At 35.4% G+C, this 72,089-nt stretch overlaps 3 protein-coding genes across 6 annotated transcripts; 1 reads left to right on the top strand and 2 right to left on the bottom strand.

The window, feature by feature from the left end:
* Positions 1-10,503: 10,503 nt before the first annotated feature.
* FAM82B_2 (Regulator of microtubule dynamics protein 1) lies at positions 10,504-13,660 on the bottom strand. 2 transcript variants are annotated; one of them, XM_051216285.1, is made up of 11 exons: positions 13,589-13,660; positions 12,464-13,550; positions 12,219-12,397; positions 12,073-12,185; positions 11,930-12,019; positions 11,843-11,898; positions 11,719-11,806; positions 11,654-11,684; positions 11,482-11,615; positions 11,210-11,442; positions 10,504-11,178 (listed from the first exon to the last, which is right to left on the bottom strand). In XM_051216285.1, exons 3-10 carry the CDS (start codon positions 12,358-12,360, stop codon positions 11,404-11,406), a joined length of 693 nt encoding a protein of 230 aa, XP_051066861.1. In that variant the 5' UTR covers positions 12,361-12,397; positions 12,464-13,550; positions 13,589-13,660; the 3' UTR covers positions 10,504-11,178; positions 11,210-11,403. The 2 variants fall into 2 exon arrangements, with proteins under 2 accessions (XP_051066861.1, XP_051066862.1); XM_051216286.1 differs by lacking the exons at positions 10,504-11,178; positions 12,464-13,550; positions 13,589-13,660 and having other exon boundaries at positions 11,482-11,806; positions 11,843-12,185; positions 12,219-12,384.
* A 5,336-nt stretch (positions 13,661-18,996) lies between these two features.
* On the top strand, positions 18,997-28,805 carry BMI1_1 (Polycomb complex protein BMI-1). Of its 2 annotated transcripts, XM_051216283.1 has the most exons (4): positions 18,997-19,043; positions 19,084-21,408; positions 23,568-23,993; positions 25,910-28,805. In XM_051216283.1, exons 3-4 carry the CDS (start codon positions 23,696-23,698, stop codon positions 26,671-26,673), a joined length of 1,062 nt encoding a protein of 353 aa, XP_051066859.1. In that variant the 5' UTR covers positions 18,997-19,043; positions 19,084-21,408; positions 23,568-23,695; the 3' UTR covers positions 26,674-28,805. The 2 variants fall into 2 exon arrangements, with proteins under 2 accessions (XP_051066859.1, XP_051066860.1); XM_051216284.1 differs by lacking the exons at positions 18,997-19,043; positions 19,084-21,408; positions 23,568-23,993 and adding an exon at positions 25,563-25,864 and having other exon boundaries at positions 25,910-27,155.
* A 277-nt stretch (positions 28,806-29,082) lies between these two features.
* On the bottom strand, positions 29,083-63,660 carry MGAT2_1 (Alpha-1,6-mannosyl-glycoprotein 2-beta-N-acetylglucosaminyltransferase). Of its 2 annotated transcripts, XM_051216281.1 has the most exons (11): positions 63,525-63,660; positions 62,914-62,975; positions 62,635-62,830; positions 61,125-61,376; positions 58,854-59,095; positions 57,090-57,189; positions 52,743-52,873; positions 47,579-47,648; positions 42,698-42,787; positions 38,927-39,054; positions 29,083-30,394 (listed from the first exon to the last, which is right to left on the bottom strand). In XM_051216281.1, exons 2-11 carry the CDS (start codon positions 62,928-62,930, stop codon positions 30,121-30,123), a joined length of 1,500 nt encoding a protein of 499 aa, XP_051066858.1. In that variant the 5' UTR covers positions 62,931-62,975; positions 63,525-63,660; the 3' UTR covers positions 29,083-30,120. The 2 variants fall into 2 exon arrangements, with proteins under 2 accessions (XP_051066858.1, XP_051066857.1); XM_051216282.1 differs by lacking the exons at positions 29,083-30,394; positions 38,927-39,054; positions 42,698-42,787; positions 47,579-47,648 and having other exon boundaries at positions 50,342-52,873; positions 58,854-62,830; positions 63,571-63,660.
* Between the last annotated feature and the right edge of the window lie 8,429 nt (positions 63,661-72,089).

The raw sequence follows: 72,089 nt of genomic DNA, 5'->3' as shown, positions 1-72,089 counted from the left end.
TTCAACAATGAAATAAACTTATATATTAAGTTACCATTATGGGTAATGAAGATATACTTGAAGTAGGAAAAAACTTTCAGTGGAAATTATTTATGTCTTCTGTTCTAGCTGTTTGTAATTACTCCTTAGCGTAGTATAGACTATTATTTAGTTTACTTTGATTCTGATTGCCAAATGAATATTTCACCTGTGCTAGAAATAATGAATTCGACAGAAAGTTAAATACACTTTTCAGAACTATGAAATTAAACGTCATAATTACTTAGAATTAAGATGGTGTTTAATTCGCCAACATTACGACTAATGTTGAAATTATTCATTTTAAAAAGTAATAGCATAAAATAGTTGTAGTATAAGTAAAAATTATAAATTAAATAGACTAACAAGTTTCTATTCAATTATATCTTCAGAACAAATTACATTGAATTGCTTTTACACTGATGCACTCGTATCAATCAGCATCATTGCTTTATAAATCTTAAGGTTGACTTGGTGATATTCTGTGAATTAATCTCCTTTATAACAATGGAAAAGAATTAACCAAATACGATTACTTCTTCGAATATATATATATATATATATATATATATATATTTCAAACATTCATTTATCTAGAGAGTCGATAAGAGTATATAGTATAGAGAGGCATTCATGAGCCTATTCACGATATTTATTTGTCAATTATTTTATATATGAAAACAGACTACTCATAAAACTATATGTAGAAAAGTAGATAGATGTATAATTTTAAGCATTCAATGTGCCCCCACATGCCCTGGTACGGCCGAGAGTGGGGAGAGTCCGCTCTTCCTCTCGAAATACTCTCACATGGCCACGTGCATACAACCACTGCCAGGGAGTTCTTACTCACTGCCTTCTCGTGGAGGGGGTGTTGTTTATGAAATTGAGAGGACGAAAAGAGAACGTCCGGCGCTTTAACCTTGTCGGTGGACATGGAGAGTTCACCTAGGGGAGTTGGAAAACCCTCATTCCAAACCAATGGTGTACATGGGCTCCAGTATCCTAAAAGAACAAATGGCGTAGGGACGAAACGTTGGTCACCGGCTACCATGAGACTGTATCTCCTTATGTTGCTCCATTGCCTTGTGGATCAGACTTTCAAATCGAAGGCTCCGGGTGTGGCCCACCTGGTTCGGTTTGGGCACCCGGGCAGCATCACAGCCCTCATACATATCAAATGAGATTTGTGTGGCGCATATGTATCTGGTGCCTCATTGTACCAATATCTATGTGTTAAAATAATAAAATAAAAAGCATCCAATGTCGTAACATTACTTGAACAGATTATAATGACACACTTAATAGCCAGAATAAAATAGACGATATGGGTGTATTATAAGAACTACTACAATGTTTTCAAACTATCTTTATATAAACAATGAAAAATCAATGACAGCGATTATTATTTTATTCAATTCTCACTATGAGATTTTATTTCTTTGAAGAAGATAGGAATCAATTTATTGTCAATAAAGTTTCTATCACTATGCATAATGAAGATAGTGACAGTGTTAATGTTTACTATCTCAGATAAAAAGAGTATTATTTTGAAAAAAGAGAAGTTACGTTGTTTATTTAAATCTTCAAATAAGTTTTCAGGTTCCATATTTTATTATGCAAATAAAAAAGGGTTAGTGTTTCATGTTTGTTTAAACTAGAAACTATAAACTTAAGACAATATTGCGGTATATACTACTTATGTTTGCCGACATAAGTAGTATGTAACATGGATCAGAAGAGAAATGCATGAGAACAGAAGGTTATGTAGATCGACTTGAAAGGAAAAAACAGAAACGGAAATAGAAAAGAATTATGACTTGGAAAAATTATACAGAATATGAAGGACAAATGATGAAATTTTCCAAAATGAAATATTCAGTGTATAATTTTCATATTTCACTAATAGATTCTATAATTTTGTATTCTATATTAAATGAACTATCCACCATCTGTATTCTCGTTCACAACAATATGACTAAACAACGTGAATAGGAAGTGAAATTTTATCAGAAATTGGATACTAATATATATATTCAAAGATAGATACTAATATTCGAATTATTGAATGGTTCATGAAAGATAGTGAAAATAAACAACCCACAGTCGTTTAAAATGTATCGTTTATTTATTATTTTTATTTGAACACATAAATATTTGTACAAGAGGGCACCACATATATATGCGCCACACAAAACAATGGGAATTTGAAGAGAAGGAAGAAAGGTGAGGAGCGCGAAAAAGAAGAACAATAACGAACAGAATAAGGTAAGGTAGCGTAATAATAATAATGGGGGAAACGAAAAGGTAAAATCGAAAGAAATCTTTCAGTTAAGGAAGACACGACCATTTTTTTCTTTTATGAAGAAAGTAAAAGAAGGTTACAGGAGGATCGCCACTGGTTTCTATTCTGAGCCATATCTGATAACGTCTCTAGCCACTGTTACGCACCATCTCTCGGACCCGAGCCAGGGAGTCGTGAAGGACCAACACAAGCCAGCCCTTCGCAGCTTTCTTTCATACCACGACACCAATTTATACACTGACCACCTCTCCGCTTTTTCCAACCAGTCCCAGAGTCGACAAATAATGCACGACGTGGAATTCTCTGGGACGACATTCGTAGGACATGTCCAAGCCACCGAAGTCGATGTTTTAAGATGGTGACACCAATTGAATTATCGTCTCTGCGCCCAAATACACGATGCCGAACCTCTGCATTACTAACATGGTGTTGCCACTGGATGTCAGCAATCCTTCGGAGACAACGATGATCGAACACAGAGAGTCGTCTAACACCCTCAACTAGGAGAGACCGCGTTTCACGAGCACAGAGCAGAACCGCTCTCACCGACGCGTTGTAGATCCGACCTTTTACAGCCAGACTAACATCACGAAGGCGCCAAAGATGGCTCTGGCTTTCGCTATACGTGCATTGATCTCACCACTCACACCCCCACCAACACTTATGCAGCTACCTAGATACACAAACTTCTCGACTACTTCTATCTGCTTGTATGTAACGTACTTTAGCATCTAGTCATACTAATATCTTCACAATTATATTGATGGAATAAATACAGATTATTTTTTACTGACTATAGGAGATAATTGAATGAAACAACAAATTCATTCAACATGAAAGTCTCATCAAACTTGGTAATTTTGATAGATAACAGAATCTCTGTATTTATTCGAAATCTCATTTGATGTTTACTAAGTTGCGTCAACAATCATATAGGCGGTATATCCATTTATTTACTAAAGGCAGTCTTTATTACACAGCATATTGTTTTGTTTTACATCATTGTGGCAAAGCAAGACCTTTGAGATCAGCGAACATATGTGGATTATCAAAACAAAACAAAAAACTATACATAGTCCATCATCACAAATAAAATATCTTTTAAGTATTATTTTGTATATGTCTAAAGTTACACGTAGTGCAAAAAATGAAAATAACCGTATTTAAGCATTAGCAATAATTTAACTAGTCATAAAATCTACGCACAACACGTATGAATACCAAATATTTAACTTCGAAATACTGGCTGAAGTTCATTCAAATCAAAACATTGGCTACCATGAATATGCAGGTTGACATTCGTATATTAGTAAACAACTAATTCACATTTTCCATAAACTTTCTATACATACCTATATATATATGTCTACAAATGCATAACCTCGAAAGTTAGCAGTCTAATCCAAAAATGAGAGAAACTCACATTATTTAAATGACAAGTTATTTACTTTGAAGTTTTCTATTTCCAAAAATGTTTCATTAAATGATGAAAATACAATAACCGTATTATTATTTAAAGTGTTCAGTTGATTCTAGGCATAAGTCAATCAGTAATTTACAACGTAGGACCAGGCACATATATGCGTCGGTTCAAGTTGCCACAGCTCATTAGTACAACGAGATGAACAAATTTATAGAAGCAGTTACTTTAACGGTAGTAAAAACAGATTTTATAAAAGGATATGATACAGGGAGGAAGAATTGGTTCGTAGAAAGAAAGATATAAAGTAATTTAATCTCACGGTTTAAGGGAAGACAAAATGTCACCCAGATTCCAACCAAGTAGTTTGCATCTAACATGACTAAGACTAGAAGTAAGTGACTTCGAGGACTTACGATAAGTTTTGGTTTGGCCGCTCCCAACTTTCTTCCATCCATCTCCAACACTAGTCAGCACTGTGCAACATGGCAATCGGTGGTTAGGCATGCATAATACGTAACCCAACCATTCCAGTCGACGTGGATTCGAAACCTCATCAACTGATTTACCATCATTTCCTCATACCCTGCGTCTAACCTCACTATTACTTACCTGGTGATGCCAGATTGTGCGAGAAATGTTTTCACGACATCTGTGATCAAGTACGAGTAACTTATGGGCATCTTCTACTCTTAATGGCCAAGTTTCACAGCCGTAAAGTAGAACAGAACGAACTGCTGCGCAATATACTCGTTCCTTAATTGATAGACGGATATCTTGCCTTCGCCATAAGTGACGTAAGTTGGGAAAAGCCAAATGGGAGTTTTGAATCCGTGCAGACATTTTACCAGACACCAACCCATTAGGGCTGATCAGACTTTCAAGATAAGTAAAGTTGTTGGCGCGCTCGACTACTCCACTATTCAAGGCATAAAACTTGTAGGCAACCACTATTACTGGTGTTTTATTGAATACTGTAAACTGTAAAGTAAACCATGATATTATTTGGAATTGCTCAGAGATCGGAGAAAATTATTTAATTAAGAGGTAAGACGACCAGTTAAAAAAGCAGATCAAGGTAATCATTATTTCCAAAGAGTACTGTTACTTCCGCATTGGAAGGTTGGACAAGTTCACAGAAAGAAAATTTCGAAGAAAGTTTCGAGTGACTGAAACTACTAGGAAAGTAATACAACTTCGTTTATTATTTGATGCACTGGACATATTTTTATTGTCTGTTAATAACTGAAATCAGTGAAAAATATAAAGCAGAAATTTTTAAGTGACATTATCTAACTAAAACGTAGAGCTTCACCAACAAAAAATTTTAAATAAAAAGCGTCACATGTAAGTTAAATTAACAAAATATTTACATCGGTAATCTCAGCACCTCTGTAATAATACAATACTAGGATAGTTGCTACATCAATGGTTGAAGTGCCTTTTGAAAGACGTATCTGCAAAGTACTTGAAAGTTCACTAGTCATTTGAGAAATGGTATGAAAAGACAGCGTGCTTAGTTGCTTTCGGAAATATATAGATCTTATGTGTACTATGGAATAAGACAGCTTTTGATTGTAGTGACTGATTCGAGCAAAAACGTAGTGATTGGAGTGATCACCGGTTGATGAGATCATCGTGGTTCGTGAAATAAACATTCTGTGGATTTTGTGTAAATCAGTAAAAATGAACAAAGTTTAGTGGCTGTGTTCAAACTGAAGATCATTGACTATTTATAGTTATTAGCCATTAAAGTCAAATAAATTTTCCAAATATCTATCTTTTTAGATCCCTCTTTTAATGCAAACAAATGACTACTACAGCGCAGTTGATAGATTACAGATAACTTGATTATTTTAAGCAATTTTCCTTAGATATTATCACAATATTTAGCAAAGAGGTTGTGAAATGTGATTTACTTGGAAAACACCGGACAGATTCATCTAGTGCATTACACTATGGTTGTAAATTTACTCACCTAAATGCTTTTAGACGTAACGTGTTTTTATTCTGGAATAATAAAGCAATTACCATTTCATCATTTGAATAATTATTATAAATTAAGCGTCAATTAAATAGATTGTATGTTAAACGACACTTCATCAGATTATATTACTCAATAGTATTTATAATTAAAACATTCCTCGTACTAAGGACTTTTACTAAAAAGACTATTAAACGAGTATCACGCTGTAGTAACCAATTTAAAGCTGTCGTAGAATTCCTGTCAATCCCAAATCCGGATAAAAGGAGAGGTTTGGTATGGGGTTAGCAACCCTATTCCTTAAAAATAACCTTGCTAAAAAACGATAACCAGAAAAGTCAACACTGTAGTGAAACTATTGAATGTTTTTCTAGTGCATAAAACTTTGTCAGTACATGGGTTAAATAAAATGGGTGATTTATATAACTATGTTTTGATATATTTATTATTACTATTATTATTGACTAAGAAACTCAACACTGAGCAAATTACGTCATATGGATTTATATCCACTTATTAGAATAAGGTGTAAGGAAAAAAACAAGCAATTCGTCAATAAAATTAGTTTCGTCCATAAGACATGTAACGCGTAGATCCAAATATTCCATAAATATGATCACGAAAAATGATTGTTTAGTCGGACTCACAAGGACGTTTATTATTAGAGATTTTTTGTGACTTCACTCGGGTCGAATGAGAATGTCACATGGTTGAATTCAGCAATAATTACTAATGAATAAAAGTTAAACTATTAAATCTTAGTTTTGAAAAACACAGCGAACATTTTAGAAATACCTAAATTCCCTGGTACGACCGAGAGTGGAGAGAGTCCGCTCTTCCCTACGAAATTCTCTCATACGGTTACGAGTATACAGCCACTGCCAAGGACGTCCTACCCACTGCCTTGTTTACGAAATTGAGAGTATGAAAAGTGAATGCCCAGTGCTCTAACCAACATGGCGGATACGGAAAATTCACCATAGGGATTTAAGAACCCTGGCTCTAAGCTAATGGTGCACATGGTTCCGGGATCCTGACAAAACAATCGGTGTATGAACCTGTTGTTGGTCACCGGCTACGATCAGACGGCATCTCCTAGCGTTGATTCACTGCCTTGTGGATTACACTTCTATGTAAAAGGTTCGGAAACCACCTTTTTCAGTTTGAGCACCCGGACAGTGTCCCAGCCCATAAATAAACCAAATGATGACTACAATTGGAAAAACTATTCACGTCTCAATTCTCATTCTCACAAATCACACTCAAAACTACTTATTAATACTCGTTTTTATTTCACTTTGCATCACTTGTCTACTCGTTTATTTCAATTTTGCACATTCTCTTATTCTTCAACTGCTTGAGCAGCTCGCCCGTGATGGAAAACCTGTTTTGCCTAAACGATCTAGAGTCACCGACTGGTTGAAAGTTAAATACTACCACCGAATAAGAATTTTGAACCAACCATTTGTTAAATCACGTATGCCATTCAAATTGACCTTCTTCAACGTTCACACAGTAATACAGATCGGACAACAGATAGGGTTGGCCATGTCTTTAGAGGGTCTTAAAATCAATGTCTATATGAGATCCACATTCAAGACTTTAGTGAAGTGCTACAAATTTTCTCTCTATATCTCACTTCGAAAAGCTTGTTTCGCAGGTATTTTTTCCCGAGGACTGGGAAATCTTCGTTTGGCGTTGATGTTGCACTAAGGCTGAGGTGGAACTCATCGACTAGATCCCTATCAAGTCGGCTTTGTGCTGTTATATTAGGAAGTTCCATCAAAGTGAGAACAAATTGGTGTGAGAAACGATATCTTTTCGTCATCTATGCCTATGCTTCGACAAACTGCAGTGTGAATGAGATCAAGAATGAGTTTAATCATCAGTTAAGTATTTTACAAAAAGCGCGTTCGACAGACATTTTAGTACTAGCCGGAGACCTGAATGTACAGGTCAGGTGACTAGACACAGAGAAGAGTGGTTTGAATGGCCAATGGAGACTTGCTGGTTCCAGGCTAGAAACTGAAACTTTGCACAGATTGAAGCCTGTTTCCGACAAGCGCTAACTATCGACACAGTAGTCGACGATGTGCTACTTGGCGTCCTTCATCTGCACCTAAAACCTGAACTCAGATTGTTCACATAGCTATCAGCTACCGCTGGTATGGTTATCTGCAAAACTGCCACTCCTTTGTAGTACGAATCTAGGCTCTAACTATGACCTTGTTTGTGCTAATCTTACCTTGCGTTTCAGTGGCTAACAAGTTTATTACTCTAAACGGAATGGTATCAGCAAAGTGGTTGCAGCTTCTATTGAGAATAAATATCGAACAGAGATAAGTTCAAGGCTAGCTACCGACCTATCAAAAAGTACAGATGAGCATTGGGTGTAATCACATGACGCCAAAGGAATGGCGAATAAAGTTGCTTGGGTCTTTGCCAAACGTCCCGCTGATAAGCACTAGGTTTCTACAGGCTAGATCTAGCTTAGAGAACAAAACCATCCATCTGAGCTACAAATTTCCACTTGAGGATATTTCATTCATTACGCTTTGTTTAAACGAGTCACTACAATAAATCACTCTGTTGCTTTGTAGTGCACAACAAGATATACACATTACCAAAAATAATTGGGTTTGCTGTCTTATAATGGCATTCGTACACTGAAGTGAACTTCCAAGCAATTTGTAGATATTTCCTCAAATATACTTCAGCGATTAATCTAACGACTATCCTAATATTGTATTACTGCAGAGATGCTGAGTTTATCGATGGAAATATTTTAGGAATGTGATTTATATATGACGCCTGATATTTAGAATTCTTGTTAATAACTAAGTTGATGAGATTATTTCTGTTAAACAATTCTGCTTCGTATTTTTCACTAATTTAAATGTTTAACAGGTAACAAACATTATCTTCGTGCATCAATAGAACAGAGATTTACTACTTTTTTAGTAACTACAGTCACATAGAACATACTGTAATGATTAACTTGACAAAAATATGTTTAACTGGTTTCTACAAATACATTATTGAATTGGTTAGCATGCATCGTTGATCACTTGGATGAACAATACAGTAAGGCTGATGCTACATACGGTAAATACATTCTTTTTATTATTTGGCATTTTATTCAAACTCTTCGACATTTCTGAACTTTCATAAATAATCACATTTATACACAAACATATCTGAACGCTTCATAAGAAAAACATTTTCTGGTATAATAAAATTTAGATCGTAATTTAATCTTGAGCTGTACAATCCATTAGCAAAAATATTTATTTCAGCTTCTCGAAATTACTTTCATCAATATTACATCAGATTTAATCGAAACATTTGAAATGCCAATAAAGTTAGAATATTTGCTTTAAATGCTCTCTAGTTGCATATAAACCACATTAAGAGAATGTAAAATTTGTACAATGACAAATGTAAAAAAACAGCTTGTACCAAACGTCTAATCATATTCATTATTGTATACGTTTACTGAAAACAAACATCTTTTATCGATGACTACATGATTAATTAGGGAGAGTAGATGGTCATTTGCTAAAAATCAGATTTCTAATATTAATCAGTAGTTCAAATTTCATCCTAACTGAGACTACTGAACACTTCAGTCGAGTTAAGAAAACGGGCATTTATTCTTAAAATAAGCACTGAAACTTTCCTGAATTGTCCTATCAAAGCTAAAGAAACATTCTCAAATGCTAAACATCTTGGGCTAAAGATAATTTATGTGAACTACTGCAGAATTTTCGACTTCCTTAGGTATATAGGTTATGCCATACGTTTTCACAGGGATTTAACATTCTATAATAAACGGGATGTTAATTACATAGGATTGAAGAACTTCGTATAAAAAGCAATAAATGTAACTTAATTTGTAAACATACTTCCATTTTAAAATAAAAGATCGCTATGCAGTGAACTCACTTTCGCAGTGAAAAGACTTTACTAATTTTATAATAACCTTTTCTTTCAGGTTAACTAGATGCTGTCAGACGCTGTATATTTTAAACAAAACATTTTCCACAAGACTTAGATACTTCGCACATCAACTTGTCTCTTAATATGAGTCTGTGTCGGTTCAAAGTTCCGTTGTATAAGCGGTCTCAATAAGCTGCTAAACTGTCAAATTTATGAATGTGTCTAACACAGAACTCGACAGTTTTTTTTAGAACGACTGTACTTCCTTTTCTTTCACTTTTTAACAACAGGATATCTTTACTTGTGTGGCATATACTATTTTCTAGTGCCTAGTCTTACAAGAAGTTGTGTGTATCGAACAGAATGAAATAACGTAAGATGGAAATACGTCAGTAAGTACCAACAGTTTACTTAATTCTCAGTTCACTTAAACTTATCACTTAGTATCTAGTCTTAAAACTCAAACGGCAAAACGTCGGTGCAAAAACTATAAAATTTATTTAGTTTTTGAATAAGTTTCATGAAAATTATGTATTTATTACGGTAATATTTACAGGTAAAAAGGCCTGGAGCCTTGTCTTTCATATTGACTCAATGGCACTTTTATATGTTTGTAATGGTTATTTCTGTTAAGTAATGAATACTTTTCTATTACACGAGTCAGTTCAACACCCAAGTTATACTCCAGAGGAGTCATTACTTAGTTTTAAATCCCATAGAACTAATTTTACATATACACCTTTATAGGATACGTAAAACATGGTTTAGTGACCTTAATTAATGAATAATTATATGAATTTTGCCTAGTTATTACCCCAAAACCTAATTTAAAGCATAGGAAGTGCCTGGGAGCATGTGATGCATAAACTTTCTTGAACACTTTGAATATCGTGATTGCATTACGTACGTATGAATGCCATTACGTAACCCGTTCAGCATAGTGGATTTACTCAAGTTCGGGTCACAAGTCTTATTTTCTGAAAAGTATTGATACTAGCCAGTTGTCAAATCTGAAGTAGATGAATTGGAATTGGTTAAAATGAAAACTGAATAAGTACAGATCACAAAATGAGTTAATATAAAAGGCAGTGAGTGAGACACACATGTTTTTGCAAGCTGGTGAACTCTTTAATCGAAACACATAAGTAAATGTAAAGAATTTTGTGCATTTTCATTTCATATACTGGCGTCCACATACGGTTTAGTGAAGAAATCAAACGTCCTACAGATTGTAGGATATGTTTAAGCCAAAAATTCACATCGGTTTAGACGACTGTATCGTTATCTTATGGAATTGAGTACTAACAAGAATAATTAGCAATAATTATACGAGATAAGCAGACCAAGTGATTTTTTTAACATCACACAAGACTGATTTGCATTAGGATATCAAGCAAAACCTTCATTAAGACATTATAAGCCGGAATAGATGGTGGCCATCATTGGGATTCAGGGAGCGCGCTTCGTTCTATTCGGGACTCATCAGTTGGAGTTACCTACATTAGTTTAAGTCTTAAACATCATTGGGAAGATTTAAACCAACAATACAAATCAATTCAACCACCAAAACAGCTAACAAATTTCAGAAAGGATGAATGAAAGTGTTACCATAATATTGCCAAAAACACCAACATACATTACAGATAATGATACTAAAAATTGATTTAAAAACTAAATGTCAAGAAAAATATAAGCTATTACGATATCTTGTCAATTAATTGAAGGGATAAGAAAACACTACAGTTTCTTTAACAGCTCAGACGCCTCCTTCTTTGCCTAAGTTTCTCAGTTAGGTAACAAAAAGCAACTGATTACCTCTTCAGTATCCAAGTCATCTCCCGTAAATTCTAACACTTTGTGACAATAATGCTTAGCCAGATCATAATTCTTTAACCTGTGGTACGTCTTTGCTATATAAAGAGAATTTTTTACGATAGTTCCAGGAGCCTCTATAAAAATCATATTGCATATAAAGAACACAAATTACTTTTTTCTGAATCAAGGAGATAGTTAAGAGCCTATAGTGTTATTCGCATTAGCCATTAAACTTACTTCTTCGTAGGTAGACGTAGGTGGTTCACCGAAAAATGTAGCGGAAAGCTTTCGCTTTATCCATGGGAGATCTGTAACTTCGAAACACCTATGAAAGTGTTATGAAATATGATGTATTACTCACCATCTCCCAAGAGCGTGCAATGTAACAACGTCGTCAGGATTTGCTTTTATGGCTTTCTGAAAGATAAACTTCGTAAAACAGAATTACCATCCAATGGTCCTTCATCTTAAAAGAATTTTCTATCCGCTTATTTATTCCCTCAATTTCTGATGATAAGTTTAGAAATATTGCGTACCACTGTAGCGGTTCCAATATATATTTTTATTAAGTTAATCGGATATGAAACGTACGGAGTTGCACTTAGAATTTTCTGGATCTATTCGGAGCCCTTCGTCACAAGCAGAAAGACCTTCTTCGATGTACTTTTTATACACTTGTTTATCGTTTTTACCCAGTGAGTTAGCTGATATTGGCTTAAAAGACTTGGAAAGATTACCTAGATTTCTGCAGCTACGAGCCTTCCTCCAGTATAGTTCAGGATCCTTGTTATCAATTATTGCATTGGATACTACAGAGTATGCTTCTTCATATTTCTTAGAATTTTCAAACTTCTCCCATTCTGCAATTACACCATCCATAGCGCTAATTCGCTTATCGAGGCCAAGAACGTCTTACCTTGAAATCGAGGTGTTTAAAGTATTTGTTGAGCAGAAACAGTGAACAGTATACTAAATATCTTACCTCTCCCAAGTCTAAAGATTTTTCGCTGAAATACTGAAACAGAAATAAAGCGATTGTCTGACAGTTTATAAAATAGCATAAATTAGAGTTGTACAATATATCAAGATACACTCACCCTCTTGAACATAGTAAGCCGTTTGTTTAATACATGTTATATCAACGCTGAGTAGATCTGCAATAAAGAAGACAGATATAGTCCTGTCTGCTTCCCTTTAACAAATGTCACTTATAATGATATCCGAAGCATGAACTACCAGAAAGATTTCGGATCTCTATATATTTCATGACAACTGTTCCCTTCAACGAAGTGATAGGTCAAAGAGATGTGGCAGATATCACCTCACATATGCTCACTTCAGTCTAAACTCACTTTTTCGTGATATGCAAGAACTAAACAAACTGCAGGGTTCAGTGTGGATTGTTCTGAAGTCCTCAACTTCAGTTTCAGATCTATGTTTGCCATCAACATAACGCATCAAAAAGTGAAAAAAACAATATTCACAGTAGCCTCACTCCTACCATTCATAAGCAAGGTTAATTGTAGTGTAGCACGTACTCTTAGCGTTTACCTGCAGGCAGGAGCAATCTGAAACACAACACAACAGTCAGGACTGGCAGATGCCACTCAAGTGAGAACACGGCGTGCGAGCACAACAGAGATATATTAGAAATTGAAATACGCGGTTTTTGTACAAAAAGAGAAGTCTGTTACAAAATAGTTTTACTCATCATCCAGCAGGTTTAGTTTGCGCAAGCTTTGTTCTTCTTCTTCTAATACGTTCACTTTCTGTTGTCCTGCAATAAGGAAAACAAACTTGCATTAATAAAGTTACACGTAATGATTTTCGATACTGTTACAGTAGGGACTTCCAGTCAAGGCGCCAAAACGTTTTGAATAATTTGTCTAGAATATGAAAACGAGCCACACTAATTTTGATTAAAATAAGCCAGTCGTCATCAAAAACAATATTTTTCTCACTACATTTTAAAAATACAAATGACCCTACACTTTCGGCTCTTTCGAATCACCTTTGTTTATACAATCCTTGGTCCATTCAACTTTATACTTTGGCCTGACTTCTCCAACCTGTTGAAATAAGTCTCTTATTTCTATGAATAATATACCGTATAACGTATCATTCTGAATGAGTAACCTTACATAGTCAAGCCTATAGCACCTGTAAGGGTGAATGTGTCCGCAACGCAACTATGTAAACTTATTGTATCGCCCAGTGTAATAACGGTCATCTGTGCGTTCAAGTAACCGCAGATTTTGTCATTTCACAATGTATTTTTAATTAAATAACTAGATTATGTTGTTAATTTTGCTCTATTCTTAATTTTTATTCGCCACGTCTGACTGCGTTACACTGTACGTTCATTGAACGCTGGGATGATATCCCAGGTCATAATGAGTTTGATCACATAGTTGATTGTTTCCAGATAGACCATGAGTGCATAATGTTACTGAAGAAAGGTTTGTTGTACTGTAAACTGTGTTTTTATGAACAACTGACTGATGCCTTCAACCTGAAAGCAATATATATATCATTTGTCTTCTGTTAGGTAAGCTCGACTGGCCCATATTTCGTGATTTGGTTTTATCGGTTTAATTATATCCATTTAACTACTTTGAGCAGCATGTCTGTGCAAATGAAACAATAATTATGACACTTGCTTAGTTTAGTATTCTTGGTTGTCGTATAGTTCAGTTTAGTCCGAAGAATTATGGTATACTGAAGTATAGTGCTTGAAGCCTGTAACGAAACAGATCAGTTTAGTAAGTAGAGCTGCCTGTTTTTAATGATTATACTGATTGAAATAAGTTTGATTAAAAATAGGGAAAAATGCCTTTGGTACTGTTGCTGTCATACATTATAAGATATCTTTAGATATATTTGGTGTTTATTTCTAGACTGTACATCTATCACTGACCATATTTCAAGATCATTGTCAACAAACAATTTCACCAGCAATAACATCAGTAACAGGTTAGCTAAGTGCCTGAGCTCGTAGTTGCCCGCAAAACAGCAGTACACAGTCTCAAAAGATGAGTTTTCGGTGTCTCAATTAAATGTTCACAATCCTTTTGACAACTGGGACTTTTAGTTTATCAGACACTGATTCTGATTGTGTGCCTTCCTGTTAAATAAGACGCAGATGTGTAGACTAGCGTCGAGTCACAGTTGACTATAAACACCACTACAAAGGAACGCGTGCCAAGATATCCATAAAAACCCCGTGAAGCCAAATATCAGAAGGCAGTAAGTGGGCCAAATCGAGATATATTTCCTGGCGATCTCGTGGTATCGAAAGGATACCGAGATCGTGCCAGGATACAAGCTTGGTTACAGAACGTAACCGAATTTCCACGAGGTCACAATCAAAGTAAGTATAATGCATGTTTTTAGCACAGTTAAAAAAAGAGCACATTAAACAGTCACTGGTACAATTGGTTATAATAGTAGTTGTTTTCAATAAACCAAGCATGTTCTCGTGACAAAAGTGCGTCACTACAGATGCATGGTAATACTTAAATGGGGGCAAAATAATAATGGCATTGACGTACAGCACTAAGCCCATATGATGCTTTGCACAAGTAATAGTAGCTGACCTGATCTAATATTCATGAACTCAAAGTAAATCACAACTGCACAAATTCTTTGCTAAAAACATGTAATTTGGTCATTTATCTATTCCACATTTCTGACTAAATTCATTACTATTTTCTCATTTATAATGCAACAGGAGTTAGCCTTTACAGATCCTAAGAACTGTTTCGCCCTTAGAACTATGGCCCTATGAAACTGTTTACGGGGGATCCAACTAACAGCAGATTATAAAAAGAATGCTGGATGTCCATTTTAGTATCATAACCACTTCCAGTACTTTCTGAGTTACTTCTTTTACCCTTTCGTTTAGAAAAAATCAACAGAGACTGCAGCTTAACATTACCAATCCAAATTTTGAACGGGGACTTCGTTTAAACCTTTGTTTGATATTCAATTCTTAATGAAAGTTCTTGAATAAATTTTTGAATCTAATGCTACTTTGTTTCATCTACTTAATCGTTGCAGGAAACTTGTGATAAGCGAGCCTCTCAGCACCTAGTTCATGTGTTCAAGTGGTTGTGGACTGAATAGAAGAAGCTTTCGCTTAACAGGCTTCAGTGTCTAGTAGCAGGGGATCACCAAATCCTCCAGGCAGGAACCTAGGTATGTTAACAATAAAAGAGGAAAAAGAAGTTGGTAAATCATAGTGTGATACTATCCTTAGTCCTTAAGAATAGATCCAGTTGCCTCTTAAAGGACTCCTGTGAAGCCGCTTGGACTAGTTCGGCGGGCAGCGAATTCCAGCATTCGGCAACTCTTAAGGAGTAGAAGTTGCGTCTACAGTCCGTTCTGCTATGTTGTGTCTCTAGTTTCTGGGACTAAGCTCAAGTAGGTGTTTAAGAGTATGTTCAGAAGTGTTAAGGATACTGTAAGCAATTAGAAGGTCACCTCTAAGACGTATATACTCTAATGAGTAGAGATTAAGTGATTGGAGGCGCTCTTCATAAGGTGATTTGGTGCATATCTTCGTCATTTTCTTGGGAAACCTTCAGGCTCAGGTCCTCTCACAACTTATTCTAGCCACCATGAATTGCCACGGCAGCTGATGGATGGACACGCGTTACACATCCTGACCGTCCCTGCGTCTAATCTCATAGCTTCTTATTCAAATGTCATATGATAAGCAAGTAATGCCTCTACCGACACTAATGGAACACGAGTAACTCAAAGGCACCTGTATGGTACCTTACATTGGTCTACGCACTCAGATCTTTAGTGAGAATATTACTACAGTCGTGCTAAAAATCCCATGAACCCCCTACCTCCATCAAAACAAATAAGTCTGTATTTGCTGCATTTAGCAATTTTATTTTTCAGAAGTAAGATATAACAGTTAGAATTGGAGTAAAATGGCAGTATACAGCAGATGCACGTTTTACATGTCTTCATCGATTAACTGAAATAGAGAATACGGATATTAGCTTAACAGGTTTATTTAGAAAGACTAGTGTTTACTTTGAACTTACTGCGTGAGAAAGTTATACTGGAACTATGAATAATGTAAGAATCTAGTCTCCCAGGGCGTACGAAGCACTCAAACTGGAAGTCAGTTGTCCGAAAATAATTCGAATATGAAGGTGAGAACTTGCAAGTACTTTTCATCGTAAGGGTGAACATATTAGGTAACGGCTGACATCATACCGCAAAACAACACAAATTTGCGAGTGGTGAAATATGATCTATAAAAAAGTGAGCTTAATAACAGTTAATTACCTTTTTACCCCCTGATCGTGACCCTTCGGCTTCCTTTTGTGGCCAAAACAGCAAACATACAGTGCACACTGATAGCAGATTTCTGGCTTTTCAATGTTAAGCTTGTTTTAACGCACTACGTAATGAGTACAACCCATCCATTACTGCTTTATGGCATATTTTTTATAACAAACCCTCTGCAATAGATTGGTAGCATCTGTGACTTCGTCTATGGTTGTCGGAAGTCTGGGTCCTTTCGAAAACAATACTGATATCCCCTACTGCTGGGCACTCAGTAGTACTTTGACTCGTTGGTGGGATAGTGTTGTCCTTAATACTGAAGAAAATTAAAAACCATAGATTGTTTCCTTTTATTGTGCCGATAACATCATAAAGGACAGTTAGGAACGAACATGCGGACAGTTAGTCACAATCGGCAGCAACAATTATTTTAGCTAAAAAAACGAACTTCCGCTTTGGATATCCAGAAAACAAGTCAAAACAAAACCGATTACCATTTTAAAACATAAGACTAGCCAGCTTGGCTAAAGAAATACATTGACTTGAGTAGAAGCAGCAAAAAACAATGCTGATTCGAAGTAAGTTTCACAACAACATATAGAACATTACACTAACTGCGGCACTTTAGCACACTGAAACATTAAATTACATAGCTACACAAAAGAAATAGCTGAAAAAAGCACAGAACGAAGAAAGCCGACCGCCATTGCTTACAAAGATGGCGGATATAATAATTCCCGCTTCATTCTGATTGGTTACTAAGCTGAAGGCCACATTTACGAGATTGAGTTGCGTTTAATAGCAGCCCACCAGTAACTATTTGATTTTGCACGTAAAACGGGATGCTTCATGTAACATACTGTTATTTGAAAATGTCATTATTAATATGAACAAGCATACATAATTGGGGTAGATTTGCTACCAATATATCATTATGTGTGCGAAAATATATAGAATAGACATAAGCAATACTTTCTTCAGCTACAGCCACTTATTTCAACAGTACTTGAGTGATGAACTGCAAAACCTTAGGTGTTTGAAACCTCAGTAATGTGAATCGATGACTCATCAAAGGAAAAGTAATTCTAGCAACCCAGAAACAACGTTTTATTCCAAAACGATAAGAAAATAATAAAAGTGGTTGGTTAGCTGTAAGATAGTGTTCATGTAAGAAATACGAAAATATCTAACCGCTAGTGCCAGAAACAATAAATTTCCCAAAATAATAGGACCCGTAGTTTTATTTTTTAAGGCTAGGTTTAGGCAGTAAAAGCAAACAGAATCAACTAATATTCACTAACTTAAAATAGCAGCCACTAGAAATAAAAAATGTCAAAGGCGACTGATGTGTAGACGCTTTAGAAGTGCCGAACGACATTTAAAGGCTGAAAATATAAACAAAATGAATCATTTCAATCTCAAAGTCATCGAGTGAGGAACAAAACGTGAGAATAAAGGTATCAAATTTTGACGTCTCAGGGCAAAACAAACTGTTATCGTCACGCTCACTAGTAAGCGTATGGTCCGTAAGTACCCTACAATAGTAAGAGTAATACATAAATAACTTAATTATTTACGGGCTGAATCAGTGCATATAATCGGGCGATATCAGCTTGCTGAACATTTATCGTACTGAAAACTTATTCACACAACGCCGAGGGATTTTTCTCGTAAGGTACTTCTTGCCACCTGATGTGTCGTACTGGATACTAATTGCTCACAAAAGCCATCCAGTTAATTTCGGCCTGTCGCAAAGTCAGTGTGCATGTCAAATATTTGAATGACTGGAATAACGAAACCAGATTTTTTTGAGAGTCTCAAACATTTACATAGGAATCAGAAAAATGTAAGGGGAATTGAGGTTAACTGACTTGCAGGATATATTTTTGGATGATAGGATGAGGTATCAAAGTGTGTAATTGTTAACTGTCTAGTTATCTAGGCAGATGTGTTCCAAGGCTAGTTGAGTCACCATCTGGTGTGGATGTTTGGCTTAGCACCCTCATCTAGTGACGTTTTCAGCAAGGCCGAGATGGTCAACAGCAGTGTTAAATGTTTGTGGATTACTTAACACTTAACACAGTATCAAGTTGTGTATAAATTGGTTTAGATTTATTACTTGTTAAAACATTAATACTACCATCTGATGACAATCGCCACCAATTATTCTATGATATGGGCTAGTGATTATGAAATTGGACGTTCTATGGATCTTTAGCGGTTAACTTGCAGTTGGACGTTTCAATTTGATGAAGGTATGTTCAGGCAACCTGATTTTTATTGCCGCTGTCATAGGGCTTAGTGTAATCCTGTTATCGGAACCAGATTTTGAATCTTTAAGTTATTTCAAATTGCTAGAACTGCTTTTCTACCAGAAGAGCCATGTAATAGGAAAACACATTTGGATAATTTTTCATTACAATGTGATTAAAATCATGATTTTGATATACTGCTAACTGTCAAAAGTTTTCTTAAGGAATTAAACGACTCATCCTGTGATTGCGGGTGTTATTTATTTTTTATGATTTGTCATTTATTCTAAGCCTACATAGCTACTCATTAACAGTTCAGACGTTAGCTTACTGTAGTAAACCTAGGTTACCTAATACTATCCCTTGGTTTTCGTCTATCTCATCCATGACAGATCTTAGTGATATTTTGCACCATAGCCATTCATTCGCAATTAATATGGCATAATTGCCTATCAGCATAAACAGCTACCCAGGGTTATTACTATTCATAGAAGAGGAGCTTTTCTGTGACTAGTTGGAATACTTAAAGTATCAGCGAGTCAGAAGAACTAGAGCTAATTCAAGGGTTCAATCATCTAATGATGCCGAGTTGTTTTCAATCAATGGTATATCATTGTGTATTTCTTTATCGTCTTTCGCAAATTTTAACCATCTAACGAGATCAAGTGATCTAGGAAAGTAGATTTGTGACCTGTAAATACAGTATGTCGACATCTGGATGGTGAGTCCTATCCAACTTTGATCTGAGGTGCCAATTTTTGTCTTCTGGCTTCACTTCAAATGTATTTGTTATTTTGAATGCTCCGACCGGGCATCTAGGAACAAAGAAGAGTCGCTTAAGTGTCTAATAAGGACTTACTGGCCACAGGTCAGATTGCGATGACTGTCTCCTGAAACTTTGCACAGCCTACGTGTTTCTAGTCTTAACTAATTTTCGACAGTCATCGCTATTAGGTACTTGCCCTCTGTAAGTCAAGCCTGAATCCACTGATCAAATCACAATCGACTATTCTTAGTGTGTTCTCACACAAGGCTGCTGCTCCTTTAAGAGTACTTATCTAGACTTATCATTGGTTCGGTTTGCTTCAAGCTTACTTTACACTTCAGCGGTCAACAAATTCGTCGTCCTAAAACGTTTGATGTAAGTAAATTGGTTGCACTTTCTGTTGCACTCAGATGTCAAGCCGTTTTGTGTTCAAGATAAGCGACCGATCCCTCGGAAAGTATATGTAAGAATTGGCTAAGTTTGCATGATGCTATAAAGATGACGGATCACATCTGGTGGTATGGCGAAACATCCTGCATATAAGCTCTGGGTTTCTTCAGGATCCTTACAATTCCTTGATGTGTACCAGTCAACTCTGGCGAATCATACATTTAGCGATATATAAAGATTCTTACTTTAGGAAATTTCCTAAGGTTTACCTGAGGAAAGCTGGTGGTCTCAGAGCGCTACCGAAATAGGGATGGCTGGATTACATGGTAACTGCCGGAAGCTATTTCAACTCATCTGAGCCACGGGTGGCAAAAACGCCTGATGGATAAGTGAGACAATTTGTGAAATCAGTGGTACGCTAAGCAATAGCACTCAACGATGTCGTGAACAATAAGCGGAGCATTTCAGTCTCTGTTGTCTTAGAGGCATCAGGTTGAACGCCTTGTCCTTTTCGGTTCGTGGTCACCGATCTACTAATAAAAACGAAGGTTCTCAAGAAACCCCAACTTGCAGAGTATGTCAGTTCACCAGGTCCAGATGACCTCTCCGTAGTCTTCTGAAGGATAGTGGAAAACTAGGTAAGGAACCAATTGAGTTGTTTGAGAAAGTGAATGTGTTACAATTTCTCGGGATGAGGCAATCATCATCCTCATCTTTAAAAAGAGCTTACGCCATCAATGCAGTAACTATCGTGGGATAAGTATAGTTCTGGTTGGATCTAAACTATTGACTTTCGTCATAATTTACAGATAGTTCAAAACCCACAGGACTGTCTCACTAGGCGTGTTGTGGTTTCCGACCAGTCCGCATATTTATTAGTCACATCTTCACTCTAATAAATATCAAACCACCACTATACTTATCACAGACCAGCAATTGTTGTGTTTCTTGATATCGGGGCCTCTTTTGATTCATGAGTCATAAACACATAAATATTGGTACAAAGGGTGACGATTATCTGTTGAAGAAGAGTGTGTCTGTGTTTATTAACGTATTAACAAGACTCTATTTGGAAACATCCCAAGCAGAACGAGAGCATACAACCACGTCTTTCTATTGCTTTACCATAGGAATGGGTTTAAACAAGGCTCCCCAACATTACCATTCATCACATTCGTCATCGTTGACATTCTGGGAAGAGCTCAGATACAAGTATGTAGTTCATTTATCATTATTGCTTATTTAAACATAAAAATTGGTATGAGGCACCAAATAGATATGAACCACATACTGGCATACTGCCCGGGTGCCCAAAACGAAGGAGGTGGTTTCTTTAGGGCGCCACACCCCGAACCTTTGACATAAAGGTCTAATCCACAAGACAGTGGAGCGACGTAAGGAGTTGCATTCCCATGGTAGCCGGCGATTAATAATTGGTTCACACACCTTTTGTTCCTTCAGGATACTGGAGCCCATGTTCACCATCGGTTTGGAATCAGGGTTTCCCAACTCCCCTAGATGGACTTTCCGTGTCCACCAACTCGGTTAAAGCGCCGGACATTCACTTTTTGTCCTTTCAATTTAGCAAACAACAGTAATTTGGCGAGAAAGCAGTGAGTAGGACTTCCCTGGCAGTGGTTGTATGCACGTGGTTATGTGAGAGCATTTCGGGAGGGAGAGTTGACTCCCTACTCTCGGCCGTACCAGGGCATTTTGGGGCAAGTATGTAGTGAGAGATGTAAAGTCGTTACCCCGAGAAAGACCTTGATCTTGAGTATGCGGATGTACTTTATTTATTTATTTGAACACAAACATTAGTACAAAGAGGCACCGAATACATATGCACCACATAATAAAAATGAGGATGTGAATAGATAGAGAATGGAGAGTGAGTATAAAGAAGAGAAACAGTGGACATAATTTAGTGTATGAGAGCGAAATAGCATAATAACAATAGGAGAAGCAGTTCAGTTAGGAAAAGTGCAACCAGAAAGAATTGTTTCAGTTAGAGAAGTTACGTTCACTATTGTGAAGTAAAATAAAGTTATAACGGGATCGCCAATTGCAACACCATGTTAGTAATACTGACGTTCGTCAATGTGTGTTTGGGCACAATTGAGATTCGGTTAGTACCTTCACTTCATATTCAGTGGCTTAAACATGTCCTAAAAATGTCATCAAAAGGGTTCTCATTTTTATTTGCTGACTCTGGAACTGGTTAAAAAAGCAAATGTGGTCAGCTTATGACAAGGGGCAGTATAGAATTGGCTCTTAGCGACCCATCAAGGCTTTGTGGTTGCGATCCTAGAAATGGTGCAACGTAGTGGTTTGAAACATTATCAGACAGCTCAGAATAGATAAAAATAGCGATGTAGGTGTAGCTATCTTTTACGTTCTTCGCAAAACTGAGTAGAATCCCCTTAACTGAAAGAAACCCTATTTTGGTTGTACTGTTAACTGAAATTTACCTCACAGTACATACTATTAGTGTCCACTTTATTTATTATATATCCTTCCTTTCTAAATACACTCCATCCCCCTCTTATTTTTCTCACAGCGTCATCTCTGTATTTCGCGTGAAGCATTTTGTTTGTATTACTTAGTTGTAACAGATTTTGTGTGCATTAGGTAAGTAAATTTAGTCATTGCTGTATTAGGTACAATTCGCACTTACAGTCAATACACATAAGTCATTGTACTCTACAAAGTTGGTCTTCGTAGTCATATTAGTATTGAAAGTGCTTACTGTAGTTCCTGATTATGAATGAATGGGAGATTCTTCTAATACGAATTGGGGTCTACGAGAATTGAATAGACCCGAAAACCAATGCGTAATACTTCAATGATTATTCCGCGCATGATGGCTTACAAAGAAATCTTTTACAAATAGTTTATAGACAAAGACCCCAGAGGAATTGAATTACATTCACTTATATATATTTGATTTAATAATTACAAAATTTATTAATCTAAGCAATCGTCACTTGAACACAAACTCACTGTGCATCAATTAATACGATGATGCATTGAAAATAAAGCAAGTTAATTTCATACTAAACAAATCGATAGGACTATAACACATTTTAAGTCAGTTAACGGAGTACATTTCAAATCAATTCGTAAATTGTAGAATTGATTTGTTCTTAAATGCAGTATATAGAACTCAACATCCCCAAATACTAGTTTTAGTCTATATACTTGGTATCGTCAAATATAGCATTCCTCAAATCCATTTGGATTAAAAGTGTAATATCACAATTTGTTTATATGAAACTGATTTTTTCTAAATAAATAAATAAATAGATTCTAGACCTTTATAAGAGATTTAACGTTGTACTGTGCTTTACTTCTCCCTCTTTATATTTTTCTAGACATTTGTTCCACCTGTTTGTCTGTCAAAATAAAACCGTTGACGTTTATTCATCAACAACCAATGCTTGTTAAATATTTAGTTGGCTTAATAATTCCAGCCTAAATGTTCACAGTCATTTGGTAAATCATGCATCGAGTTTCGGATGTTCCGGTCATTCTGTTTAATCCATACTTAACGTGTAATCTTTGCCAAGGCTATTTAATCGATGCCACGACAATTGTTGAGTGTCTACACTCTTTCTGCCGCAGCTGTATCTTGACTTATCTCAAACTGAACACAACATGTCCGGTTTGTGCGACACTTTTGCACAAAACCAAACCACATTGCGCAATTCGGCCTGATCGTGCACTACAGTCCATCGTTTACAAGCTTATACCGAATTTATTTGAAAAGGAAATGCTATGTAGAAGAAAATTTTATGAGGGTGAGTATTTATGTAGTAAATTTTTGTTGAATTTTAAGCAAATTTCGACGTTTCGACTTTGTTGATTAGACGTTTGACCTTATAGTGTGTTACCCTATGTATTGTTGGGTATACTTTGGTGCATCATAATTTCTTAGATTGGTTGAGGGTTTTTCCTACATACAAGTGGGGTAGAGTCGTAAAATGATGGAAATAGGAAAAACCTTTTCAAAAAACCCACGTCTTGTACTAATCAATATTTTTATGTTTCTTATTGACAAAGTCCAGGTGTAAATGAATAGAATTACATAATTATAAACTTATTGTGTTATATATTTTAAGAAAATATTTGTTAGACAATGTGATAGCGCAACACTGATCCGATTCCTAATTCATTAATTTCAACACATCATTTTTCATGGCCTGGAAAAATAGTTCAGTCAGTCAGACACAATCAACCTAAAGCCTGGGACAAATGAGCTTCGGTCAACGTTTTGATATCACATCAATACAGTGAGATGAAATTAACAGGGTAAATCGGCAGTCCCAATTAACGGAAGAACTAAAAAAAATTCAAGCTCAACAGTTAAGTCAGACTCAGTTAACTAGTAAGTTTTGTGGGAGTGTTTGGTTTCTTCTGACGAGCTCTACTGTCGTAGACATGAAACTACAAAGTGAGAGTAAATGGATTCGTTCAAAGTTACCTTCAAGACATTGGTTAAGTGTTAGAACTACAAAGGGAGCTATGTTGAAGTTGTAAGTCGTTGAAATGGGACCTAAGGTAGTATATTTTCAGATGGTGGAGATTTGTAGCTCAGGTGGATGATTTTGATGGAGTTTTGTTCTCTGAACTGGATGGTTTGGTGGTGGTTTAAAGTCAAGAAGAACCAATCAACATCGAGGTCTACAAGACAAGCTGTGAACCACATGTGGAGAAATTCGAACACTTCACTTCTACCTGAAGTTTGTGTTGATGATATCGTTCAGAAGAACGATGAAAGATCCACACCCAAACCATCCAGCTCAGAGAACAAAACTCCATCAAAATAAGGTAGTATATTTAGTAAACTGTTATGTTTAATGTTTGTGGATACTCTGTTCATTATTTTGACTCAGCATATTTTTATGTCCAATTTTCTGTGGAAAAGTAGGTTGAAAAGTTTCTAATACTAAGCATACCAAGGACCACAGTGGCCAATCAATGTTAATCTAGGTTCTGAACTTACAATTAGAATTGAATCTATGTAGCTGCCTACCAGCCACTATACATACTGTGGCTAATTTACATCCGATTTCAGCTCTTAAATTATATATATATATATATATATATATATATATATATATATATATTCAGCACAGCTACTCAACTATTTTATGATCGATATGGATAACCTCAACTAAAACTATAAATTCGGGGGTTTAGTATTGTTAGCGGGACATAGACTAGATTAAAGCATGCTCAATGCATGATTGCTTTGGTGCACGCTGATTGGCTAATTCTTATCCAATCAGCACTAGTCGATAGTTGGAGAATATTCTGGAATCTTTTTATGTAAAAACTATAAATATACTGACGTTTTTCCCTGTTGTGCTTCTGACTTGCTTCTTGCTTCCATCTAACCTTGTTATTTGGAATATAATCTCCTTCCTGTTCAACCGTGTTCTGATTTGGGGACTTGTCGAGTGAATCGGTGTCCAAGAATACTAAGCAATAAGAATAGCTGGGTCATTACCGTAAGAGAGAGAGAGTTATAACAAGTATCGAACGTTTTTCCATTTCCATTTCTGTGGGAATTCGATAATATATCGATCAATAAGGTCTTTTATATTTTCCGACACCTCAATGATTCATGTTCTGAATTATGAGATGCTGGTCAATAGCGTTGGTCTATGTAATGTCATGTTTAACTTTATCTGTCATAACTTTAACTTTGCAGATCATCCTTCATGTTACACCCGATCTTTAAGTCCTGAAAAACGTGGTGATTTAACCCTGAATACTTATGTACTCCAAGAAGAAGATCGTTTAAGCGTTGAACTTCGGTACTGGAATCAAAACGAACATAAGAATAATGGTTGCTCAAGTAAAACTTCTAGTCAAACAGATTCAATTAGCCCGATACTGCCTGTTATCCCCCCTACATTTTTACTCTGTCCACCTGAACTTACAGTGGGACATATTGAAAAGCTGATTCGAATGAAGTTCAATCTTAAACCCAGTGAGCATGAGGTTTCTGTTTTCTTTTCAGTCGACGATCTTTTTAATTCTAACTATACACTATCAGATCTTGCCTGCTTGTATGCGTGGCGTCGCCAACAGCCTTTTAAATTATATTTTACAATAAAAGAAACATCGAGGCATGGATTTTCTGTGTTTATGGAATCGCAACCCCCTTCAACATCGAGTAACCTAACTCATAGTATTCTGGAAAAATCTAAAATATGTCCCCAGAATAATAATTCATCTTGGTCTGTAAAATCCAAATTCAGAAATTTCCCCACAAATTGCCTTCGTAAACGACATGTGAATAACTCTGATGATGAAATGGAGACTACTCCACTTGAAGTCTCTGCGCCAAACTCACAAATCTCATCACAATCATCCTGTAAAATATCACTTCCAACACAGTTCATAAAATCTATAAGCTTATCATCTCCTATGCTCAATACTTCAAGTTCTGTTTGTTCTTCGCTAGCCTAAAATTTAACTTACGTCCTAATATTCCATAACTAGTCATTCGGATTTATACCTCTGATGTTGCTTTATACTTTCGACTCTGATTTTCTGGGTATATTATTGAAATTTTATTTATTCACATGGTTTTTTTGGTCATTGCTTTGTAAAGTCTCGTCAAAATCTGGAATAATATTCCAACTTTTGTCCTAGTTTTGTACTAGGGCTATTGTAAATTGTATATTTATCTTTCTTTATATCATTGTTAAGTTCAGGCCCTTTTTCTACTTCATACCATAAAAAGATAATTAGTTTTCCGGTTTTTAAAACTTGATACTGTTCTAAAATAATTCCTTTAACGTTTCAGATTCTTTTTCTGGTCTTTTTTACTGTGGTGTTATACTATGTGCATTGTTGATCCATTTTCAGTGTGATACAAATTGTGCGGTCCATGTTCTTGGTTTGCTGAATTTATAAAGCTATATTGAAATAGATGTGGTGACCGTCTATTTAATGTCTCGTTTAATATAAAAAAACGGCAATTTAGGGTTCCTAGTCAATTCCTGAGAGATATGCAACGTGTATTTTTAAAAATAGGTTTCATTAAAACGAATATAACATTCTTACTCTTACAGTGAATAGTAACTGTCTTGCAATTTCTTAAATTGTTAGTTTTCTTTTAGTTTATCGTCAATGACATAAGCAGTGCTGCATGTTCCACCTTCTTTGACACCTATAGTTTGTAAACATTCAGAAAAGATTACTTCCTTGTGACTGAAATACTGATTAATTTAATGCAATAACAGCAATTATCTACGCCGAATGTGCTGTACTGAAAAGGTGGTTATTTGACATTGTATTTTCAAATGCTTGACTAAAGATTTTAAACTCAAATCCACGTCGCTTATAGTTTGGAAATACAGGTGATAGTATCACTGTCATACGAAATACTTTACTCAGGGCCTCTATGAATCTGAATAGTTGGTTGTATTATCCTGATTACTTACGATACCTGGTAGTGTTTAATCTTTCATAATTCTTCTGAAACTGTATTGGTACATCTATGGAATAAGTGCTGCAGAAAGCCTGAAGAATTATTGCATTTATAATTTATGATATTCACTAGTACATCCGTGTATGGTTTGTTGAAAATATTTCGAGTTGGATATCTCCGTTGATCAATCCAATCACAAGGAAAAAGATTACCAGATGTAGTTGTCAAAAGATTTTCTTTAAAGTTTGAAATATCAAAGAAATATTATAGACTTGAATAGCTGGTTGGATAATTTTATCTGTATGTTATATGCGCAAATCAAACAAGATGTTTGACGAAACATTAGGACGAGATAAGTTGAAAGTTATACCGTAGATGGAACCGACTAAAGACAATTATTGTTTTTTAACTACCGGGAAATATACTTGACCTGAAATGATCTTTGTTCCTAATAAAGGTATTAATTTCACAGAAATAAGCGAAATAATACACAAAAACAAGTCCTTGTACAATTCGCTTTCTTTTAATACGCAATTTAAAATGCAGTCACTTTTGTCATAGCTTAAGTTGACTAACAGCATCTAACTTCAGCTGGACCGAATCTAATTCGTTCAACAGTTTGTTACTATCAAGACACAAGGTATGTAAGCGTACAAGTGAGTCATTCAAGTCTAGAATGAAATTATCCAAAATGTAGTCCTAGTGAACTCAATTTTTATGTAAACTTCAATAAATATAACACCATACTAGGTAAATTCTCTTCCATGTATGCACTTTAATTCTCTTAGCAGTTGGACAGGTTTCTAATAGTAAATTGGTATGCGAGCCAGGTTTCTAATTCAATCAATAACAGGTCCAGTGTAAACTCAAGCACAATTCATTGTGCTATAAATATGCGCGATCATTTAAAAAAACGGGGCTATGTAATTGTGTTCCTCCTTTTAGCTTCTCACTGGAAGTTGTTAATGACTGGTTTCCACAACGCTCTAGAAGGGATGTCGTGTTACTTTTGGAATGAAAAGTTTTCCATCCTAGTACTTATACGACTTCCGTTGACGCTATCTTCGAATTGAGCTCATACATACTTTTTACTTGTAAATTTTTATAATTAGTGAATTATCATACATTTACAGGCATGGTTTAAATAAGAGCATTTTCCAGACAGTTCTTAAGTGGTCTTTTTCGTGGACCGTTAATGGTTATATAGCCTGTATACACGAGTAAGTTAGTGGTTATTGATGTCTTTTCATATGCTTGTCATTGGAACTACTCTTAGAACATCAAGAGAGACTAGGAAACAGACATCAGCTAGTATCTCAACTCATTTTTTTATTATATTACCAATTATTTAGATAGAGTAATACCCAGCTAGAATATAGACTGGAAGTACACTTTTTAAAATTCGACTTCATCCCCGTGAGACTACAGGCAGATGTTATAGTGCCCAGATACCCGAAGGTAAGGTTGTGTGAATTCAGCGCATTAGGTAGATAAAGTCAACTGAATAACCATACTTTGGTTTAAATTTATCATGTATGGGAACATCGGAATTATCTGATTTGAAAATTCATATCTCTGACAAGACTAACAATATATTCTTAGGAATACATTTTTATGAACAACGACCTGCATCCGGAAATTACTTAATACCTTTCACTAAGCAAACCAATTATTCTTGAATTAGACTCTTTGACCCCCAATTTCTTTTACTACCACTGGTACTGTTCCTACCACTTTGGTACCTATCGTGACAATTTTCCTCACTGTGCTGATCGATGTAATGTTGCGATTTATACGGATGTGAGTATGTGCTAGGTCCTACGATACTACTTATAACTGACTGCTGAATTTAGGGGCGAAAAAGTGAATTCAAATTGAACAAAACAAAATAAGTATAATTAAGCAATTGATACCGTTCAAGTTTATTTCCTTTTTAAGTACTATCCTATTATCTTTCAAGATATAAAATAAAACGGGGAACTCCATTATAGCACAATTTATCTGAGCACTAAGTGAAGTACAAATTGGAAAGATAACCAAAGTTATTGGAAAAATAAATTACGAAAATCTTGTAACTAGGAAATTCAAACACATGTTGTGAAACAATAATATATAAAAGAACAAGAAACAATCAAACAAAGGGCATCTAAATGTATGAGTGTTACTAACTCAATCCCTTTATATATAGACGTTTATGTCGAGCAAACCTCAGACTATTTTAAGAGATAACAAAAAAGTATAACTTTATCTATTCAAATAGAAAATTCCTGGTAGAGGACGGTTGAACATTTAAGTGAGAAAGGATATAGATTTGAAAAAAATATATATCAGCAGTTAATTATATGAGAAAAATAAAATGGAACTCTAGAACATTTTTTATTTTCCAACAAGCAACAGTGGAAAAGTAACAAAAATAGTGAAAGATCAAACGGCAAAAAAAAAAACAGAACAAACAAAATTGAATAGTACGAGAAATCTTCCTAGTAAATAGGTGAATATTCTATCAATTTAGGAGCCCATTGAGTTAGTAATTTATTCCATTTATTAGAAAATAGACTTTGGCAAAGACTTCGATCACGTTCATCAGACCAACCACCATTAACTCGTTGTTTAACATTTTCAGTATGTATTTTTTCTGATAAATGTAGAGACGTCGGATATAATTTGGTCAATAATGGTCCATTAAACATTTGTAAAATATTTGTTGCCAATAATTCTGTTGAGCAAATATTTTTCTGATGATGAATACCTCGGCTAATAAAGTAATTAAAAATAATAGTGATACATTTAAATAATGCTAAAAGTTTAATTTATTTCTATGAAGTTAGTATACCGTAGAACGTTTTAATTCACAATATAATTTGACCATGAATGAAACTATCTCAAGATGAATATTTCGAAAAAGCATAAGTTACTGGTAAACCAACATGATATATTGTACAATAAAAAGAGGATTACTGATAGTTTTATATTATACACCCCATGAATTATGAAACTGTACTTATATACTATACAAATGAAATCAAAAGTAACACAAAAAAGTGGAGTAGGGTCACGAAAATTCTACACTAAATTCATAAATATACTGAAGTGTTCATATATTGAAGTAGTGGAGTTGACAATTGTTGCACTTGCCTCCTATTACAATAATTGTATGTATGTGGGTTATTAAGTAAGCCAACTAACTGGTAATTGGTTTTTAACTGACACACTGCAGTCAATGCATGTTAACAATTTCTTAATGCGCAATGAGCATAGACCTTTCTATCACACAAACATTGGGTAACACAAACTGGCCACGCGTATATAGCCTCTGTTAAGGAAGTCCTACTCAATGCCTTCTCGTGGCCTGGGTGTTTTTCACGAAATTAGGAGGACGAAAAGCGAACGTCCGGCGCTTTAACCGGGTTGGTGGACATGGAAGGTCCATCTACGGGGGTTCGGGAAACTCTGATTCCAAACCAATGATGAACATGGGCTCCAGTATCCTGAAGGAACAAATGGCGTATGAACCAATCGTTGGTCACCGGCTACCATGGGACTGCATCTCCTTACGATGCTCCACTACTTTGTGGATCAGACCTTCAAACCGAAGGCTCCGAGTGTGGCGCCCTAAGGAAACCACCTGGTTCGGTTTGGGCACCCGGACAGTATCACAGCCCTCACACATATCAAATGAGATTTGTGTGGCGCATATGTATTTGGTGCCTCCTTGTACTAATATCTATGTGTTAAAATAAATAAAACACCAACTACAGAAAGCAGTGATTTAAGTGGAATGCTGGATTTTGTTAAGACAGATCATAGCATATGGCCAGAAGTTGAAGATTGAGGTTTATTGTGGTATGAGTGAGTGGTTGATTACATGTGTAAATTTTTTTACGAATAGTTCTGAATCCATTAGATGAAATTTGATCATTAGACAGTCGACTGTTTAGTATACAATTTCAGCTTATGGTGAAGATTTCCGATTGCATCCTTTCTTATGGTAGGGGATATTGGTGCTCGGGTGATTTCTTTATATTGTTGTCGAGTTCTCTGAGCTCAACGGTTTAATTGCAGAGCTTTTACTGTCTTTCTGCATAAAATGAGTGATTACTTCATGCTGGAGTAATTTATTCGAAAAAGACCAACCAACAAAATGGTCAGAAGCTGACGAAACAAAACATTCAACTTGAATACCAAGACAAGTAAAGACGACGAAGCCTACGAAGAAAACCAATCACAAATAATGCTGCTAGAACAAACTTATTTAACACTTTTGGAATAACTGAGAAGCTCAATTCTACATGAAATAGGCACTGATGATGCTCAGAACGACAGTGAATGCTCAATAATTTAACTGTCTACCTCAGAACATCAAAAGTATTGGGTCTCTTTTGTCAACAGAATATATAATATTTTCGGTTGAATAATTCACATAACTGAAAATAAATATACCCAGCTACTGATATGAAAACTAGTGCTGAATTACTGTTGAAACAAAATTTCTTTCTATGCAAATATGATTAATTATTATATCAAATCAATAGTACACAATAATTTATTTTTATAAAGTATAAAAGAGACAACTATGCCATTTATTATGATGACGTAAAGTAACGTGATCCTAATACATTTTTACTTCATATTTTTTTGATTTTCAGAAATAACTGTAAAATTTAGTTATGAACTTTTACTTTCCCGAAAAAGATTTTCATATTTAACACACTACTGGACTCATAAATAATCAGGTTGATTATAACTAATGTACGGTCTAGAATAAATATGCATTAGCTAAAATTATCAAATCACATTAAAACAATCTGATAAACTGGTTGCTAAAAGAGCCAAAAATAATATAGTACCAATGTGACTTACTAAATGTTATGACTATAATTCGATAAAGTATGTATAAAGGAATATTGGAACTTAAGATCTAGAGTAAGATAAATAGTAACTGTATTCACTCTACTGTATAGGATTTTCAGTTATGTTGTCCAAAATCTCCAACCATTGATCACAGTGATTGATTAGACACCAATTAGGTAGTTTACACCTACCAAAAATAAGGTCCGAATAACAATCAATTATTTCATGGACTGGTATCACGTATCAACTTGATCATCTGCAGCTATTTTCCAACTTACTTCTACTTTAATCAACACTACATATGTCAAGATTACCAGTGATTAAGTATATTTAATCAGTTGCTACTCAGATATATGAATCATTATTATTGTGAATAAAATTCATTTCTATATGAATATTTACAATTCTGTTTACATAATTTTAGTTCACATATTAACAATGTTATATAATTTTATTTCTCATTATTATCAAAATAATTGTCTCACTTAAATAGACTCAGTGTAACATAACTTCTATTTGAACTTCAAACAATAGTTGTCTGGTCTATTAATCCATATATATTCAAATGTTCTAATACTTTATGCGGTAAATTTATGTATGTATTGTTTATTCTTAATTGTTTTTTTTTAAAAAAAAATAATTCTGCCATGAAATCGAAACTAGTAACTGATTGATTGATGTTAGCAGTGGAATAGTTACTTACCAATAAAACAGTCTATGCTGCTATAAAGAGACGAAATGAATGCCAAAGTATTAGTAATATCAATGATAGTAGAGAGTACTAAGCAAAGGGAATACGATCCAAGAAGAATGAATCAGTTTGTGGATTGATTGAAGGGTATAAAATAATTTTTAGGCTCAGAATCTGTGAATGAACAACCTACTCTTATCTCAGCGAACATCGGAAAGCGAGGTAAACAGTTGCTGGGCTTATGTAATACATGTTCCAACCACCTCAGCTAGTGAAAGTTCATAAATTAAACAACAGCTTTACCACATTTTAATTGCACCTTGCATCTAACCTCAGCTCTTCACACTTAGTAGTTCCAACATACATGAGGAACACTTGAAAGACACGTATAATTAAATACTACTAACCTACGAATGTTTTCTATTTTCAAAGGCCATGTTCAATAGCCATAAGGTGAAATAGGGGTGTTTTACTCTCTTCGTTGGCAGGCGGTCATCTCAACTATCCCACAGATGATTCTAATTGGGAAAGCCATATGGATTTTCAGATCCTACGCCGAGATTTCTTCGGAAGTCAGCTCACCAGGAATGATGAGACTTCCAAGATAACGTGTGCTATCTATGATCCATATAGTCGATGATGCAGACCATTCTTCAAGCATCATTTCGCATTTCAAAGAAAGAAAACGTTTCGCAAGAATGGTTGAATCAGAAGGCTTGTACATTATTTCAGAATATTCACTGAACAGGATTATGTCATCCGCGTATTCCATGCGATGTCTAAAAGTTAGGCCTAACAGTCACATCTAATTTATTGGGGATTGAATGACCTACTACCTAATTTCCTCCAATCGTCTACGATATTTGGTCTTGAATACTTTGTTTGTATTCTGAGCATAACTAGCTTGTTTTTGACACAAAAAAGAAAGTCGTCTGGTTAGTTGTCTCGTCTTCGATATCTGCTAATTCGAGGGCTTTAGTCAATAATACGGTCTTGTGAATAGCCATCCTTCGGTTGCATCATATTGTTGTGTCCATCTATCAATTTGCATTGTATTCAGTGATTTTAATAATCGTAAATGTCGTCTAGTCTAATCATTAAAAATAACCATAACAGTATTGCAGGTCGATAACTAAACCTCTCGTTAGGAGATCATTTTCTGAAAATTCAGCTGAAGAAAATGTTACTTTTAACAGTATTTCTATCATAAAATTAAGTAAAAAGTGTAAATAAAAGGTAGTTCTGACGAACACCACTAGAAATTATAAATCCGGATGGCAGTTCTGCATACGTTCCTACTTAGTAATTAGTGTTAGAATAAAGAGGCTTGATAAAGTTTATCTACTTCATCGGTATACCTTTTAACGATATACAATACCATGAAACCTTTTTACCGTCGGATTCGAAAGTTATTTTCCAGTTAATAAATATCACTATTATTGGATATTGGTAATTATGCCTGTATTTTATAACCTGAAGAACCGCGAATATTTAATCTGAACAGCCACGTTCTGGTTTGAAACTGGTCTGATTTTCTCGAGTTTTCTTTTCACGAGCCCCTGTTTAAGCATTCAATGATTATTAAGTTTAATGCTTTAAACACTACATCAATCCTTTATGACTATCACAAGAGGTTGGTAAACATGTGGTTTAACTTGTTTTTATGTACTAAATATTTAATGTGAATCATTCATACTACTACTAAAATTGTGTTAACATACAGAAGTAGTTATTTATCATCTGACAAATCGATTTACATCAAACTTCAAGAATTTAATTTTCTTATTTACTGACATTATAATACTGTTTTATTGGTAAGTAACTATTCCACTGCTAACATCAATCAATCAGTTACTAGTTTCGATTTCATGGCAGAATTATTTTTTTTTTAAAAAAAAACAATTAAGAATAAACAATACATACATAAATTTACCGCATAAAGTATTAGAACATTTGAATATATATGGATTAATAGACCAGACAACTATTGTTTGAAGTTCAAATAGAAGTTATGTTACACTGAGTCTATTTAAGTGAGACAATTATTTTGATAATAATGAGAAATAAAATTATATAACATTGTTAATATGTGAACTAAAATTATGTAAACAGAATTGTAAATATTCATATAGAAATGAATTTTATTCACAATAATAATGATTCATATATCTGAGTAGCAACTGATTAAATATACTTAATCACTGGTAATCTTGACATATGTAGTGTTGATTAAAGTAGAAGTAAGTTGGAAAATAGCTGCAGATGATCAAGTTGATACGTGATACCAGTCCATGAAATAATTGATTGTTATTCGGACCTTATTTTTGGTAGGTGTAAACTACCTAATTGGTGTCTAATCAATCACTGTGATCAATGGTTGGAGATTTTGGACAACATAACTGAAAATCCTATACAGTAGAGTGAATACAGTTACTATTTATCTTACTCTAGATCTTAAGTTCCAATATTCCTTTATACATACTTTATCGAATTATAGTCATAACATTTAGTAAGTCACATTGGTACTATATTATTTTTGGCTCTTTTAGCAACCAGTTTATCAGATTGTTTTAATGTGATTTGATAATTTTAGCTAATGCATATTTATTCTAGACCGTACATTAGTTATAATCAACCTGATTATTTATGAGTCCAGTAGTGTGTTAAATATGAAAATCTTTTTCGGGAAAGTAAAAGTTCATAACTAAATTTTACAGTTATTTCTGAAAATCAAAAAAAAATATGAAGTAAAAATGTATTAGGATCACGTTACTTTACGTCATCATAATAAATGGCATAGTTGTCTCTTTTATACTTTATAAAAATAAATTATTGTGTACTATTGATTTGATATAATAATTAATCATATTTGCATAGAAAGAAATTTTGTTTCAACAGTAATTCAGCACTAGTTTTCATATCAGTAGCTGGGTATATTTATTTTCAGTTATGTGAATTATTCAACCGAAAATATTATATATTCTGTTGACAAAAGAGACCCAATACTTTTGATGTTCTGAGGTAGACAGTTAAATTATTGAGCATTCACTGTCGTTCTGAGCATCATCAGTGCCTATTTCATGTAGAATTGAGCTTCTCAGTTATTCCAAAAGTGTTAAATAAGTTTGTTCTAGCAGCATTATTTGTGATTGGTTTTCTTCGTAGGCTTCGTCGTATAAGCGATCACTTATATGTACACTGTCGACTGTAGTATTCACACTTGACTGTACTGTGTGTACTAACGGAGATAAGGGTAAGATTTATAATCACTTGAACTAACGGTATGGATATCAGCTTTTAACTAGTCTATTTGTTTCAGTATTCTTTGGTTACATATAGGCCAGGTATTAAATTAGTTTGTATTAATATTAGAATTCACTAAATCGTTAGCCACTCTATTTCTTTACAAATCTGTTCATGAATGTAATTAATGCCATGAATTCTCTCCACGCTTTTCATAGTAGTTGTAAACTTGCGACCATTTTCTCAATGATCGTGTTATTTTTTAACGTTTACTATACACTTTCAGTTGTTCGTGATAAGTCTTCTAACTGAACGGTTGAATCGGCTTACTAAGCTCTTGTAATAACCCTAGGCTGAATCTACACGACAACTTGAGCATGGAAGAAAAGGTGCGAAGTGTGAAGGGGACACTTTACTCCAAGGTTACTTCATGTACACGAAGTAGAGGGTATTTATAGTATTTCAGATGGCTTTGGGAGGTTCAGGGACCATACTAAATATAGTATCAGCGCTGGTAATCATGCAGTCAGAAATATGACTTCACTTTCTAGATGTTTCTGAGAAACTTCTACTCAAAACTGACTGGGTAAAGTACTTCCCTGTGTTTTCAGGTTCCCTCTGAACATTTCGAGTAATACTTTGGATCTCGTCAGCACCTTTCTTCTTTCAGGAAACAAGACTTCATCTTTGAGTCTGCTTGCTTCACGATTAAGCCACTCAATTAAAAAACACAACTTCCAAAAGCAGTCACATGGTCTTTAATTCACTTAATGCAAATAAGGCAACAAATTTTTTTCTGTTTGTATATATTCTTTGGCAAATTAAACAGCATTAGTTCTGTAGTTTATCGCCATATAGGCTATCGGTGATTTTTAGCGATTTTTTCCCAAGTTGATCAACTTCATCATGAATCGCTCAAACTTTATGATATTTAAACCCTTTTCTGAAGATTCGAGAAGATTACTGCCATCAAATCGTTGGACGGCGGCTCAGTGGATGCGCACTGTTGGGGAGTCCCGCACTAGGACAAAACGGCCATCCAGTGCTTCCAGGTATTCAAGGATGGTCTAACATTGATCAAAATCCCACTATTGAAACTCCTTTTCCACTGTTTTAAAGTATTAGTGGTGTAGATGTCGTAGTATCTACAGTACTAAGCCCTGTTTGATACTTTCAAGTATTATCAACTCCAACATTACACTAATCACGTAAGCATGTAAATTACATTGGTGTTTGTTTTTATTTTTCTAGGTTGAACTAACTTACTGGCTTGCGCCGAAACACAATATGGGTATGGCTGTATCTCGTACTGTATGGAAAAATATTGAACAATGCTTGAATGTGAGTTATGTAAAATATTGATAATAGGACATGTTATGGTTTTAAGTGACATCAATGTATTTACATACCTTACTTTTAGAAATATGTATTTTTAATAAATATACACGGTCACTATCGAATTTATTCAAAGATTTCTCTTTCTGGTTTTAAGCTAAGCATTCCTGTATTTGTAATTTCAAATTATCTAAACGACTAATTGTGGGATAGAATTCTGTTTTTATTTTGCAATCTAGCAATCTTGGCTCTACTTGACGCCTTTGATAGCTGCACAAATTTAAAAATTCTAAAACGTATTCATGATATGACAGTAAACAAAAACAGATGCTTGAGTTATATTGAGACCCCGTGTAATTGGATTGTAATTACAGGGGAGCAGTTGTATGCCATAGTCCGAGTATTGACTGATTCGCATAGATTGTTCATACAATACCGATGACATTCTACTAACTATGAACACGTTGATAGTGAGTTAACACCCGAAAATAATACTCAACGACTATTGGTCTAGTGCTGAGAATTCTATATTGTAGCAAAATATAATATTGAATAAAGCCATTAATAATAATAATAATAATAATAATAATAATAATATACATGTGTCAATTTCTATTCTGCTTACGAGTGATTGACCCTCACTTAAATCAAAGGTGAGCGGTTTTTGTGTATTTATATGGATTGGTGTGAATAACCGTGACATCTATAATAACGTGACTAAATGTCAAAAGTAAGACAATTGAAAATTTCTACTTGAACAAGTAATACGCTTAAATATATTTCAGTAAAAGTGTGAGGTCAATGTTCACTATATTTGAGTTCTCAAACGTGATTTTCAGTCGGAATTTCATTTCAGTAATTTTAAATTATCTACATGTGTCTTTTCTGAACAGGCCGTTATATCGCATTCCAAATTACCGAATGAAAAAAGCAAATAAAGTGAAGATTAAATCTTGAAATTGAATCCTCGATGAAAAATATGCTCTCACATGCAACACTCACTTATTAAGTGAATGGAACAACCCTCAAAAATGCTTGATACTCCGCACATATTAAACACCAAAAACCGGATGCGCTGAGAATTCATGGATACGTACACATATCTTATCTCATGTATATATATAAATTAATAACGAAAAGAACTGTTGCAAAACATTACTACTAACCATTCACCCAAATGAAAGACACGAGTAGAAAGAGGTAGAGTCAAGGCCTTCAGTTTGCCTGGGAAACAATTTTGACCAATATACTGTAGACTCCAGTCCCAATTATAATCATCATAAAGACAGAATAACTGAAGAAAAAAAAACATAAATGAGTTATTAAGCTCAGCACATGTAATTTGATACATTTAAAAAAACAATACCTGTAAACCTAATAAATCACAGATCATACTGTTGGGGTGTTAACATATTATTAGAGGAAAATTTTACTAAAATATAATATCAATTTCTTAGAGAATTGTTCAGCACTGTATTACTAGAGTTTAAATATTTATTCATTTTATTTGTTCATAATACGGAAAAAATCTATAAGATAGGTTAAACTCATATTGATCAAGTCACAAATAACAATAAATTGATGTAGTTAGGTAACATACCAAGTGTATTTACAAAAATATGACAATCTGAGTCAACTTTGCAACTCCCGGAAAATGATCAATAAAGTAGTCACTGAGACAGTAAAAGTTAACAGTCATAATTATACGTGTCTTTAATCTTACTTCTTAAAAAAAAGTTAAGTTGACAAACCTTTGAAGTATGATTAAAGATTTGGTATTTTTAACTGCTTACAGTAAAACTAAGAATTTACAAATAAACACTAATAGAGTTAAAAGGGTCACCATTATAATATACTTACTTCAGTTTGTTGAGAGATTACTACTATATTACTGATACGGTTATTCTTTAAAATTTTGTAAAGAATAAGTTAGAAAAAGGCTAATATGTGTAGGCCGATGATGAATGTTTAAAACTATATCAGTAAGTGAATTGCTATAACGGGGTAAATATTAATGAAAGCTGAACTTTCAGAACTGTTCTATCTAAAATTATTGTATCTTTGTATTCTCTTATTTATAAGCTTTCATTGGACGCATAAACTACTGTTTTATGTATTTTATCTTTCTCAAATTATTGTCAATTAATTATGTACCTATCACATAGCCGTCTTTCATTTTTTTTGGCGTAGTTATGCCTATAATGTAATATTTCGTAATTATAATTGATCCGTCGCTTGGAATCCTCAAGGCTAAAGGTGGAGAGGAAGACCAAAGAACAAATTACGCCGAGAAATAGAGAGGGATATGAGAAGAATGAACAAAAAATTGATAGAACTAGAAAGGAAGGCTCAAGAAAGAGTGGGTTGGTCTATGCTCCACTGGGTGTAACAAGCGTAATTTAGTAATGATTGATCCGGGATTAAGATTCTACTCGATATTATTTTTATGAGATGGGTCATGGGGTTAAACTATATATAATTAAGAGTTATCGATTTACTGTGTTATGTCCTATTCTATCTATCAGGTGAACAAGCATGAGAGGATAATATTCTGGACAATAATCAAAGATTATTATTTACAAAAATAACCAATAAGTAATTTTTATTTATTTATTTTTCCTCAATTATTATTCATTTATGAAAGTGTAAACTATTAATCAATCAACAATAATAGATTTATTAAAAATATTGAACATTATTAAAATAAAACAATTTACAATGGTTTACCATGGTTACATAAAACTATTTTTAAACATCTATGAGAAATTTTAACAGCTTAAAATCCATTACTATGTAAATTATACGATAAAATAATTAGTATCAGGAGTTTTTGTGGATATTATAGTAATTTCAATAGTTGAGATCATGAGTCAATTGAAACTAGACCACCATGGAAAACCTGGAAGCACTGAGCGGCCATTTCGTCCTATTGTGGGACTCTTCAGCAATGATTTAGAGGTAAAGTACTCGCGTGCGAGACCGATAGGTCTTAGGTTCGGATCTCGCGAGGCAGGATCGTGAATACGCACTGCTGAGGAGTCTCACAATGGGATGAAACAGACGTTCAGTACTTCCAGGTTTTCCATGGTGGTCTAGCTTCAATTGACTCATGGTCTGAACTATTAAAAATTCTTAAATGGAAAATCATTTTCTTTTTGTTAATTTTTCAGGTCATTAGTTTTAAGTTACAATATGTTTTACTGTAATTAAAAAACTTGTAGTTATCAACAAGAAATTTATCTTTATTATAACCAATGAATAGTTCATAATTTATTCCATTTTCTTTAAGATAACACACAAAGTTAAATGTCTCAATTGACAGAGAAATTTATATACAAATAAAGTTTAATAAATTCATTTTTGTTAGGATGATTGAAAAATCAAAAAAAAAGAAGAAAAGAAAGACAACCCGTATCACTGTGACGATCAATTTTTTTTCATCTCTCTATTTTTATAATATGGATCAATAAGAAAATCAATTCGAATTTTTATTGTAACAGCTATTAACAACTAATATGATATGGTGCTCGAACAGAATCAAGGCTGTGGTTTTTTTTCTATGATTTTATATTTTATTACAAAATAATTGAACTGTCTCAGAAAATCTTGTTTTATATTAAAATTTAACAACCAATTGGAACTATTTATATTATAGTGATATTAACTAATCAGATTACAACAATTCATTCAGTATTTAACAGTCAGTTAAACAAATAAAATGCCCCCAAATACCCTGGTACGGCCGACAGTGGGGAAAGTCCACTCTCCCACGCCAAATGCTCTCATATGGCCACGCGTATATAGCCTCTGCCAGGGAAGTCCTACTCACTGCCTTCTCATCAAATTACTGTTGTTTACTAAATTGAAAGGACGAAAAGTGAATGTCCGGCGCTTTAACCTTGTTGGTGGACACGGAGAGTCCATCTAGGGGAGTTGGAAAACCCTGATTCCAAACCAATGGTGCACATGGGTTCCGGTACCCTGAGAAAACAAATGGCGTACGAATCAATCGTTGGTCACCTGCTACCATGAGACTGCATCTCCTTACGATGCTCCACTGCCTTGTCGATCAGACCTTTAAGTCAAAGGCTCCGAGTGTGTCCCCCTAAGAAAACCACCTGCTTCGGTTTGGGCACCCGGGCAGCATCACAGCCCTTACACAAATCAAATGAGATTTGTGTGGTGCATATGTATCTGGTGCCCCCTTGTACCAATATCTATGTGTTCAAATAACTAAATAATAAACAAACAATATGCTCCTCCTAATTGTATGAGTACAAATTTGGAAAACAAACAGGTCAACCAATTCACTTATTTGTAAATACTTATAATTATTTCTTTAAATTATTATCAATAGAGATTAAGAATTTCAATCACCGGAGGATAGATGTCAGTCATGATTATCAAGTGAGTGTAGGAGAACTGTATACTAGACCAATTGTCGTTGAGTATTATTTTCGGGTGTTAACTCACTATCAACGTGTTCATAGTTAGTAGAATGTCATCGGTATTGTATGAACAATCTATGCGAATCAGTCAATACTCGGACTATGGCATACAACTGCTCCCCTGTAATTACAATCCAATTACACGGGGTCTCAATATAACTCAAGCATCTGTTTTTGTTTACTGTCATATCATGAATACGTTTTAGAATTTTTAAATTTGTGCAGCTATCAAAGGCGTCAAGTAGAGCCAAGATTGCTAGATTGCAAAATAAAAACAGAATTCTATCCCACAATTAGTCGTTTAGATAATTTGAAATTACAAATACAGGAATGCTTAGCTTAAAACCAGAAAGAGAAATCTTTGAATAAATTCGATAGTGACCGTGTATATTTATTAAAAATACATATTTCTAAAAGTAAGGTATGTAAATACATTGATGTCACTTAAAACCATAACATGTCCTATTATCAATATTTTACATAACTCACATTCAAGCATTGTTCAATATTTTTCCATACAGTACGAGATACAGCCATACCCATATTGTGTTTCGGCGCAAGCCAGTAAGTTAGTTCAACCTAGAAAAATAAAAACAAACACCAATGTAATTTACATGCTTACGTGATTAGTGTAATGTTGGAGTTGATAATACTTGAAAGTATCAAACAGGGCTTAGTACTGTAGATACTACGACATCTACACCACTAATACTTTAAAACAGTGGAAAAGGAGTTTCAATAGTGGGATTTTGATCAATGTTAGACCATCCTTGAATACCTGGAAGCACTGGATGGCCGTTTTGTCCTAGTGCGGGACTCCCCAACAGTGCGCATCCACTGAGCCGCCGTCCAACGATTTGATGGCAGTAATCTTCTCGAATCTTCAGAAAAGGGTTTAAATATCATAAAGTTTGAGCGATTCATGATGAAGTTGATCAACTTGGGAAAAAATCGCTAAAAATCACCGATAGCCTATATGGCGATAAACTACAGAACTAATGCTGTTTAATTTGCCAAAGAATATATACAAACAGAAAAAAATTTGTTGCCTTATTTGCATTAAGTGAATTAAAGACCATGTGACTGCTTTTGGAAGTTGTGTTTTTTTAATTGAGTGGCTTAATCGTGAAGCAAGCAGACTCAAAGATGAAGTCTTGTTTCCTGAAAGAAGAAAGGTGCTGACGAGATCCAAAGTATTACTCGAAATGTTCAGAGGGAACCTGAAAACACAGGGAAGTACTTTACCCAGTCAGTTTTGAGTAGAAGTTTCTCAGAAACATCTAGAAAGTGAAGTCATATTTCTGACTGCATGATTACCAGCGCTGATACTATATTTAGTATGGTCCCTGAACCTCCCAAAGCCATCTGAAATACTATAAATACCCTCTACTTCGTGTACATGAAGTAACCTTGGAGTAAAGTGTCCCCTTCACACTTCGCACCTTTTCTTCCATGCTCAAGTTGTCGTGTAGATTCAGCCTAGGGTTATTACAAGAGCTTAGTAAGCCGATTCAACCGTTCAGTTAGAAGACTTATCACGAACAACTGAAAGTGTATAGTAAACGTTAAAAAATAACACGATCATTGAGAAAATGGTCGCAAGTTTACAACTACTATGAAAAGCGTGGAGAGAATTCATGGCATTAATTACATTCATGAACAGATTTGTAAAGAAATAGAGTGGCTAACGATTTAGTGAATTCTAATATTAATACAAACTAATTTAATACCTGGCCCATATGTAACCAAAGAATACTGAAACAAATAGACTAGTTAAAAGCTGATATCCATACCGTTAGTTCAAGTGATTATAAATCTTACCCTTATCTCCGTTAGTACACACAGTACAGTCAAGTGTGAATACTACAGTCGACAGTGTACATATAAGTGATCGCTTATACTTATATATATCCCATTTTCCTAATATTTGGTATAGATTTTGTAAACCATTGTGAAGTGATAATGTTTTAGGGATAATAAAATGTTTAATTTGGACAATAAACTTATCGTAACTGCTACTGAAACTCCACTTGAGGCCATTCTAGGGTTACTACGGATCCCAAGTTAGGATAAAAGAGGAGGGTCAGGCATAGAGTTAGCAAAAACGTTGCTTCAATGCTAAGCAGAAAAATATTATTTCAAGCATTTGAACAATCCCCTGAGAGTTGAAGGATCTTCATTTAAGGGTTATGATACCTAATGATGAAAGCCGAAGGTTGTTTTGGAAATTACGAAGCTAATGCTCCTTCTAACAACCAGAGCAACAATTAATATGCGTATATGGAATGTTTGCATAAAGTGGAGGACCATTCAAATAGCTACGGAAATGAGATGCACCTTGGCGGGGCTTGGAATAAGTGAAATTCATAGGACACAAGCTGGACAGAACAGATTAGCTTCGGGAAAGGTGCTATTGTACTCTGGTTATGAAAAATAAAATATCGCGCACACACGAATGTCATCCAGTGCTTTGTGCCCACTCATGATAGCAACGAAGACGATAAAGATCAGTTTTGTGAGGCTGCAGTCGATCGTAGAGAAACACCCGGGAAAGAAACTGACCAACCTGATCGGAAACCTAAACGCCAAAGTCGAAATGGACAACAATAGGTATGAAGATATCATGGGACGACATGGACTGGGAGAAAGGAACGGGAATGGCAAGAGAATTGGAAATTCATGTGCCTTCAACAAAATGGTTATAGATAGCACTATGCTCACCTACAAACGCATACAAAAAGCTACAAGGGTTTCATCAGGACACACTACAGAGAACTAGATCGATCACATTCACATCAATAAAAAGTTCAGAAGGTCAACGAAAGACAGTGAGAGCAAAGATAGAAGCTGATGTAGTTTCAAATCACCATCTGCTAGTTCCAAGCCTCACAAGATTTACTCAGAGAAGAGGAAACTACTACGAAGAACAACTGGGAATGGACTGAAGAAGCACTAACTTCAACACGCCAGGTGTGGGGCCGCAAGAAGCATTATCATACGGGATATATCTCTATTCAAAACATGAGAATGATTCAAGAAACGAAGAACAAGAAAACGGCAACTAACAAAAGCCGAACAACAACAGAGGAAGTCAAGGCACAAGCTGAATACATGGAAGTAAACAAGCATGTGAAGAAGAGCATTAGAGCTGACAAGTTGAAATAGATCGAAGGCCTAGCAACGATAGTGAAAAAAGCTACAAGAGAAGAAAATATGAAACAAATATATGACACAACGAAGAAACTGGCAGGGAAATATAATAAACTAGAGAGATCAGTCAAAGACAGGGGTTGAAAACCAGTCACCGAGATTCTAGGACAGAGGAACAGATAGGTAGAACAATTTGAGGAACTCTTGACTAGATCATATTCATTGAATCCACTAGACATTGATGTAGCACCTACAGGCATTCAGACAAATCAAGAGTGGAGAAGCAACATGAGCTGACAATATGCTAGCTGAAGCACTGAAGTCAGACGTAGAAGTAACTGCAAAGATGCTGCACGTTCTATACAGGAAGATTTGGGAGGAAGAATAAGTACTGACAGACTGGAAGGAGAGATAAGTCACCAAGATACCAAAGAAAGATCTTAGTAAATGTAAGGACTAAATAGATATCACACTACTATCAGAATCAGGTAGTTTTCAACAGTGTCGCCAAACCAAATGAAAGATTTAGTAGACACCCAACTTCGAGACCAACTGACTGGGACTCATAAGAACCGATCACGTTCAGGCCAAATCGCTACAATTTAGTTTATTGTTGAGCAGTCATTTGAATGAAAATCGTCACCAAACATCAATTCCCTTAACTATGGGAAAGCATTTGACAACGTGGATAAAAAGGCCTAATGGGACCTTCCTCGACACTATGGGGTATCCGAGAAAACTGTCAATATCATACGGAATTCTTATGATGGACTACACTGCAAAGTCGTGAATGTAAGACAGCAATACACATGCATTCCAAGTGTAGGATAAGCCTGCTTACTCTCACTCTTTCCCTTTCTTCTGGTGGCTGACTGGATTATGAAGACCTCTATATCTCAGGGGAAGCACGGAATACAATGGACAGCTTGGATGCAGCTAGAGGATATGGACTTCGCAAACGACCTAGCCCTTGTATCCCACACACAACAAACAGTGCACAAGATCATGATACCCAGTTCAGCAGAAGCCTGTGCATCAGTAAACCTACACATTCACAACGGAAAAAAGATACTAAAATAAAGCACAGACAGCACCAACCAGATCACTGTTGATGGGGAAATTCTGAAAGTGGAAAGTTTTACGTAGCTAAGCAGTGTTCTTGACAAAATAGGGAAATCAGACGCAGATGTGAAAGTACAGATTGGAAAAGCAAAAGAACAATTCCTATGATTGAAAAACATCTGGAAATCAAAACACCGGTCAGTCAACATCAAAGTCAGAACTTTCAATACAAATGTCATGACAGTACGAGTGTACGGTGCTAAGATGTGGAGAACTACTACAGACATCATCGAAAAGGACAGGTATTTATAAATAGTTGTCCACAAAAAAATGCTCCAGATCAGTTAGTCAGACAATCAGAAGTAAACTACTCTGACAGAGAATAAACAAGCTTCCAACTGAGTAAGAAACTAAGAAACGATGCTGGAGGTGGATAATTCATCAAAGCGCATCACAACACAAGGCTTAACTTGGAATTATCAAGACTAAAGGGAAAGATAGACAAAAGAATACATTGAGCGGAGAATCAGAGGCGGATATCAAAAGGACAAATACTACTTGAGAACAACTAAAATACAGAACCCAGAACAGAGTAGGCGGGAAACTTGATCAGTGGCCTATGCTCCACGAGAGGTAACTGGGATAACTAAGTACGTAACTGTTAATCAACCACCGCATAATTTTGAGCGCAGTGCTGGCTAATGTAGAAGTAAACTGGAAGAAAGCTAGGAGCGGCCAAACTATCAGTTGATGAATTCACTGAATGGTGATCTGAGCCATGTTAGTAAGTGCAAGCTACCCAGTTAGTACTAACGCAACTGTCGTGACCAGTGGTTAGAGACATTGAGTGACATGGCTTACAATCAGGTGTAATGGTATAGATGCATTCATTCTGTTTTTTTTAATTTTAAAATTATTCTATACCCTGTAATCTGTAAATTCGTTCATTATTCTCGAATCACGTAGCTTATGTCTAATCTTTTCGATACTATTGATCCCTTCGTCTCATACAAAGACAACACAGAACATTAGGGGTCTATTCCAAAAATAAAAGTAAAAAAACTTATTAATATTATTGCCAGAAAAGATCAGCTTATCAAATTAGATGGTTATTTAAAAGAAAGGGAAATAAAACATCGAAATAGATACCTTACTTACTACATTGGATAAATACATGTTATTTTTATCGTATGATCCAAAGGCAATAATCCCATCAGTTTTTAAAGGACTTTGTAATAGAAATAAACACAATAAAATATGATCAATCATTTTACAGACAATTCTGTCTATTGAATATAATAACATAAATAACGTACATATGCTTGACAAAAATATTTAATAATGACGAATAAGTATATCGGACAGAAAAACACATGAGAATGTGGAACGATGGCATCATAGTTAAAGTGTTCAGTTATCAGCCAATAAGTCCTAACTTCGAACCTTACTCCATTAACTTCAGTCTATGTTATCAAGTAGGACCATTTGCCCTCATAATTACAATGTGGTTTGTATCTAAGTAGCTGGTGAATGAGTACAAACAAAGTGGGAATAAAACAGACCATATGATATTATGTTAGTATTTATTGTTTCGAATGAATATTATTTATTTGACAATAAGGTTTATGTACAGTAAATTTTTTTTAGTTACATACGTCCATTTTATTCCTGAAAATTAAAGCAAGTGTGATGTACGCTACTTATGTCTGTCGACATAGGTAGTATATAACACCAATCAGAAGTGGAATGCCTGGCAGCAGGAGGTTGGGAAGATAGAATCCAAGAGAACGGGAACACAGTAATTGTAATAGCAATGAAGGAACGATGAAGTTTGAGACAACGGATGGAGGATTTGCAAATAAAGTATTGAATGTATGGTTTTCACATTTTACGAAAGAACTCTGTAATTTTGCATTAAATAACAAATTGGTTGTCCCCACATGAGTGTTCGTTCATTGATGCCCCTGCCAACCAGGATGCGGAGAGGTTGCAGTTCTGTGGACGTCGTCGTCGGGCCTGGAGAGAAGGCACTAGTTGGGGCTGTCTGGTGAGGAAAGGTGGCGTCGAGTGTTCGGGGGGGGCGGTGTTGGCTGTCATTGCAGAGGAGCAATGGGACGTGTGGCTGTTGGGAGGACATCGGATGTAGACGGCTCAGTGGGTTGCTGGGGCGCAGATGTTAGACGTCCCGGGTGCTGGGCGGATATCAGGTTTAGACTGCCCGGCGACTCGACATTGCTACGGAGGGCAGCGCGCCGACGGACTTATGTTGACAGAAATAAGTAGCACATAATACCAACTAGAATTGGAAAACCTGGCAGCAGAGGGCTAAGAAGATCGAGGTGACAAAAACAGAAAGGAATTGTGAATTGGAAGAATCATACAGAATATGGACAGTTGATGGAAGATTTGCAAATGAAGTATTTAATGTATGGTTCTCATATTTTATCAAGATATTCTGTAATTTTGTATTAAACAATAAATCGTCTGTCCACACCCCAATCTCATCCATTATACAAGGACAGAGTGCACGTTCATGTACTTAATAACTGTAAAGTTGATCAATACATCATAAATGAATGATAGCAATCAATTAATTTAGATTATATTATTTCCAATCCCAGAGAACAATGAGTATCGTGTTGGTTAATAACATTAGGATACTCATATCTCTACATTAATAAAGTATATATATATATATCACTGGTAGAGAGAGAGAGAGCAGTCTGATGATTAAAACGAAGAGAAACCTCTAACCTATTTGAAGAGCTTTTGTGAAGACTGATTTAAATTTGTACGTAGTATTCATCTCAGATTGATTACACTTAATGTATCATTGAGAAGTATGGAGAATTTAATAGCTGTTTGATATTAATATGGAACTATTCAGTAGTGTGCAGGTACAACCCTAGGACCTTCGGGTTCCACACTGAACGTCGAAATCACTAGAACTACTGGATTAGAGTCCGACGGTACAGTCCCAAATGCAACCAATTTGTGCAACGACCATTGAATGTTATTAGTGACAAATGTTTCGCTACCGACTTGTCTGAACTCTACTCGTCAAAATTTCTCACCAGAAGAATCCCGAGAACGCCATGAAGTCACTAAAGAGTTGATCATAGTCTTCGCAGTATAGGATTGTGGAGGTTGTTGGATTTCACTGGAACCACGAGCCGAAATAAGTCAGACAATCGCTGAAAAACCGAAAGCACAGAACGGTCGTTTCATCCTAATACGAGGCTCCTTAGCAGTGCATATCCACAACCGCGCCATCAGGGACCGAACCCAGGACTTTCGGCCCCAAACGAAAATCCTTGGGAAGTGAAGCTAAAGTGTGTCGGGCTTGAAGAAGGAACTCACCGAACACCATAGAAGATGGTCACGCAATATCGTGAATTGATTGAAGTTGGGCTTGTATACCAATGAATCTTAGCTCAGTGGTCTAGAGGTTAAGGGTTCGAAGGCCCTGAGTTCGGTTCCCGTCTGTATGGTCACGGATGTGCATTGCTCAGGGTTAACACAGCAGGAAAAAGCGGTCATCCAGAGCCTCCAGGTCTTCAATAATTGTTTAACATAGGTCGGTTCACGACTTCAATTAATATTATGGTTTTAGTTGAAAGGTTTTTCTAGTGACTTGTTTAATTTACAGTTACTGTTTTGAACCATACTTGAAAAAATGGAAATTTTATTTTACTTTCATAATGATAATTAATTCCTTCCTTATTTTATTACGTTTTCTAAACAATAGGCATTTATTAGTATAAAATAAAATGAAGCAGTTAAGTTTGTAATACGATCAGAAAATATGAAAACTATGCCTAGTTAATATTTTTATCGTTTGACTTCAACGATCAAATATATATATATATATATATATATATATATATATATATATATATATATCAGATAAGATTTCATTCCGAAAGACTCTGTAAACATTAAATACAATAAATTCTATAAGAGAACCGTTGAAAAAGAGAACATTAAAAACTATAATTTAATCTTCTTTTTACAATAAACTAACCAAAATATGAACCCATCAACAAAGAAATGATAAGGTTGCTCTTGTTGTAATTTGCATACATTTTTTGAAGTGCATATCTGAGTTCGCGTGAAAATATGTACTGTCTTCATTTCACCTGCATACACAGTGGAGTGTTACGCAATTAGTGAAGAATAGTCATTCATCGTCATCATTATATGCAATGTAGAGCCTGACACATGTGCTTCACTTCAAGTTGTCATATCACATTAAGACGAGATGAAATTACTTCAAAACAAATTCCACAGAAGTAGAAGTAGTAACAGTATCAGTAGTAGTAAAAGATCAGACATGGAAAAAGAAAGGTGTTAGCGGGACATAGATTGGATTTAAGCATGCTCAATGCACGATTGCTTTGGTACTTGGAGAACACTCTAGAAATCTCATGTAAAAACTATAAATATACTAACGTTTTCCCTATTGTGCTTCTTACTCCCATCTAACCTTGTTATTTGGAATATAATCTCTTTCCTGCTCAACCGTGTTCTGATTTGGGGACTTGTCGTGTGAATTGGTGTCCGAGAATACTAAGCAATAGGAATAGCTGGGTTGTAATAAGAGAAAATCATAACAAAAGGTAAAAGAAAGATTTTGAGACTCAGGTTCTAGAGGAAGACAAGAAGTGAATGCACTTGCACCCTTGCAAACGATTCTGAAGCATGTCGCCTAAAGTCTCTAACCATTGGTTACAATAATAACATGGAACCCAATCAGGTAGCTTATACCCACATACATGGCTCAGTCCAATTGTCGATAAGTTGATGGACTGGTGCAACGTCTTGGTTTTACCGCTCCTAGTTTTCTTCTAACCTACTCCTATGGTAAAACAACATCGCCCGTTGAGGTAGCTAATAGTTAGGCATACGCAACCACATAGCTTAACCACCTCAGTTGATAAAGATTACCGCAACAACTGACTTGCCATCTTTACCTAATACTCTATTCCCAACTTCGGCATCACTTATTCGATGGTCCAAAAACACATGAGCAATCCTTCGAAGACACTTACAGTCGAATACTATTAACCTGTGAATGTCTTCTATCCTTAATGACCGCATTTCACACCCATAAAGTAGGACAGAGTGAAGTGCTGAGCAGTAAACGCGTCCTTTGGTTGGTAAAAGGATATGTCGGATACGCCACCAGTGACAGTTCAATAAACAGAGATCGAGCTTTACAAATCTGTGTCAACATTTCACCAGACACTAGCCTATCAGGACTGATAAGACTCCCAATATAAGTGAAGCAATCGGTAGACTCAACTAATTCACTCTCTATCAACAATTCGGGCCCTGATGCAAGTCAGTGCCAAAGAAACACTATGCATTTCAATGAAGGGAATTACGTTCCAAACAAGCTGACATTGTTGCTTACGGTTGTAAAAAGACTGCATTTTGTCAGTGTCTTCACCAAAAAGAACTATATCACCTGCGTACTGCAAGCCAACAACAGAAATTTTGGTTGTCAAAATCGATTAATAGAATGCTAATTGACAGATAAACCATATGATACAATGGAACCAAGAGGTGGCTACTCACGAGACCGTATAATTGACTAAGGCCCTTGAGTAATTGGAAGTCAAAGACAAGACCACAAACCAGATGAATAATTTTTAAGGTAATAAAATGACATACTTATATACAAAGCATGAACACAGAATAAACATAATGTCTTAGGCGATTGGAGGAAATTAACTTATAGGTCGCTCATTCTACAACTAATAAAGACTTGAATATCGTATCAGTTATCACTAAAAACTTTTTTATGACAAACTTTTTAAAAAATGACGAAAGTGGACAACCCTGAAGAACACCACATGAAGTTATCCGTTCCAAAGGTGGCTCTGACTAGACAACTAGTGTTCGAGTAGAGATCCTGTACATGGTTGATGTACTTCTTTAGTAAGCCTCTTAGAGACAGACAATGATATAGAACCTTACGATCAACGGAGTCGAATGCTATCTTAAGATCAAGAAAGACAACTATTGTCGGACGTCAAAAAATATATCTAAGTCCAGGACCTATCGAAGACTGAATATTTAGTCTATAGATCCACGTTCAGGTCTGAAAACAGCCTAAGTTTTTTTTTCTATTTTACTGTTTACAAGCTCTCATTAAGCGTTGACGTGTTATTGAAGTTAATATTTTAAAAACTGTATTGGTCAATTTGATTTGTTTGTGATTGATACGATAGGACTTTTTCTCTTCTTAGGATGATCAGCGATTTAGACCAGTCAGATTATATAAATGTATTCACTTGTAATAATATTTAAAACATACCTCCAAATATTTTTACTAATAAATTCCGACATATATAAAATATCTTCTACAACAAAATGATCTTCTTCTAATAAGATGAAGTAACCCTTATAATATTTTGTTGGATAAAAATGATTCATTACGAATTCAATCTAAAGTATATTTTTTAAAACAAAAAACGAACAAACAAACAAACATATGCATTAAAAATGTTATAAACATTCAGTTTTTTTTTTAAAACAAAAATTAGCTATGAATTACATTAAGTCATATAATCAATAATGAGTTCATTAATAGATATTATAATTGTTGACCATTAGAATGATTAAATATGTACACATCTAAACATTTAAAATAATGTTGAAAACAACAAAATACTAATATTTTGTCACTAAGTTAATAAGAACAAAAAGTTTTGGAAATAATTATTGATTGGACAATAATCTCTGTAATGTATCAACCAAACACAGATTCATGTACTCAGGATTCTGATTTACATTTTATGTATATAAGGATCAATGATACTATTTGGCTGATCAAATTGAAGTAGGTGAAACTAGACAGGAACACCTACCAACCTAATTGGTTGAACGCCTTAACCATTAAACAAATTGTTCTACCACCAACAATAGTAAGTATTAATTAATATATTTGTAATATCCTAATGAGTAGAAAAATTAAATTTCCTGAAGTTATGTGACTCAGTGTAAGCCACTTCATAATATTCTTGTTGCTCCATTGTACTATTTAAACTTGGATTAATTTTGATTTGGTTATTTATTCTCTGAAGAAATGGCTTACACTAAGTCACGAAACGTCAGAAAAATTAATTTTTTCTACTCATTGGGATATTACAAATATATTCGTTAATTTACAACAATCTACCCAATGCTCAATTTATTCAAAATTATTAAGTCAAACCTTGGTAATGATACCTACAATAGCAACTATTATTTAGATGATTATGTTGTAATGATTGGCTTAATGTGAATATAGTTTTCATTAGAGATTGGTGGTAACTGAAGAATCGCTGTCAGTCATTGAGTATTAGATTTTAACTTCAAAGAGTAAAAGACCACAGATGTTCGACCCCTTAAAAAAAATTGAACATTACCTTGACTTCGAAGTATTCATAACTCATACTGAAAACCTTAATGCGTTTGAAAAGAATTAATTTAATCAAGTTGCTATTTCCATAAACAGCTTTTCATATCTTATGAAATTCTTGAGAGTTTTGGTGCTGACAATATATATATATAATACACTAGTTGCATCAAAAATCCTAATGTCTTAGTTTTGGAATTTATACACTTTTCTAACACATACCATTGTTATTATTAGTAAAATATGAAATGAATATTGGAGGAAAAACAAGGCTAAAACAGTATCCAATTTTTCCTATTACCATAGTAATCAATGTCCTCATCACAAATTAAGTCGGGTTACCTTATTTTTTCTAAACTTCTTGTGTTCTTTCTTTAGAAAATAGAGAACCGTAATCTTATAATGACTTTGACAAAACATTAGGTTAATGAAAGTTTTTTACGCGTGAGAGCCTACTTTTATCTTCTGAACATTTTGTATTCAGTTTCTGATTAATAAATAACCATGAACAACCTATTAAATAGATCAGCTATAATTAGTAGCTAATTTAAGTTTATTTGACTGAAATTTTTCATGAAGCATTTTGTTTAGAATCTTTCCATCAGAAACCGATTGGGTTAATCAACTTTTTAACAATTCAGTACCTAATATATAATGATTATAACAATAAAGTTTTCAGTATTGTGAACAACAAATCAAATCTTATTTTTGGTAGAATGAGTAGTTAGTGAATTGTGAAGAAATCTTTGTTACATCACTCTTTAAATCAAGTATTGAAGATGTTGTTTAAGAAACAATGAAAACTTCAGACAGTCAGTCAGTCTCAGTAACGCTGAGACTGGCACAGATGTGTTTCCCCAAGCCACTATACCGCTATAGAACGACGAGGTGAAAATCACAAAACGAATAGTACAAGAGATAAAAATAATATGGTAGCAATTATGACGAGGAAGAATAAATAGATACAATATATATCGAAAAGACGGAGTGGAAAAATATGGAGAAATACTGGAAATCAAGATAGAGAAGATAACGAGCGAGTGAATCTACGCCATTGTGAACGATTCTGACCCATGTCACCGAAAGCCTCCAGATACTGACTGACGTGATCGCGCGGAATCAAATCAAAAAGTCGGCATCTGCCAACGTTTCTCAGACTCATAATCAATGATTACATAAATCAGTATCATGTCTTGATTTATCCATCCACAGATTTCTTCCAACTTACTTCTATACCTCTAAAATCTTTAACCTCAGCCACAAATATTTTCCATCATCTGAGTCTAAGTTTACTGGAAGAGAAAAAGCAGACTAGCGTCGGAAAAAGTACAGTTTTGTCAGGTATCATTACCAAGGTTTGACTTGATAGTTCCGAATAAATTGAGCATTGGATAGATTGTTATAAATAAAATTAATATATTTATATAATTTTGTCAGATTAATCTGATTGATAATAATCCCAGATGATAAAATAATGAAAATAAACACCCTGTAATGAGTAAAACATTTGTTATATATATATATATATGCTGTGAAATTTTCTGATTGATTTACAGCAGTTTTTAGAAAAACTGGAGAAGTTCGATGCTACGAGATTCAATTATCTTCAGTTCGTATCTTGCAGAAGTGTTTTGAAGCGAGAAATATTTTCTGCTTGCTTTCAAAGTTTCGCCTACTACCCTAAGTTCTATTTTAATTTGCTTAACTTTATCTTCAGACGTAAATGATTTGGAATGCGTTTTTAATTAGGCTCAGTATACGACCATATGTTATCATCATATCGGATGACAACAATAAACTGAAGAAAATAGAGTGAGGGGAAATATTAAGGAAACTCCAAGGTAACTAGCAACTAAATGGTACATTGTAACAATCAATTTTGGTGTTTGTAACATTGAATTATGACTGTGTTATAGAGACTCATAACATTAATCTGCTGAAAATAAAGAATTAGGTGAAACAACAATTAGGTTAGGACTCTATTTAAAAGTCTAGTACACAAGAAATGAAATCACTACTTTAAGAAGTTAAAGAGTCAGCTAGTCGTTTTATGTAGAACCTGGTACATAGGTGCATTGGTTTGTGTTGACACTACACATTATTACACCGAGCTGAAATTATTAAGATAAACATTAAAGAGGTAGTATTAGTGGTAGTAAAAAACTTATCGAGAAAATGATTCGAGAAGAACAAATTAAGTAATGAAACAAAAATAAGTTTAAAACTCAGGGTCTAATAAAATACAAGGAATGAATTTATCTTAGCCATCTCATTTAATGTCTCCAACCATTAGAGTCCCAATAATCACATCGACCCATCAATCAACTAGCCTACGCCAACCGACATGTATCAGATAAAGTCAATGACTGCATCAACCGATGATACATTTTAGTTTAGGTACCTCTATCTTTCTCCAGATCTACTCTTACCTTATTTAATATTGAGGGGTTGAGGTAGACGGTTGTTGGGTGTACGTAATATGTGTCCCAACCACTTCAATTGGAGAAGATCCAAAAACTTATTAACAGTTTTATCATTTTTGCATAGTACCTTACGCCTAATCTCAGCATCGTCTACTAATAAATTTAAAACATAGACACAATAATGAAACCTAATACATGTACCAAATTAATAATGGAAATTATAAAAGTTATCTTAGATAATAAACTTATACAATCCCCAGAAGATTTTAAACAGTATCCTTTAGCTTCTATTTTCATAACTTTTTCATGAAACCTGATAGTTATTAACTTAGAATTAGACTGTAAGAAGAGAGAAAACTGTGGCGATAATCACCTTTGTGAATTTCTGAATGATTTAAAAACATCAGAAACATGAAAACTTTAAACGTATAGGTAACATACGGCAGTCAGTACATGATTAGTTTCTATTGTTGCGAAAAGTAGTAAACAACGAAAAGATAGCAACTAAGTGAAATAATACAAATGCATGCATACAACTACTGAATGAACTAAATAAGAATCATTTTTCAACTGCTAATAAATAAGAGGATAATTCTTACTAAAAAAAGAGAACAACATGAATCAATTCACATTTTTCAACAGTATCGACGTCACTCAACGAGAAACCAGAATACAGGATAGAATGAACAACTGTTTCGCTACACATTGGGCACATATGTGTATGAGTTTCCTGAAAGTCACATCAAGAGAAATTATCCAAACTTGACAGAAATCACTATGAATTCGTGTTGTCAAAGTTCCCAAATGAAAAAAAAACAATACAAAAGTCAGCAAGACTTACTTTCCACAACCAATGATGCTTAATTTGAGTAAAATGTGATTCACGATAATGCTGAAATGTGTCTGGCCAACGAGCATTTAAACATTCTATATTCATAGCTCTGAAAAAAGTATAAATGACAAAATTACGCATATATATATATATACCAGATGTTAAAAATATTGTCCACAAAGACAATGAGAGCTCTGAATAAGGTCAGTCAGCTTAGATAATGCAACAGCATTGAAAATATCCACCTAAACTACCATGTTTTCGACACTATTCGAGGTGCTTCCGCTTACATCTAATAAAGCCAATCCTGTTTTAATTCAGTAAGAGAGAATAACACGAACCTTCACCTTTCTGTTGCTACCATAATGAAAAATACGTTGGATCTGTTCCACACGAAAACAAAGCGACTACTCAGTTCTCCCTAGTTTTGACCGTTTCTAGTTGAATTCAGAGCATGACATAAACTAAATATTAGTTTACTTTACAAGGCTCGTATGCACAGTTTCTTTCATCATCTTGAAAAGCATAAGAACAATGACTTAAGAAGAGTAACTGTAGTATTTATACAAATTAATGATTCCTATGTACTTGGTTGCGCGCTTATTACGAATTCGAAATATAATACGTTCGTTTGTGTTAATCTAGTTCCACTCGTTTAAAATGGACTATTTAGGGTATTCTTAGTTAGCATGTTAATTCGAATACATCTAACTATCATAGTAACATTAATTTAGTTTATTCTGTTCGGTTCTTGTCACCCTTTACCAATCTCGTTTTTCTTTAATTTAAAACTATGTACAGAAGTTAACATACGTATACTAGTGAATTTGATTGGAAGTGAATATGTAACATCATGGTGGAGTAAAGATTTAAATACAGTTCGTAAGATTAAGAGTAACTTAAATAAAAGAAATATTCGAGTATTGAAACGGTAACTAAATATTACACAGATCAAATGTTAGTTGATTAAGTAATCAGGTAGCTGAACACATTTCAATGGAAATTAAAAAAACGTGAGTTGAGATAAGCCAGTCAATAGTCAAGTTACAAATTCGAAAGAATCGAGAATGATGCAGTTGAAATAAGATAGGTGTTTGAGAAAAGGTTTTTTTGTACGGCCTTAGTAAATAACATTCTTCACTGAACAGTCTTTATTTCGTCTAATCACATAATTAGTTTCTTTCTTTGGTCATTAACTGTATTTGAATATTCACTACACTATGATATTACATATTCACTTCTAATCAACTTTACTTGTATAAGTATGTTAACTTTTACGTTCAATTTTAACTTTAAAACATTATAGGTTGTAAGTAGCTGACACGAGTATAACACAATCAAATTAATTAGTCATAGTGCCCAGACCGTTATTTCTGCTCTATAAACATCCACTATGAAAAGAACACAGATATAAAGGCGAATAAAACATTTGATGAGTTATCCAGTTACTTCTCATGAAAAACTTAAGTAGTGGCAGTTCGGGAGTTACACAGCATTTCCGTTTAAAGTCAGCCGGTATCACTAGGACGCATAAAAATGGTATGTGTGTGTATGGCTTAAAGCCGATTACATCAATCTGCATTTCGTAAATGACTGATTAAGAAAAACATCCGATGTTCCGGGAGACCTTGAACGCTATTATTATTGTTATTGACTAGATAAAAAGAACAAGGATAGTTCTGTTTTCAGTGACTTCATCTGCAGGGCTTTACAATGGTCAAAATCATGGATAATTAGAAGGATAAAATCTAAAGTATAAACGAATTGACTTACTCAGTGGGTTTTATTCTACTATTACAATCTCTTGGATCAGTACCAGGAAAGGTGTTTGGAAATAGTTGCATTGAATGGGGATAAAAAATTTGAACAGTACGAGTGAAGCGAATAGATCCGATAAGATTGTTCAATTCATCAGAATAGAAATCATGTGAAAAAATAATAAGGGCTGTTTCGATTCCTTTTGTACGTCGTAACGATTCAATTAACAGACTTAACTCTATAGATCTATTATGAACCTGAACAGAAAACATCAGATAATTAGAAGCCACACTGATTTGATTGAATGATGATGGAAGCATTGGTTGGATCACAATAAGCCAAATATAATCATTTTTTATCAATTCTAATCACAGTCTATGAAAACAGGACTTGAAAAGAGTAAGTTTAGTTAATGGATATTCTAAAATATTTGAAAGTTAACTTGACAATAGCTATTTCAATTTCAGCACTGGTACAAGTTTACCGAACAAAGATAAAATTATGTATGACCGAGAGAGTAAACTGAGCTTCCAAATGGAATAAATAACATAAGTAACGCAATAACATATGATCGATTGCTGATGCTGAAATGAGCTTGATTTAAGTCCTTTCAGTAGTAAAGTCTCGTGGAAATTATTTGAAACTTTAAAGTACCGTTTATTGAACAATGCTTTCTGAAAAATGTTATCCAGCATACCTGTAAATCAATGATATAAATCTCGTACAGGGTTGAAGAAACAAGGTTACTTCATAAAGTGATGTGACAACTAAACCTAAAAATAAACTGAGGACAAACTAAAAACAGTGCTGCGCTTGCTAAGAAACAACTGACCTCGGTGTCTGCAAACATAACTAGTCTACTGTTAATCCAAGAAGAAATAAATCCACAGTACTCCTCTTTAGTAAGATAAGTCGGTCTTAACCAGTTTAAAAAACAGCATTTATGATTGACTATGCCTATGAACTTATCTGAACTCAGAATCCTTGTTTCTTTCAACAGAAAAATGCAAATTAATAAGACATTCGTACCTAGATTATACTGACATGAATTACGAGTAATTATATCATCGTCACATATATGTCAGAATATGACGATCAAACCATCTGAATTTTTAAAACATTTATTCAATCATTGTTTTTTATTTAAATACTATCTCATTTAATGCAACTAGCTTACTGAATAGAAATTGGTGTGGAGGCCTACAAACACACTGTTTGTGGGTGTGATGGCTAGTAATAATACTACTCAATTATTCGTTTAAATTTCTATAACTTATTTATTGTGAAAGCCCAGCAAAGAAACACTGCATCTCTGTTACATAAGCAACTGGTGGTTGTTTGAACAGCCGAATGCTGAAATCTCTACTACAGACTAATATATATATGGTAGTGTTTAGCAACTATTAAGCATGATCTCATCATACATATAAGCAAGTCATCTGACCACTCTGAGCAAGCGTTTTCTAATTAAAAACCACTATATTTAAACTGTCTTCGTGTTGTGCTCACGAAACTGAACGGTTTAATCATGGAGCTTTTATTGCCTTTTCAAATAACACCAACAATACATAACTTAAAAATGAGTTTATTATTTATTTATTTATTTGAACACATATTAGTATAAAGGGGCATCAAATACATACGCGCAACACAATAACAATGAGAATGTGAAGAGATAGATAATGGAGGGTGCTTATAAGAAAAAATGGACCCCCCGTGTTCACCGACCCGGTTAAAGCGCCGAACATTCGCTTTTTGTCCTCTCAATTTCGTAAACAACACCCCCGCCACGAGAAGGAAAGTGAATAGGACTTCTCTGGTAATGGCTGTATATGCGTAGCCATGAGAGAGCATTTCGAGAGGGAGAGTGGGCTCTCCCCACCCTCGGCCGTACCAGGGCACTATTTATAATTAATCGACAGCTCGTTTAGCCAACAAGAAATTTGATTAGATGCCTTCCATAATTGTGCTATCATTAATCACACATTTATTATGACTGTCTTCTCTCATGGTTAGAACTCTGTCTTTTCAGCTGACTGTTTTTTTTTGTATTAAGCAGCAAGGTCAACAAAACCGTTCAGCTCAGAGGACGCAAGACCCACAAAATAATGCTTGGTTTGCAAACCATTGCTATCAAATCAAACTACAAATTGAATTTTAAGGTGAGAAACATCAATCTCGGTTTTTTTTTACTTGGGAGTATCATTATGAAAACATTGATTCGATTGCATTTGTTACGTATGAAATAAAAAACTTTTATTAAATATAAATCACTTATTAGCCTACTTGTATTATCATAACATGTTTAGGAGAGGATCTTGTAGAGTTGAAATTATCTCTTGTTGGTAGTTGACCATACAGGTCTTCGTTTTTTACGTATTGCACCTTATTAATATTTGAAATATATTGTCGTAGATTTGGAATTGAACTGAGTGGTAATAAATGAGACAACGGACCTGAAGTTTCTAATGATTTGTTTATGACAAAACGTATATTTTTAGGATACTGCAAATGAACTGGTTCTAGCCATAAAGAATCCTGCAAAAGATTAAAATTAAATGAGTCTGAATGGGCTGAAAGCAAACACACCAATGACTAAACATTACTACACAGTCAGACATTCTCAAAGTACGAAGGAAGCTTGGCAGTTTTAGGTAATGGTCATTTCGCACAATATTTCAACTATAATAAAATGAAAAACCAATATTAATTATTCAAACAACTAAGTACGCTAAGTAAATCCATAATGATTTTGTGACAGTTTAAATCAGCATTAAAAATCGCAGAAACGTGTGGATGGGAGTATTGTAACACATGACTATTTTTCAGAAAAACGGTATTATTTTAGCCAACATAATCTGTTTGACCAACATAGTATATATCAAGTATGCCCGACTACCGCCTACGTCGATGGGCAATGTATTCTGGTGCAGGAGCGGACTGGAGAAGAGCTAGGGGAGGTCAAACCAAAATGTAGCATCAGTCCATGAGGTCGATGACAATTGAACCGTCATGTTAATAGGTATAGGTTACCTGATTGGGGCCCACGTGATTATCGCAACCAATAGTTAGAGACTTTGGATGACATGGCTCAAAACTGTTTGCAATGGCATATATGCACTTATTGTTTATCTTCCTCCAAAATCTGAGATTTTAAATTTCTCATACCATTTTCTGTTTTTGATTCACTAATTTATATTCTATCCTCAAATCATATCTTCGATGCTTAATCATTCTTATTATACTTTTAATAACTTATTCATTGATTTGGTCTGACATATTTGTGCTAGTGTGGCATGGCAACTTGAACCGATGTACAGGTTCTACGTTGAGAATAAATGATTTGCATTGTTTGAGTAGTTATGTTTCAGCTATGTATCTAGTTTACTGTTCACCACACTAAAATGGTTGAAAATAAAGACATTGAAACGAACTTTAACAGTTCTTACCTTAGCTTACAGCCGTTAATAAACAGATATATACAACAAGCAGCATACTAACCGTATCCGATGTTACCTACGGCAATTACATCCAACAGTTAAGATATCGATCAGGAGCCCAAATTGTATCACATAGACTAAAGTTTAAGCACAACTGCAGCGCCAGAATTTTGAGGTAACTCAAAAATTACAAATACATCCTAGGTACTTCGTCGAGAAGTCTTACCAAAATGACTTCACTTATACAACGGAAAACTTAACAATAAGTCAAGAAAATCAAAATGACTGTGACAAATTATACAGGCTAGGTTGTCAAATAACGAAAAATATCCACGAAAACATGAAGTAGGACATACAGCTGGCGATAAAATTACGTCTTTCCAAAGCCAAAAAACGTTAGAATGCTCATATTCTGAAAATTCTGAATATCTCCAAAATTTGCTGAGTATTAACACCAACAACAGTACTACTAGGAGGACTGAGAGAAAGAACAAAATCTGGCGGCACATGAAGCGTGTTATTGGCAAGAAGAAGGATGTAGTAGGGAAGCATCTGAAAAGAATGAAACTAATTATTATGAATTTTCGATAAATTTCCCTGCCAATGAGTGGCAAATATGAAAGCGGTCAACCTACCTGACTTTGATGCGCATTGTTTGTACGTTAGTTGTTCATTTGAAAGGATTTGTACAGCAATGCTAAAAGACAAACATGCTGACAGTAAATTTACAGATACAAAAAGGTGAATGTAAGTGGTTCAAAATCTAAATACCCACCGCTGACGTACACTTACAAGTCCTAGGCTGCCAGTATTTTTTAGTTTGATATTTGTATCTAATGTAACAGTAGACATGGTCACAATAAATAGCTATCCAAAAAAGTTTCCATTTATGTTTATTCGCCACAATGAATTCCGAATCCACGTATTATACATATACTCCTTAAAGCCTAGTACATCAAATAGGTTATTTATCGTATTCTCCTAACGGGCAGAGTGAGTAACGTTCCACTTGACTAAAAAGATTAGAAACAGCTCTCCCCGTAGCATCATAAATACCAAAGCAAATAATGTGCTTTATCTAGTATCATGTATTACATTGTCCAAAAAGGCTAGCAATATTTGTATTTCAAATAAACTGAACATAAACTACAAAGATATGGTTACGATTTCGAGATTTGCGACATGTTTTAGCAATATACTTGGCCATGCTAAAAAATCATACGAACAAATCAAGTTACTCTCTCACCATGAAACTAGACCTATATTGATATAAACTATAGGCAGGGACTAACATCTTTCTTTCATTATTTTGTTCTTATGGATATAAAGGTTAACAAAAGGTAGTCATATAAGTTAAAGAGTGCTCGCACGATATCACCTACTCATGGACATTGAATTTGAGTGCTTATAACACCACTCATTTCACAAATGTGTTTCACCATCAAAGTAATCACTGCAAATCATCCTCAACCTTTAATATTCAGGTGAGGAAGTTAAGTGACTAAATTTTTCGGCACAATCAACGGTACATTAAAAAAATTAAATCTGTATAAAAGCCGCAAGCGTAGGCTGTTGTCCTATGCAAAGAACTACAGACCAAAATAGTTATGTCCGTATTGTAATTTCCTAATTCAGTCGATATTTAGTCAGGGTTTTGCTTCGTATCTGTCTGAAACAGAACAGTACACTTTATGTGTAAGAAAGTGTTCAAAGTCTACTGTCTCACGAAAGTGTGCCACAAGGAGCTGTTCTTTCACCTCTCCTTTTCTCTTTTCCTGCATGATCTGCTATCTTCTACATAAAACACTTCTGGGAAATATGCGGACGGTCTCACTCTATGTATTCTGATTTCTACCTCTTTACATCATGTAGAGGTAAATAAATCCCCAAAATAAATAGCTCTGTAAGTCTTCAACATTGAATGCTGACCATATTAGTCTTGATGGACTTGTAGTGGCATTGGACCATAACCACACAATTTTCAAAGCTGAACACAAGACTACTCGGAAAATCGATATTCAATATTTAACGCGGAGAAATACCTAACGATGGAGAAGGCGGGAAAAGCTAATTGAAGGAGTTGTAGTTGATCGAATGGCATGTCTCGGCCATGCAGACGTGGTCCCTGATGAATGTTACCCTATATCTTTTACTCATATTAGATATATTGTTCTATCTCTGGCCTTAGCTTTTTCTCCATCATGTATTGGTAGTTGGTACGATACAATGAGTTGGTGTAGACGATGATGTGACTTCCAAGTAAGGTCTTATGGATTTGGCAGTTATATCATGACAAATCTACAATTTTAGGGTTAGGTCTATTATTAGAGCGGTACTTATATCATAGTAGACCATAGTTCTACAGAGTCACCTACCTGGTGGCTCTCGGTCATGCATCAGCACAGATCACGAGTGGAAAAGTCGTACTCAACATCCCATGCAATCGCTAGCTGGATTAGATCAATCGATCCACGATATATTGATAGCCTATCAAATATATCTTCGAACATCCTCGCTTCTGTCTTTTGATTTCACTTGATGACTACGCTTCATATTAGAAGTTGTTGTTGGTTAAAGCGTTGTCAAACTCCGAATACCTTTGGCATCTTCAATTCCATAGAAATAAGTGGTTTTTTGTCTCGTATTGAATGGTGGTCTGTTGTTAATGGTCTCATACCTAATCCGTCTGTGTCAAACTGTTATCTTTAGCCTGGGACATAAACATCACCCAAACAACATGTTGGGAACCCATAATGCTTGTGCCATTGGATACTCTTTGATATGAGTCTGATTGAGCGCATGTCTGCACATAAATCTTTATCCTATTCTCCCGATGGTTGAAACACACAAACGATCGATAATTCATCCACAACCAATTAATATATATATGGGTTTTTAACACACACACACACATTCGTTTCCCTGTAAGCTTGCTATCTGCACGCATGTAGATTCTACTCATCTTTAACAATAAACTATCTCTATAACTGGTATTTTAATAATTGCGAGTAAATCCATAATTTTAATAAAAGATTTAACCTGTGTTAAATACTCAGTTATCGGGATAATATTTATTGGAGTCAGATATAAGGGAAATTAACCTCTTCGCATCATTCTCTTCTGGACTTTTGAGAAAAGACTTTGTTGCCCAGAGTGCTGAAGGCAGTTTGCAGGGTATGAGGAATCTTTTGAGATCATCATTAATATGGTTGTGGATAGATATCTAAAGTCTTGCAAACTCCTGGCAAGTGTTATCTTACCAGATGCTGACCGTCCACTTCATTCATATCTCTCTCCTAAAACATCTCCTGGTAGAATAAGACATCAATAGGTAGTGGCATTGGACCCTAGCCACACGATCTTCGAAACCAAGCAATTACCGAAAAGACTTATATTCAATAACTGACAGGAAGAAATGGATAACTATTAAAGCGGGAATATCAATTTAATTAATCGAATGTCATGGCTTAAACATGCAGGCGTGGTCATCCTTGTGTAACTTATCTCTATTCATATTAAACATATTGTTCTATCTCCTGAATAAATGTCTTCTCTATCATGTATTGGTGGTGATCCCGGTAAGCAAAACGCAGTGTAAACAATGATGTAACTTTCATGTAAGATCTTGCAGACTAGGTATGTTAAATCATGACAAATTTACAATATTAGCATTAGTTCTATTAATAGACCAGTGTAAAAGAGAAGTAGAAAATATTACCACAAATACGTTAAAAGAACCATAACAAAATATCCGTGATTTCCAATCAAGAAAGTACACCCATTGACGATCAGGTTGACGTGACTCATCCAGTAAATAAAAAGTATAAGTTAAAAGGTCGCTAATTAAAATACTAACAAATATGGAGATTTCATCAATATATGTGCCTTAAATTTTGTTAAAAATAAATGCATGCAGTGATCCCCGTAACAGGTTTAATGAAACACGACTAATACGTGGTGTGGATTGCACACCGAAGTTGTTAGATAATATCTCGTCGAGAAAAGACTAGAACGAATTTTATGAGAGTATTGAAAAATAATTACATACGAAAAGCCGCTTCCAGAAATTTTCTGTTAGTCTACCTCACTTGACAGTCATTGATTTAATAGTCTCATGTGAAATAAACCTGAATGGCTACCCATCTACATTTGTTGGCAGACTGAACAAATTGTGTCCTAACATATTGAGATGTGGAGTCGGAACATTCATAACTTTTTGTCAGGACGTTTCAGTGTGCTTTGTATGAACGGTGTAGATACGCCATCGATGCAACTCGGTAACACACGTTGTTACAAATAACCTTATTTGTCATTAAGCCTCACTTCAACTAAAGAGGCTTTAATATCCAACATCACTATCACAAGCTCTTAAACACCGATTGATATCCCTGATCACAGTCTTTGTTGTTTAGGTACAGTTCCAGGTCTCTGGTTATGTACAGTGGGCAGTAGTTTAGCCACTCGACTGCACTAGTTCTAGTCAGTGTGATATTCATTCGTCGATTTGTATGTGTTGTAATCTGGGTGAGCACGTTTGTCTCAGGGTAGTAGGGATCCTGGATGCCACCAGCTATCACGTTACCAGGCAGAAGGTTGGTTAGATGGAACTAGAAAATAATAAAGTGGTAATTCCATTACTAAGAGAAGACAAGTGTTTCAAGAAATAAGTTAATAAATAACTCAAATAATTAGTAATGCAGACAGTGTGAGTAGACTGAAGCGAGAGAATTACAGGGAAAACGGAGATGGTGTTAGGTGAAATAGGAAGTAGTTACTGATATGGGCTAATCATAACAGTGTGTAAGTGTGGTGTTTGAATTAACTAATGATACTTTTGTACTTGTTGCATGCTTGATTTTGAATTTTAAATACAGTACATTCGTTTGTGGTTATCTAGTAGTTCTTGATCCGATTATGTTATTTATTGGATTCCTAGTTCATACTATAATTAAAATACTCCTGATTATCATATTTGCGTCGCGATGGAGCCTGTGATGGAGCGGTTGGACATACATTCAGATCTTGATGCTTTTGAGGATTACTTTGAAAGATTCGAAATTTGGGCTATGACCAAGGAAGACGCTGAGGATGTTAATATTGTGGCACACTTCCTCACATTCATCGGAAAAGAAGCACACAGCTTATTACCTTATTACCTTACCTAGCTTTCCGATCTTTGATGTGTAATTTTACGGGGATAGCCTTGAGGAGAGTGGAGATGACGTTATGTCTAAATGTTTTTATCTGGTTAACATCAGAATGATTCTGCTACCTTAGTACTTTGTTAGTGAGTGGTATTTCAGCTTTCATTTTGGGGTTACAGTATATCTGTAGAATTATGTTCTACTTCCTTAAACCTGGGCTAATTTTGATTTCGTTACTTATTCTTTGCAGAATTAGCTCACACTGAGTCACGAAATGTCAGAAAATTTGATTTTTATACTCATTCGGATATTACAAATGTACAAATTTATTTATGGTCTACTTCGGTATCAGCACTGCCATAATAATGGACCTAGTCCTTAAATTGTAGATTTGTCGTGATGTGACATGCCTAATTTATAAGATCTTACGTAGAGGTCACATCATTGTCTATTCTGATTCGTCGTATCATAACAATCAGCAATATAATGTTTGGCATTTCTAAAGAACACATTTAGACTGGAGGTAGAACATTATATTTAATATGGATGAGAGAGGTAAGTTATACATAATAACCACGCTTGCGAGGCTGAGCCATACGATCCGATTAAATCAATTAAGTGTTCCCGCCTTCTTCATCGATGACCCTCTCTCAGCGTTACTCGTCGAATACGAATTTTCCCAGTTATCTCATGTTCAGCTTTGGCGATTATGTAGTTAGGACCAGTGCCACCACAAATCCATGCTCTTCCTCCTTTTTTGATTCAGATTTGTGAAATAAGATCAGAAGGCTTACGGCCTATGTTGTTCCTTTTCTAGTATGCTTCTGTGATTGTCTGGTCTTCTTTTGAATGAATAAGTTGGAGGTGTGGGGATAACTGCTTCGGATCAGAGATTTTAAGAGCTGATGATTCTGTGTGAAAACCTGTATGCCACGTGTATCTCGCTCGTTCTTGGCTTTTTTGAGTCGCCTTCTATGTCCTCTGAGTTCTTCCGATCTGGTAGGATGAAAAAAGGATATATTGGGTCCAAAATCGTTTCTTATTATTTTATATGTCAAAAATAGATTACCTTGTAGTGACTCACATTTATCACGAGAACACGACTGGTTTAATAAAAACAATTATTATTATAACCAACTGTACCAGTGTTTGTTTTAACGTGCTTTTGTTTGACTGTGCTAATGACAGCTATTTTGTGCTTCCATTCTTATACACACACTTTGATTGTAACTTCTGTAACAGTATCGAAAATCATTACGTGTAACTTCATTAATGCAGGTTTGTTTTCCTTATTGCAGGACAACAGAAAGTGAACGTATTAGAAGAAGCAGAACAAAGCTTGCGCAAACTAAACCTGCTGGATGATGAGTAAAACTATTTTGTAACAGACTTCTCTTTTTGTACAAAAACCGCGTATTTCAATTTCTAATATATCTCTGTTGTGCTCGCACGCCGTGTTCTCACTTGAGTGGCATCTGCCAGTCCTGACTGTTGTGTTGTGTTTCAGATTGCTCCTGCCTGCAGGTAAACGCTAAGAATACGTGCTACAAGTGGTGATGGTGGTGTTTATGTCAAAAGATGATGAACCCCCAGCCATCCCTGGCAAGTTAACAGTCAACACAACCCCTCGCCAACCGCCACTGTTAGGCGTCTCATCAGACTATGACATCTGGAAAATTAAAGTAATGACGTGCCTACATCGAGTTCCAACTTCGGAACACTTCGACTACCTTCTGTCGTACTTAGATGACGAAGCAGCGAAACGAGTGACAGCTAACGGCTTTACTACGTGCAATTCACCATCTCAAAATTGGAAGATTTTAGATGAATGTTTTTCGTTGAAGGTGGATACCCAGCAGTCAGCCATCCAATTTTTGTCTCGCCACCAGAAACCTCATGAAAGCCCCATCGACTATCTTCACTCATTACAGCAGATAGCAACCCAGGCATTCCCTAGCCTGGACATCTTGGGGCGAGAAGAAATTACACGCTCCCGTTTTATTGAAGGACTGCTGCCAGGTGCACTGCGAGAACATCTACTTCGAGTGCCACCGGCTGACACAGCCGACTTGAAACGAACGGCACTTCGATTTTTGACTGCTGAAAGACTGTCAGTTCCATTGGCGACCTATCGACCAACCGTGATGACTATCGATGAAGCCACCGAACCTAATCGACAAGATAGCTTTCAAAGTGCCGCGGCTATTAGAGAGTTCTATGACCGGAATAGTAGACGAGGGCAGCCGACTTCCACATGGAACGGACGGTCGTCAAATGACAACTATCGAGGCCAGCAAACAGAATGCTTCTACTGCAGACGTTTCGGCAAAAATGCCAAGAAATGCGGGCATAACCGCGTGAAAAACAGAGGTAAGCAGTGTCGTTTGCATATATCGTCTTGCTATGTTAAACATTTGTGCCCTGTTACTATTAAGGGTAGAGTGCAAAGTACTGAGATTAATATACTATTAGATACAGGAGCTTCAGTATCCTTGATCAAGGAAGACCTCTTGCAGAAACTTAACCACAGCACTCAGCGTAAACAATGTTCTTCTACCTTAATTACCGCGAGCGGAGAACCCTTGAAAGCGTGTTCTAAGATAGGGTTAGAGCTGACGATTGACAAGAAGCCTTTTCAACATGAGTTCTGGGTTTGCCCCACACTGACTTGGGACATGATTCTCGGGGTCGACTTCATGTTAAAATACCAGGTCTCTATACATATGAATAAGTCAGCGAGTATTGGTGGAGTTGTCGTGCAAATACAACACCATGAAATACCAACTAAGTCCGTAGCCCAGGTGGGAATTTCAGAAATTGTACGTCAGGTACAAGATAATAAAATAATAAGTGAAAAAGACCGTCGAGCAACCACTGATGTACTCCAACAATTTAGTTCCGTTTTCTCTGAGAATATCTCTGGAAATCGGACGACCACTGTACAGCACTCCATCCTCACAGGTGATCACATACCATTACGTCAACCACTTCACCGAGTACCAGTACATTACCAGCCTCAATTAGAATCAAGGATAAAAGATATGCTAGAGAAAAAGATCATTGTACCGTCTTCATCACCATGGGCATCGCCTATCGTTTTAGTGAAAAAGAAGGACTCCTCCCTACGACTATGCGTAGACTTCCGCCGCCTTAACGCTATAACTAAACGTGATTCTTTCCCACTTCCACGTATAGACGCTACATTAGATGCCATGAAAGGCGCTCGTTGGTTCTCGACTTTAGACTTAGCATCAAGGTATTGGCAAGTGGAAGTCCGACCTCAAGATAGAAAAAAGACTGCATTCACAGTACCCAATGGTCTATATGAATTTCAAGTGATGCCGTTTGGGCTAACTAATGCCCCAGCCACTTTCCAACGATTAATGCAGACAGTTCTACAGGGTCTCGTACCACACCAGTGTTTAATTTACCTTGATGATATTATTGTGTATGGCAGAACGCCGGAACAGCATAATGCCAATTTGAAGGCAGTCCTACAACGAATTAAGCAGCATAACCTAAAAGTTAAACCATCTAAATGTCGACTATTGCAAAAAGAAGTGCTCTTTCTAGGGCATCGCATTACAGAAGATGGAGTAGCAACAGATCAGGGAAAAACGAGCGCCATTATTAACTGGCCACAACCGAAATCTGCCGAGGATGTTCGCAGCTTCCTGGGACTCGCTTCTTATTATAGACGTTTCGTACGCGATTTCGCATCCCTGGCGGCACCTCTACATCGCCTGACGCACAAAGGACGAACATTTTTGTGGACCACAGAATGTCAACAAGCATTTAGCACTTTGAAGTCGTGTCTTGCTGCTCCACCCATACTAGCTTTTCCGGACACTTCTACTAAAGCGGGGGAGTTTATACTCGATACAGATGCTAGTTCATCAGCTATTGGAGCAGTCCTGTCTCAAATAGCACTAGATGGACAGGAGCGGGTCATTGCTTACGCTAGTCGGCGGTTAGATAAGAGGGAGACAAGGTATTCTACGACGCGCCGAGAGATGCTGGCTTTGGTAAAATTTTCGCAACATTTTCGTCACTATCTCTTAGGACGACCCTTTCGTGTACGCACAGACCACCGTGCACTACAGTGGCTTCGTTCGTTCCGTGAACCAGAAGGTCAGGTAGCGCGCTGGCAGGAGAGGTTGCAGGAGTTTGATTTTACCTGTGAATACCGACCCGGAAGCCGACACACAAACGCTGATTCTCTATCTCGTATACCTTATTCTCCTGATACCATTAGTGCCGTCCTTAGCACAGCCCCCGAGATCGACTGGCCGTCTCTTCAAGCAGAAGACCCAGATCTGCGATTTATTTATCAGAGGCAACTACATGGCAATAATAAACCATCTATGACAGAGTTAAAGGATCATTCCTTGGCGACGCGCCGTCTTTGTGCCAAGTGGGGCAGTTTAAGATTGTATGAAGACACGCTGTTTATAGTCAGTGAATCAAAACAACCACTATTGATAGTACCACGTATACAAGTTCAGAATATTATGGATCAGGTACACCGAGAACTGGGGCACTCAGGAAAACGGAAGACTGAACATGCTATCTGCGGAAGGTTTTGGTGGCCATCCATCCACGAAGACGTTGCAGAATTCTGCAAAAATTGTAGCACGTGCTATGCTATCAAGTCACCCCGACAAATA

This window comes from Schistosoma haematobium, chromosome 4, assembly GCF_000699445.3.
Source record: "Schistosoma haematobium chromosome 4, whole genome shotgun sequence".
NCBI classification, from domain to species: domain Eukaryota; kingdom Metazoa; phylum Platyhelminthes; class Trematoda; order Strigeidida; family Schistosomatidae; genus Schistosoma; species Schistosoma haematobium.
The sequence above is the reverse complement of the archived record's forward strand: the minus strand, read 5'-3'. Positions and strand labels throughout refer to the sequence as shown.

What these genes read in the sequence shown, in the direction of transcription:
- MGAT2_1 (XM_051216281.1), bottom strand. An exon ending in AGTAGAATAAAACCCACTGA is followed by an intron (nt 57,190 to 58,853) that starts GTAAGTCAATTC and finishes TACTTTTTTCAG; the next exon opens with AGCTATGAATATAGAATGTT. An exon ending in ATTAGTAAAAATATTTGGAG is followed by an intron (nt 47,649 to 52,742) that starts GTATGTTTTAAA and finishes TCTATTACAAAG; the next exon opens with TCCTTTAAAAACTGATGGGA.
- FAM82B_2 (XM_051216285.1), bottom strand. Translation starts at nt 12,360, where the DNA reads ATGGATGGTGTAATTGCAGAATGGGAGAAGTTTGAAAATTCTAAGAAA. An exon ending in AGATGAAGGACCATTGGATG is followed by an intron (nt 11,899 to 11,929) that starts GTAATTCTGTTT and finishes TTTATCTTTCAG; the next exon opens with AAAGCCATAAAAGCAAATCC. An exon ending in TTGCACGCTCTTGGGAGATG is followed by an intron (nt 11,807 to 11,842) that starts GTGAGTAATACA and finishes ACACTTTCATAG; the next exon opens with GTGTTTCGAAGTTACAGATC.
- BMI1_1 (XM_051216283.1), top strand. Translation starts at nt 23,696, where the DNA reads ATGCATCGAGTTTCGGATGTTCCGGTCATTCTGTTTAATCCATACTTA. An exon ending in TAGAAGAAAATTTTATGAGG is followed by an intron (nt 23,994 to 25,909) that starts GTGAGTATTTAT and finishes TTAACTTTGCAG; the next exon opens with ATCATCCTTCATGTTACACC.